This window comes from Toxorhynchites rutilus, chromosome 2 (genome assembly GCF_029784135.1).
Source record: "Toxorhynchites rutilus septentrionalis strain SRP chromosome 2, ASM2978413v1, whole genome shotgun sequence".
In the NCBI taxonomy this organism is placed as follows: Eukaryota; Metazoa; Arthropoda; class Insecta; order Diptera; family Culicidae; genus Toxorhynchites; species Toxorhynchites rutilus.
This window is the reverse complement of record NC_073745.1, coordinates 263872414-263944502: the sequence shown is the minus strand read 5'-3', so window position 1 is coordinate 263944502 and position 72089 is coordinate 263872414. Positions and strand designations below refer to the sequence as shown.

The window sequence follows — 72089 nt, the reverse complement described above, 5'->3', positions numbered from 1 at the left end:
CTAAGCCTCCAAGATGCATGCTCTGTACGACGGAGGTAGATAACGATCACGTCACCGGAGGCTCGAGATGCCCATCCTTTAAAAGAGCGCTGGCAGCAACAAGTAAATGGAGGTAACACAAATAAATCTCAACCACTGCGACACGGCACAACAATTGCTATGGCAAGCCGCATATGAAATCAAATGCGATGTGGCGATCATAGCAGAGCCGTATCAGGTACCCCCAGACAACGGAAATTGGTTAACCGATAAAGCTAAAATAGCCGCAATTACGACGTTGGGAAAATACCCCTTCCAGGAAGTTGTATCCAGTGAATATGAAGGGTTCGTGATTGTCAAAATTAACGACATCTTTGTATGCAGCTGCTATGCACCCCCGAGATGGACGATTGAGCAGTTCGACCAGATGCTCCACAATATAACGGAAGAGCTCATCGGACGGCATCCCATAGTCATCGGCGGGGACTTCAACGCCTGGGCAGTAGAGTGGGGGAGCAGATTTACCAATGCGAGGGGGTTTAGTCTGCTCGAAGGACTGTCAAAGCTGAATATAAGACTAGTTAATGAGGGCTCTATTAGCACTTTTCGCAGGGATGGGAGAGAGTCAATTATTGATGTAACCTTCTGCAGCCCGTCGTTAGCATCGAACATAAACTGGAGAGTGTGCGAGGATTATACCAACAGTGATCACCAAGCGATTCGCTACACCGTCAGTACTCAGTCGCCATTAACAAGGAGAGGGACGAGAACAAAGTGTAAGAAGTGGAAGCTGAAGGAGTTTGACAAGAACCTCTTCATCGAAGCACTCCAGGTGGATCGAACAACTTCTACTTTAAATGCAGTCGAACTGACAGAGGTTGTAACGAGAGCATGTGACGTCACCATGACCCTCGACGCCCCAAGAGACCTGCCCGGACAAGCTGAACAGTATTATTGAAGGGCTTTTCCCGCAGCATGATCCTGTGAGCTGGCCACCTACACCATACGACCATAACGAAGATTCTGTCGAGAGAGTTACTACAGAGGAGCTGATAGCGGCAGTTAAAAAATTAAAAATTAAAAAAAGGCGCCAGGCCCAGACGGAATCCCCAACGCTGTCAAAGCTGCGGTTCAAGCGTACCCGGATATATTTAGGGCAACGCTGCAGAAATGCCTCGATGATGGATACTTTCCGGATACCTGGAAAAGACAAAGACTGGTACTGCTACCAAAACCAGGGAAACCTCCAGGGGATGCATCGTCGTACCGTCCCATCTGCCTTCTGGACACACTCGGGAAGCTGCTGGAAAAGATCATTCTCAACAGATTGATGAAGTGCACAGAACGTGAAGGTGAATACGGACTCTCTAAAATGCAGTTTGGGTTCCGGAAAAAAAGATCGACAATGGATGCTATCATGTCAGTAACCGAGACAGCCGGCAAAGCATTGAAGCAAAAAAGACGCGGAAATCGTTAATGTGCCGTAATCACGATCGATGTGAAAAACGCATTCAACAGTGCCAGTTGGGAAGCTATCGCGATAGCGCTACATAGGTTACTAGTCCCGGACTACGTATGTAAAATTCTGAAAAGCTACTTCCAGAACCGAGTCTTAGTTTATGATACAGTGACAGGGCAGAAATCGTATACAATTACAGCGGGGGTTCCACAAGGCTCCATTCTGGGCCCAACACTGTGGAATGCGATGTACGATGGTGTGTTGTTGTTGAAGCTTCCCAGGGGCGTACAAATCACTGGTTTTGCTGATGATGTTTTATTGACGGGGATCGGAGAATCCCGAGAAGAAGTCGAAATGTTGGGTACAGAGGCAATCAAAACCGTTGAAGAATGGATGAACGACTCTAAACTGCAGATAGCACACCAGAAAACCGAGATGGTGTTGGTCAGCAACTGCAAAGTTGTGGAGCAAGCGAAAATCACCGTTGGGGAACACAGTATCTGTTCCAAACGGGAACTGAAGTACCTGGGTGTTATCCTTGACGATCGACTCAATTTCAAGAGCCACGTGAGATATGCATGTGAGAAAGCAGCAAAGGTCACAACAGGGATGGCTAGAATTATGCCGAACAACGCAGGGTCATGTAGTAGCAAGAGGCGCCTTCTGGCCAGCGTATCCACATCGATACTCCGTTACGGTGGTCCGGTCTGGGTGGCAGCGCTCGAAGTAAGACAAAATCGGACGCTGCTAAACAGAACGCTCAGAGTAATGGCGATGAGAGTATCGAGTGCATATCGAACGATATCTACAGAAGCGGTATGCGTGATAGCGGGAATGATTCCCATCGACATTATCCTGGTTGAAGACAGCGTACGCTACGAGGAAAAAACAACGGACGTGCAAAATAACAGAGAACTGCGAAAAAGATCACGACTAGAGTCAATACGGAAGTGGCAACAGGTATGGAACAACACACCTAACGGTCGATGGACCCACCGACTAATTCCGAATATCACGAAGTGGATTGGGCGCAAGCATGGAGAAGTAAATTTCCACTTGGCCCAATTTCTGTCTGGTCATGGATGTTTTAGGCGGTACTTGAACAGGTTCGGACACGCGAACTCACCATCCTGTCCTGAGTGTGGTCAAGTAGAAGAAACAGCGGAACACGTGGTCTGCGAATGTCCTCGATTTGTCCAGCAGAGAAGAGAGTTGATCGCTGCATGCGGACTCAATTTGAATGCCGATAACATCGTACACGAAATGTGTAAAAGCGAGAACTCGTGGAACGCAGTGAATTGTGTCATAGTCACAATAATGACGGAACTCCAACGAAAATGGAGAGCAGACCAAAGAATGAGCGTAGGAAACACAGAGCAATGAGTGCATAAGCACAGCCTCCTCCCGAAGTAATACCAAACGGTGGTTCCGGGAGAGAAACGGCATGAAGAAGGAGGTGGTTTTTGGTGAGTAGGAATCTCACACTATCCGGTCAACATGGCGACTGGGTGTCTATGCAAGATTTCCACCTTCTACAAAAAAAAAAAAAAAAAAAAAAAAAAACACACACACACATACATACACATCAAATTCTAGCGCCCGTTTTGTCTTCGTTCGTTCTAAACAAATCATAAAAACAACAGCGCGCCCCCATTTGAACCGTATACGCTTGTGTGAAGAAAAATATCTCAACAGAGAGAGCAATCCAGTTTCAAGCGCGCAAAATGGAATACGGCGCAAGCACGGCGTAAAACTCAGCTTAAAACTGGGCTTGCGCCCACGGCGCTGACAACCAAACATTTCATCTGTGTTTCGGAGCGTGCTCATTCGCCAGAGCGCATGTGTGCGCAAGGAGTGGGAGCTCAACTGGGTACAAAAATCTTGTTGCGCATCAGCACCGAGTTGCATTCTGAAGACTGACTGTATATAATCGAATCCTTTATTAAATGTAATTTAGCCAGTACTGGAAGTAAATGAGCGCGAAACCAAGCCGGTACTCAGTGAATGGCTGATTCTTATGGACTTGAAAATTACTGAATCGATCGGCGTGAAAATTTGTGGGAGGGGAGGGGCGGTTGGTGTTGGTTCCATGTAACGGAGAAACATGTTATTTGCAAGTGGCTGAAAAATCTTGAACGAGAATTGTGTCTGAAAATATTTTGATAATGTCGAGTTTTGGTAGAAGTACTAGGAAATGTATATTAAAAGAAAATTGTAAAGGATCAATTAGAAGTTCAATCAATGAACTCTGCGATTGGACCCATGATCGTTCGCTTAGTAAGAAAACCTGAATGTTTCAAGGCATTGATAACAAAAAATCCATTTTGGGCGAGACGAATTTTGCCAAGTCAGTTAGTAATACATAAGATTTGATCAACGCAACATGTGAGAGCAACAAAAAATATACGAAAAATTGTTTATAAGGAAATTTAAATCGTTATTTTAGGCGTCGTGCACAAATTACGTAATGCGAGAAGGGGAGGGGAGTCAAAGTTGTGTTACTGTGTGTTAGAGATACGAATTGCGTTACGTAAGGGTGGGGGGAGGTGATCCAAAATCCGAATTTGTGCCGTTACATAATTTGTGCATCACGTCTAATAGAGTAAAGCATTATAAACATGATTCCATATCAACACGAAGATGTCCCACTAACGAAGTTACGATAGTCACCTAGTGTGGGTGAAATGGGCACTTATACATACGAGGGCAGTCCAATAAGTACTTAGTATGGTGCTGAACCCTAAAATTTCAAAATAGTTACCCAATACAAAATGTTCACCACCTCGAAAAAACACCCTATGTCGAATTTCAGCTCAATCGGACATAAGGCGAATCACCCAAGGGTGGAGTAAAGGAAATCGCGGTTCTGGAAAAAAAATGTTGATGCCAAATTTCTTAAAATTGCATGACACATCGAAATCTAGTCTCATCTCAAAAAAAAATTGTCAAAAATCGCCATTCTGGGACTTTTTTTTCGGAGTGCGAAACGAAAAGTATGGTTTTGGGTGCCAATAAAAATAGGAACTTACTACGAAATGTTGATTTGCACGATAATATACCCTATGCAAAATATTAGCTCATTCGGACTTCGTTTACTGGTGTCGCTGACGTTAAAATCAAATTTTATCAAAGTGAGAAACACATAACGCTTCGCAAAATGAGACTTTATTTTGGTTGGGGTGGTATCTTTTCCCAGGGTCAAATCCACAAAAGTGACCACTGTAAATACGTTTTGCACTGTAAAGCGTTTTGCAAAGCTATGCGAATTGAGCGTTTTAATTGAACAAAATTAAATAGACATTGATTTTCTCCAAGAATATGTGAAGAATTGTTCTTCATCATTTGTCGATGATATCAAGCGAAATCGAGTTCCATAGTAATTCTATAGGCCTTCCCAAAATTTGTCAATGAGTGGTAGGCTCTTGCTCTTGTTTTGGTCATTTAGCCCTTAAATAATGTGTCCACACGACTTTACAGATAAATAGTTTAATGATTTCTGTATTGATAAAAATAGGTTTCTTGCAATGATTAATTATTTTTTCATTTATGCCTCTCATTGTTAGTCTTTTTTACGGTGACCTTGCCACTCAATTCCGCAGATAATCGGAGTTATACTGTATTTGAAAATTTGAAAAAGAGAGCGGAAAACTTGTGCTGATGTTGTTTTTGATAATTCAGTGAAATGTTAAATACCACGAGTGTACTAATTTCTGCTGCGACATTCTCACACAAATAAATTTTCAGCGTTGCACAGAGCAGACCCATCACAAGTGATAATGCGTCATATTTATGAACTGATTCGCAACAGATGATCTATAGATGATCAAATATATAGACAAATCTATACTATCATAAACACATGCTTACCCATTCAACTTTTCATTCAGCATTCCTATCGAATGATACAATCGTCGGAAATTTTCCCCACGGTTTGCACACGGCAGTTGCCTCTTGTCGGTAAATGAGAAGTAATTTTTCAGGAAATAAAAATAAGAACGAAAAACCACCCAATTTTGAATGACCCGTATGTAGCTTGTTTGTTATCACTATTCCATAAACTCAATAAAATTTACCAATGGAATTGACAGCTGGTAGGCGCACAACACACTGCTGAGAAACATTCATAAAAAGATGTTTTATCTACCCATGTAGAAAGTTCCAAAAATGTTAAAAAAGGATTTAAATTTGTCAAATTTTAGAATTGTTTTACTTTCTAAAACATTAAATTGTTCCTTTTTATTTCTTAAGAAAACGTATATTTTGGTAACAGCCGCAACTGGAAACAACTTATGCTGGACACAAAACAACCGTCTTAACTAACAGAGAACACCCTTTAACCGTCCACACGTTCTGAGTCGTTTATGACAAGGCGTTGTACTATAGGTGGACCGCAATGTCAAAATTGTTGTTCAGCCATTGCTCGTGAAAAAACAAATTTGTTTACAAAACAAATCGTATCTTTTGGTGACAAATGCGTTCGTTGGCAAAATAGCTGCTCGCGCTTCACTGTAGCTAGGTAATTTTGTCTATTATAACAATTTTTCATAATTGCTTCTATTTTTTTCAGATATCTACATTAAGCGGTCGAATCATAACAGTGCAGAAGGATGTTTTTAGTATATCTGTTCGCTTCTAGCCGCGCAATCAATGCATTTATTTCCAAGCAAGATGTACTTCTGTTTTGTTCCCATCGGCGGGGCTTTGATCATAATCGGAGTATAAGAAATTGTGGGATGTTGTGTCCAGGACACGACAGCATTTTTGACGTAGGACTTTGACATTATTGTACTCAATCCGCCTGTTAATCACTTTGGATAATGTTTTAAAATACAGTGAAAGCTCTCTATAACGACATCGTAAAGGACCGTCGTTATAGATAATTGTCACTATAAAGAACTGTCGCTATAGAAAATTCGGATGTCGTTATAGAGAGAGAATCGCTCAAGTTCACACGAAAAAGTTAAACTATATTATCTTGAAAGATAAACAACAAAACATTGAACAATAGATATTAAATTCGGCTCATTTGTCCCCTAATACATTTTTCTTTATATAAAAAATAGAGATGTTGTCCTTTGATAAATTTGTTTTAGTTGATGATCCAGCATAAAAAGTTTTCTGTGGCGATTTATTCCGGTTACTCTTGTGGGCTATAATCAGCAATCAATAGCGGTAACGTATGGGATTTGAATTGCTCAGCAGCCCCGACATTAACAGCACCACTTTCGCCACTTGCAGTTTTAAACGACAGCTTATTTCTCTCAACAAATTTTTGAAACCATCCGTCGCTCGTTTTGAATGATTTTCGTTCTATTATCGCTGCCAGTTTATTTACTTTTTCTCTTATGATCACGTCAGATATGGGGACGTTCTATGAAATCGCCTGCTAGCAAAAAAGGATAACACCTTTTTCTGAAGGAAAGATTGAAAATTAAAGACTGTCGCTATAGATAGCTTTGACTGTACATCAATTTTTTAAACAAACTCTTTAGTAGAATGATTTAGTAGTGTGATAGTGTTGGTAGAGTCATGATTAATTTTGTATCGCAAGGGAAAACATCGTCATATTATTCAGCATGTGAAGTCAAAACCATTGAAACTTGTGGCATAACTATTCAATCTCATTCTCTATTTAATCTGTATAAATATTCAATCTCTATTCCATGTCGTTGTTTCATTGTAAAAATCAAAGAAGGTTAGATAAAAAAAACAAACGCCTTCTCAAAATAAAATATTAATATCTTACGGAGCAAATTTCCAGAAATTGATTGGCGAACAGAAAAAAAAATTCTGAGATAAATGAGTTGCACACTAAAATATTCGAGACTACACGCAAGCTAACAACCATGCACAATACCGAACAACATACGGCGAAGTGTGCAACCCTACCCTTATAGCGAATTCGTTTTTAAAACTGAGTCAGTGCCACACTGACTCTGTAATAATAAAACGTTTTCAGTTTCACGAATGCGGTGGTTTGTTGGTGTGCGTTATATAGTCTGATTTGTTTATATTTGCGACGACAAATGTAAATTCTCTATCAGATAAGAAGGGCCAAATGCAGTGTAAAAATATAAAAGTTTGAATGACATTTTTTACTTCATATTGTTTGATTATCTAACACATGTAGTCCTGACACTCACTTAACCATTTGTCGATGCATTTCCTGTTTGTTCCACAAATAATTACTATTATAATATAAAATCATCGTTAGACACAGTTTTCGTTCAATGTTTCTGCGATATCGGGAAAAAACCCTCTTATTTCATCACATAAAATAAATATTCGATACGTTAAAGTAAATTTTCATTCATAATTTTGATTTTGAGAGCATGTTTATTCCTCCTGAATATCCATAATAATTTTCGCCTCCCAATGAAAGCACACGGAGCTTAATGCCGTCTACACGACTATACTCTTCAAAATCAGAATCCGAATTGGATTACGATTTCAATAATACAAAAGCAAGAGCAGTAGCTTTTCCATTTTCATAGTCTTCATTTCTAGATTTTCCAAAACAATACTCGGAACTTGACAGTTCAGTATAGTTGTATTGGTGAACCCGAGTGCCAACCCGTGAAGCATCTCAGTGCGAAACTAGCAGCTTTCGGGGCGAACTAGTGCGACACTGAGTGCGCAACTGAGTGAATAAAAAAACGTTTTGACAGCAGTTAGTGCGGCACTGGGGTTGAAACTGAACAAAAACGAATTCGCTATTAGAAAAATCCTCGGTCGAAAACTACTAAATACATTTGGTAATGCAAAATTAGTAGAATGTACAAATTTTTTGTACATATTGTCAACAAACCCGCATCCCTACCAGAGATTAGTATATTTTACTCGATAACATTAGTAAGCTTGGATATTGTCATATCTGAAAACTGGTGAGAAAAGCGCGTATTAACCATTTTCATTGTTCCCATAAGGCAATACGGAGGTATAATAAGGATATAATTCTGATACGTGCATTTTCGGCAAGAAAATGTAGCCGATATTGGGCTTCCGAATCATGGTTCTGCTTGACATATGTGTTTATTAGTACGGTCGAAAATGACTATAGATTGGTAGTATTTACCAAAAAATTCGTTATATTTACTAATTATTTCTCTCAGTGTAGGTTTCAACCCGGTGTCCGAAAAGTTTTGAAATAAAAACAACATAAAATTGTTGTCAACCAAATACAGAAAAAGTGCAATGCCTGTCCCGCTTCCAGAATCTGACTCCGAGGATGAGCTTCCGCCAGCCTGGGAAGAACGGGCAACCAACGAAGGATTTGTTTATTACGTTCATCATCAGAGCAAAACAACCCAATGGACTCATCCCAGAACGGGGAAAATCAAAAGGGTTTCCGGAGAACTTCCACTAGGTTGGAGCAAACAAGTGGAGGAATCTACAGGAAAAACTATTTTCATTGACAAAGCCACCGAGCGGAAATCATACATCGACCCTAGGCTGGCTTTTGCAGTGGAAGAATCTCCCCAGGTGATCGGAGAATTACGGCAACGTTTTGACAGCGGAACAAATGCATTACAAGTTTTACATGGTCGGGATCTTAGCGGAAAAATTGCATTGATTACCGGGGCAAACACCGGGATTGGATATGAAACAGCACGTTCTCTTGCTCTACATGGTTGTGAGGTCATATTCGCATGTCGAAACGAGAAAGCAGCGAAACAAGCTATTGCAAAGTTAACCGCAGAGAAAGACAATGCAGGAAAGAGATGCAATTTTATAAAACTCGATTTATCAAGTTTGCGATCCACGAGAGAATGTGCACAGCAAGTGAAGGCTCAATACGCGCATATTGATTTGCTAATCCTTAACGCCGGAGTGTTTGCTTTACCCTACAGTACGACGGAAGATGGTTTCGAAACAACATTCCAGGTTGCACATTTGTCTCACTTTTACCTTACCAACCTTCTTTCCAATCTGTTTGACCACACCACAAGAGTCGTCGTGGTCTCATCCGAATCGCATCGCTTCAGTACACTCCCGACGAGAGATTTGACGGAAGGTGAACTTTCGCCTCCACCCAATAAATTCTGGAGTATGCTGGCGTACAACAATGCAAAGCTATGCAATGTGCTTTTCGCGTTCGAACTGGCGAAGCGTTGGCAAAATCGCGGTATCTGCGTGTTTGCATTACACCCTGGTAACATGGTTTCGTCGCATCTTTCGCGCAACTGGTGGTGGTATAGATTTATTTTCGCGATAGTTCGACCGTTCACCAAATCACTCCAACAAGCGGCCAGCACTACGATTTACTGTGCCACCGCACATGAGCTGAACGGACTGACCGGGTTGTATTTCAACAATTGCTACGTTTGCAATTCAAGTGTGCTTTCGAGAAACGAACACCTGCAGCAAAGTCTTTGGGAGCTCAGCACAAAAATGATAGAGCAAGCATCGAAATGAATTTATGCATTCCTCTAATCAATCATTATTGACATCATCGGTCTAATTTTGATTAATATAAAATTGTGTGATACTGATACATTCGTGTTTGAATATAAGATATGAGTTTTGAAGATTTATTCGTAAGTCATTTTAAACAAGTTTGGTGGCCTTAGGATCTGTTATACCCAACTTGCGGCCTTCTGGTTGGCCCACCTGGTGTTGCTTTATTTTAAGCCATTTTGTACGTGTAAAAATCGCGAAAAACTAAGAAATCATTACATTTTTTAAAGTAGGATAACGTTTTTCAGTAATGGCATGTTTTATGGAATAGTTAGCATCTTTATGGAATAGTATAGCATCTTCTCAGGCAGTCAAGCTGCACTTAAATCCCTCAATACTTTCAAGTGCTATTCAAAAATTGTCTTCGAATGCATTTGCATTTTACAGCAACTAAGAGCCTGATCACGAACGTCACTTCACGGTGAAAACGAAATGACGTTCGTAATCAGGCCCTAAGTCAGATAAGTTCGGTACAACTATACTGAATTCCTGGCCAATAAGGCCTAGAGGGAACTCGCAAGATGTGGCTCAAGCTCACCCTTGACTGGTCCAGAACCATTCTGCGGAATTTCTGATTGTGTGTTGACGAGTGAGCTGAAGAAATGGAAAGACTGGGAAGTGGCGGCCAACTGGATGGCTGCAAAACTTAAACAGGCAAAAAAATTATAACGCCGAGTATTAAAATTACTCAACAACTGCTGAGCCTTAATAAGAAAGACTTAGGCACATTCACTGGTCTCATAACAGGACACTATCCGAGTAAATGCCATCTCAAAAACATAGGTTCAGTACAAGATGATATTTGTCCCTTCTGTAATGCCGAAAGCGAAACCTCGGAACATTTGCTCTGCTGCAGACTTCAACACCTTGACAAGGCTATTCTGGAGCCCGAGGAAGTTTGGTTTGTGTCGCCGAAGAGGATTATAAATTTCATCGGACAGATTATTCCTGATTTGCATCTATTTCGCTAAAGCTTTCAGCCTACTTCTTTATCAATAAGCTGTAGATAAGTTTGAACCGTAGTAGTAAAAAATTGGGCACACCACAATAGATCAAAACAGTGTACGCAGTGGTTTACACCCAACAAAGGAAAAAAAAAACATTTCGACAAACACAAAAACAGCGCAGAACAGATCATTTATGTTTGTCAGTTTTGTCAATCAATGTGCAAATGAAGCGTAATAAGTTAAATATATAGAACATTTGGACTTTAAAAACTTGTGTTTATTTCCATAGTTTGTTTAGCCAGAACAATTCCAACCGCAGATGGCCCGGTTTATTCGTCAAGAATAACTGCGACCATATTTTTCTAAATCTAAATCTAATTCATTCCCTATACATTTGTTTTGCCCATTTGTGTGTATTAGCAAAGCACGTTATTTATACACCACTATAAATCCGGTGTGCCTGGGTCACTCGCTTGAAATGAAAAGGTAGCGTTCGTTCTGCGGACGATGTGGATAGAGAAAATGTTGAAAAAATGAGGCTCCGCCCGTTTTCAATTTATTCAGTATAAACAATCAATTCGCGATTTCAGATCACAGCATTCACGATACATCACGAGCCATCCAGCTATCGATCGAACGGCAGCGAAGCTGTTCAAATCTAAGTGGTGCGGACTCAATCTACTTCATTTTCAAGCAAATTCATGCATGTTTTCAAGCGATTTCTTGCAATAAATTCTCAGACCACCAGAGATGCCAGATTTACAAATATGTTTGTAAATTTACAGACATTTCTGTAAAACATTTCTATTTTTCTATTTTTGTTTTAGACTTTTTGGATATAACAATATTTCACAGGTTTTTGAAAAATAAGAGGCTCTATCCATCACATCAAAGATATTTGACTCACCATATGACATTTTTCCACAGTTTTAATACAGAAAAGTTATTATATTTAGTTTATATCAATACACATGACGTTAGACCAGCGATACTCAACCAGCGGTCCGGCAGTCTTTCTGGTTGGCCCATCTGGTGTGTATAAAGTTTGGAACTCATACACATAAGTACTTTTGCCCTGACATCATTGCAGACGAAAGAGAGCATACGGTTATACACAATTAATGAAAAATTGCATTCTATGCAGTTAAGGAAAAATCTTGAACGAAAATTGTCTATGATAATTATTTTCTGTTCTAGATAAGATTGTTTTGCTGAAATGCAAGGAGATTTATTGAAAATAGTTAAGTTAGGGTCAGGACTATGTCTTCTAAGTATTTGAACAACATCGAATAAAAATTTTCATTCTATTTTCAACAATTTACATTCGCTTTCGGGTCTGCTTATGACGAAATATGGGTTACTGTTCGATATTGTTACAACAGACATGGTTCATGGCCGTGTGGTGATCTAAAACTTGTATAGCCTTGCATGGCGGATGGTATACACTGCATTTTCTTATAAATTTCATCAACGACAAGACCGCAAGCCTTGGTGGATGTCCAATATATCAACGAAGAAATAATGAATTTTATAAAAATTAACAACGCGTATGTATGTGTATGTATGTATATGTAGATCGTTGAAACATTTAAATACACTTACAACACATAAGTTATTAAGTGGTCCGAAAAATCAATTTTTTCCACTTTTTCCCAAAAATGACAAACGAAAATTAATAACTTTTGAATCACTGAACCGATTTAGATGATCGACATATAAAATTGAAACTAATGACCTAGCCTTTTATTAAAAAATATTTAACTTGCGAAAAGAATAATTATATTTTAGTATTTATTGATTTTAGTCGTTTTTTATTTTTTATGACTTTGGCGCTATATTTTTCAATATTTTTTTCTTGAAAGCTGAGGATTTTTTACATAACATATCTCGATATCAGAGATGCTATTTTTTCGTTTTTTAGATATGATTTTTCAAAGTTAACCGGTGGTTCAAAAAATCATTTTTCCCCCTTTGTCCAAAAATAACTTTCTGCAAAAAATCATAACATTTGATTAATTTGAATACACCGATTTAGATGATCGATATATTAAATTGAAGCCAATAAGCCAAGCCAATGATATCACACTTGCGGGAAGATTGGATTCTAGTAGCATAGGTCTAGTTTAGTCACATATGAATATGTTAAATGTTAAATTTACAAAATTATAACTTAAAAACGATAATTATAGCATCTTTGATATCGAGATATGTTAGGTAAATAATCCTCAGCTTTCCATAAAAAATATAAAAAAATATAGCGCTCCTATCTTTAACCGAGAAAACTATGAAAAACTAACTCAATCAATAATTACAAAAGCAAAAATTCAATTTTTTCGCAAAGGAATATTTTTTCAAAGAAAAATTACTCGTAAGCTTCAATTTAATATACCGATGATATGAATCGGTTCAATAGTTCAAAAGTTATGACTTTTTGTAGTGGAAAAAATGGGGAAAATTGTTTTTCGAACCATCGATTAGTTTTGAAAAATCATATTTCAAAAACGAAAAAATAGCATATCTGATATCAAGATATTTTATGAAAAAAAGCTTTCAAGAAAAAATATAAAAAAATATGGTGCCCCCTAGTCCAAAACCATGAAAACATTAAAAAACGACTACAATCAACAATTACGAAAATAGGATCCATATTATCTGCAAGTTCAATATTTCTCAATTAAAACTCATTGGCTTCAATTTGATGTGTCGATCATCTAAATCGGTTAAGTGGTTCGAAAGTTATAAATTTTTGAAAAAAGTCATTTTGGGAAAAAGTGGAAAAAATGATTGTTTGGATCACCCTAAAATGGAAATGGGCACCCTAATGAAAAATAAAAAAATACGAGTCTAATGTTTTGCGATAAAGAACAAAATTACAACCTTTGACGAAGATCTGAGAACCACTATATTGGTTTGGCGCGATGTACAAAGTATTAATGAATATGTGAAAATTCACCTTAAAAGACATTTCTATAGATCTGCAAACTTTTACAGACTTTTCCTCATTTTTAACAGACATTCACATGTTTTTACAGACTTTTTTTAAAAATCATCTGGCATCTCTTCCTTCCACTTTTTATCGAATATTTTCAAATCGCAGGAGTAAACATTTACGTGACTCTGACTTCGTTTGTTTTTATTTCGTTCGGAAAAACGTTATGTCAAAGAGAGGGGACATTAAAAATGCGTTTCTCAGTGAAAGGCTTAGATGCTCTTTCAGAGATGCAATGGTTAATTGAACAATTGACGGAAAAATGTAGTTCGTTCATTTTATAATTTTAATTATTTTTGCCCTTGACAACAATACCTCTTTTATAGTGTTGATTATCATAAGAAAAATAACACTCCTGATCGTTGGATCTCTTTTGACATTTCAATTGGATCTTTTTTGACAGCCGTTTTGATTCAGTCCGCACTACCTAGGTTCAAATGACTTTCTGAAGGCTGGAGGTTCAGTTTAATTTTTTAAATTGACCTTGTGGCTAGATTCAAATTTCAACAATTCAAATCATCATCATTATTCAATTCACACTCTCGCTCCAGCTAGCAGACTGCAGTCTTGAGAAAATGCTGATGCCACACAACGATTCTGCTCGATACAAAGGAAGAATGGAAGATAAATATCGTATACATTGGTGCCATTTTGTTCGGTGGAGACATCGCATCAATTTTCATGCCGTCTAGCGAACAGTGCTTCTGTACTTTTGCATCTGTACTGGGGTGTAGATAAAAGTTCGAAAATGAGAGCGTTACGTTTGGGGTGCAAGGTTTTTAGTGTTAATACCTCTTTGTCGGCAGTACGAAGTGATATGATAATCAATTAACTCGCAAGATAAAAGATGTATGTGTAATGTATATCACTTATTGACCCAAAAACTTGTTTCAAAAGCTCCCATACAATTCAAACACAAATTTCTGCATAACTCGGGAATTAATAGAGCAAGTGGAATTTAAATTGGAATGTCAGGATTTAAGAGTGCAAGAAATGTAATGTGAATCATCTGGAAGGAGGAAGGTCCCATAAAAATATTACACATATTTCAACCGACCATATTAACAACTAAACATGACAATTGAAAATTTTAGGAAAACTCTGAAGGAAAATAAAAAAAATAGGGAAACCGAATTTCCAAATATTCTACTGTTTTCATTTTATTATATTTTTCGTATAAAACATGTATTTCATGTGACGGAGAAACATGTTATTTGCAAGTAATTGAAACGAGAATTGTGTCTGAAAATAATTTTAGAAGTACTAGGAAATTTATCATAAAAGGATATCGTAGAGTATCAATTAGAAGATCAATCAATGAATAGTGCTCCGATTGGATCCATGAACGTTCGCTTAGTAAGAAAACGTGAATATTTGAAGTTCTGCAAAATTGATAATAAAAAATCCATTTTTGGCAGGACGAAGTTTGTTGGGTAAGCTAGTGAAAAATAAATCAAGACGCTCCACAAAATCAGGACGGATGGTATCTTTACACTAGATTATTATGGTGAGTACTTTATTGATGGCTTATGATTAACAAAACTTCATTTGAAGGCGAAGATTTAAATGTTCTTTGATTTCCAATAGCTGTGGACGCTCTGCAAGATTCATGTTTTCATTCGGGTCAATGCTATGGTCGTAGAGTTCTTCGCCATAAAGTTTGGTCCAATCTAAAAAGAGTGAGCTGTATTTAATATATTACATTCCCGACAACATTTATTTCTTACCCCTTGTAAATTTGGATGGATCAAACCCAATCCAAGCTGTATAACGATATTGTTTTGTCCGGATACTGTAACCCATTATCGTTATCTGGTACAACTTGGGCTTGTCACTGTTTGGGTGAACCGAGGGATACGTTCCTGGGCGGGGGTATTGGCTGAAGGCTTCCTCCGGATGATCGTTACATGTTGGATCGGTAATATATGACAGCAAAGATTTTCCCTCAACACATGTTTCCGCCTTAATACGATCTCTACAACTAGTCACCGGTGGTAATCCAGCTATATCCACCAAAGTAGGGAAAATATCCAACAGTTCAACCACTTTGTCGATTTTGTTGTTTGGAACCGTCTTGATGTCGGGGCTGTAGACAATCAAGGGAACTTTCAGAGCCACATCATAGTTGCTGAACTTTGACCACTCGGCATGCTCACCAAGGGACCATCCATGATCCGAAGTTAAGATTACAATTGTATTACTAAAATCAACATCCTCGAACAATTGCCCAATAAGATCATCGACGTAAGTAACTGCGGCGTAATAATGTTGACGAATTTTAAGCTTCATCTCATCGCGAATCGGACCAAATGGGTAGCTTATGTTCAAAGCAATTACATCATCACGACTTCGAACATCCAAGTAAGAATTCCATGCCACAGTTGGTAAGCCATATGGAGGATAATCCGGGTCCTGATTGCGAAATTTACTTGTTCGATGCATTTTCAAATATTTGGATGGAAATTTGAAAGGAATGTGTGGTTTATGATACCCGACAGCCAAAAGGAAGGGCTCTCGAGTTTTATTTTGGCGCTGTTGTAGAAAATCTTTCGCTGCGAGAGTGCTCTGAATATCGGGTAAGGTATTCTCCGGCTGCAGCTCGAGATCAACTGGACAGAGAAGATTCTTTTTCAGCTTGCCTGTTGGTATGTCGATACACACCGGCTCATTCATGTATTTCTCCGTGGATGGATGATACGGAACATTACTCCAACTGAGAGGATAATCGTCAGTATAATTAGAAGATACACCGGGGTGAAATATTTTTCCTATTGAATGAGTGATGTATCCATTTTGTTTGAAGTACTGTGGTATAGTTGTAAAGTTACTCGCAAATTCTCTCCAGTAGCTATAAAAATCGTATAAACGAATAGTATCCGGTCTTCGCCCAGTCAATAGGGAATTTCTGCTTGGTGCGCATATTGATTGCTGCAACATAAAATAGTGCTAAAGCAAAACTTTCGAACTAATTAAATTACTTACTTGAGCAAACACGTTAGTGAAGTAGTATCCCTTTTTAATTAGTTTATCGATGTTTGGTGTTATCGCTTTTGGATCGCCAAATGCATTTATTGCCGGACGCAAATCATCCAACATTATAAGAAGTACATTTGGTCGTTTGATAATGAGGCTTGTTGCCCGGGACAACACCGAGAACAGAACAAAATATACGAGTTTCATTGCATACTATCTGGAACGAACAGCACGCAGTAAATATCGAACAATGTTGTATTCATAACACTCGTGAGCAAAGTGGACGTGTTAACATAATTGATCGGACGCATATGCATGATTTGTTTTGCTTTTGTAGGCGTAAATTGTTCAAAGATTAGAGAACCGGTAACAATTCAAACTTCTAAATTTTCGAACATGTTATTTTTAGCGATCAAACAGGCCCACGTGAGGACAATTCATTTTCTTTTTACATGGATTCATGTGAATGATCTTCTTGAATGGTACTAACGCATAGTGCGGCGTCCCATAGACAAAAGTCAAAAAAAATCACCTTTATATTCACCCAAACCAAGTAGGTGTGTTTTATACATGTTTCAGGCATGCTGAAACGATCTCAGTAGCCTTGTTAGCCAATCCAATTTGTCAGAACAAGCATGTGCAGTCAAGAAGTTCCTTCTAAGCACGTGGCAAATTAATTTTCAGTGTTTCGTTTACGTTCGATATCTTTTAAAATGAAATCCCAAATGGCGACGGTAGCAACACGTAAGTATAATCCGTTTCCTTAACTACTATTGGGACATGCCGCAATCTCTGTGAAAATAAACGCTTCTTTGTTAAGGTTGTTAAAAGATACTAAAATTTCAAATACTCCGGCAAAAAAAGTTCCGTGGAGTTCCGCTCCAAAACACCCCTCAACTTTTCAGTCATTATACCCTTGATATTCTGCAAGTGATTCTTGTTGCTCAAGTCTGCTCTTCTGATCACAGTTCACGATTTTAGATGATATTTCTACAATTGGCGATCTAACGCAAAACGTAAACGATCGGTGAGACATCTGGATTTTGTTTTTGAACTACGAAAATGATTCTAATGTAACCTAAAACTCAAAAACAAATCACGTATATTTTACTTCCGGGTAGTTCTCACATGCAGGAATCGTGCATTTTTCTACTTGTTTTTGAAGGGTGCTCTCGAATTTCCTTCTTTAATTCAACCATTCTCAACATTTTTATAGTTTTCACTACTGAAACAGGTAAATAAATAACATGTTATATATAAAATTGCGCAGAATTGAATTTCTTACAAACTCATCACAATCAAATAATCTTTAATGATTATAACATTGTAATTTATGGAAAGAACTACAAACCTTCCATAAGCTCACATGGCAAAATTTAAAACCATCATAACTTTCACCGCAGCGCCGCCTTGGTGTAGATTTGTACGTTAGATCGCCAATCAAGAATAAGCAAATTTTCGAACAATGGCTCCCAGATGACCCCTCCCAAAGAAAAGATCGTTTGTTCACATTTTTGTTGAGGTTTTATGATACGGATGATTTCTCTAAAGAATTTAAAGAAGAGCTTTTGAATTTTTGCAAAGTTTATTGCTACAAAATTAACCAGAGATGGTCGAAATGCTGCAGATCATGTTCAAAATTCGTAAAGCAAAATTCGGACTAGTTGTCAAAACCAGTTAAGCTTCCGGCATATCAGAAAGATAAAACTAAAGACGATTTGCAGTCTGTTCCTCAAATTAGTAAAGGAATACATCAGAAATCGTTTAACGAATGTTCGAAAAAGACAAAAAGGCGACGTGTTGGAGATCTCGTTAACAACAAAGCACCTGATGAGCTTGCATTCGCTGCCAATTTATCAAACTGTTCGAGTGGAAATCAGGAGAAAACACTGACGGCAGCACAAGCACTGGCTCTATATTTTGATTTAGATCTCTCTGAAATAAAGTACAATGTACATCGATGTACTTTGAATAAAATACATCCAAATTTGCTACCAAGTCTTTATGCGTTGAAACAAGAAAAAGCAAAAATAACTCCTAAATTGATTTCTGCGACCGAGACGTCTGCTGAAGTAGATTTACAAGATCTTATGAATTGCACCTCCGCTAGCATCGTCAAAGAAATTTCGCTAATGACTTCAACTTCAGTCAATCTCGTCTGTAAATGGGGTTTTGACGGCAGTTCAGGGCATAGTGCATACAAGAAAAAGTTTACGGAAGCAGGAAGTTCAGACGAAAGTTTGTTAGTCGTTGCGCTGGTTCCCTTAAAACTGGTCGACTTCGCAAATAACGCTATCATCTGGATGAATCCCCGGCCAAGTTAAACATCGTACTGTAGACCGCTTAAATTTGTGTTCACGAAGGAAGACTCACAATCTATTCTTGGCATTCAGTCAGAAATGGAGAAGAAAATTAAAGCGTTACAGATTATCATCATCAATAACGATAGCGTTCGGATCGTTGTAAGTTTTGAATTCCATCTTACTATGATAGATGGAAAGGTAGCAAATGTGCTTTCTGGAAATAAAGCTTCTGCAAAATGCTTAATTTGTGGATCTTTTCCGAAAGAGGTGAATACATCGAAGGCTGTTGGGACAGTACCGAATACCAAAACTTACAAGCTAGGCCTGTCACCACTGCATTGCAAGATAAAATGTTTTGAATGCGTAATTTACATCGGTTACAGGTTAGCATTATAGAATGTTTAATAGTGTATAAATAATAACTATCATTCATTTCAACAGATTGCCATTAAAAACCTGGCAAGTGAAAAGTGCTGAACATTAGCAAGAGTCAGTCTTCAGAAAACCTATGCTGTGTTGCGCTCGAATTCAATTTTCTAAGACTAGATTCGAGCTCGGTTTAAAATTGGGAATATAAGCCGGTGTATGGATACGTTGCAGTGAAGATGCTCGAACTCAAAAGCGAACCGTGTTGACAACAGATCATTTGAACTTTGTTTCGGTGTGTGTTGATTCGTCCGGGCGCAGGTGTGCGCATGGAGAGAGAGTTCAACTGGGTGCAAAAAAGTGTTGCACATCAGAACTGCGTTCAATTCCGAAGACTGGCAAGAGTATGAAAGCAGAAAGCGAGAAATTCAAGAGGCGTTCAAGTCAAGGATGGGTCTAATTGTCGACAAGCCGAAACCGGGGTATGGTTCAAACCAAGGCGTTGTACTATAGGTGGACAGCAATGTCAAAATTGCTGTTCGGCCATTGCTCGTGAAAAAACAAATTTGTTTACAAAACAAGTCGTATCTTTTGGTAACAAATGCATTCGTTGACAGAATAGCTGCTCGCGCTTTATTGTCGCTTTATTGACACTGCACGAAAATTTTCCTCGGATCCACAAACCAGCTCGGAAATAACAGGGGTAAGTGTGGTGCTGATATCGAATTTCGCTACAATTCTCCGTATAATATCGTCGGGGCGAAAAATTGAAATGTCCAAATACCAGAAACTATTGTCGGATACAAGAGATCTCTACATAAGCCTGTACGGATGGTATTTTATGCCTGTATCTGTCCATAAGTTATTGGTACACAGTTCAGATATTATGGAAGCATTTGATCTGCCTATTGGCCAGTTTTTTTTTCCAAAATATATATTTTATTAAGGCACATGTGGCGTTAGCCTGACGGGGCCGGGAGTCCAATATTTTGACAATTTTTGTCTTACAACTATGTTAGTAATATGTAACCGATTACTCGCGGTTGGCTCGAGGTTAGTATTACAAGTGTTCTCATAATTGGTATGTTGCAGTCTTCGATGCTCTGTACGTGTGCCCGACACGGGATACTTCCTATTGGGATGCAGCTGACCATTAATCAGCAACGCCCCCCTAGTCTGTACCCCATATCTAGCGTGGTGCGTCTTTCTCGACTCGAGGAATCCAGGATAGAATGGTCACTAGCCGGCGCAATCATCAGCTCGTGTAGAGTTGTCATGAGCGGTACAACCTTTGGCTCTTGTTGAATGATCAGTGGACTGCACAACCTTCGGCCCGTGCATCTGTAAAGAGTGTGTGTATGTATTGCCGCGACTAAGTAAAAGTTTATCGATCGGATAGGAGGGATATGAAACGGGGGCACAACGAAGGAAACATCATTAAACGTTGACATCGGCGTTTCTGAGGAACAGGTATAGATGAAGCAAAAGATCAGGATCCCGGCTACCTAAGATATCCCGGACGGGGATATCCGATTGTCTGCCTTGTGCTCTCAGTGCTCTAGAGAGCTGAGAGCGAGCAGCATGGAACCGGATACACGACCAGACAACATGCTCGATGTCGTGGTAGCCATCGCCACAATCACAAAGATTGTTTGCTGCGAGCCCAATGCGATAGAGATGCGCGTTTAGGTTGTAGTGATTGGACATAAGCCGAGATATCACGCGAATGAAATCACGACCTACATTCAATCCCTTGAACCATGCACTCGTCGAGACCTTAGGGATAATCGTGTGTAACCAACGACCGAACTCATCACCACTCCACATGCGCTGCCAACTTACGAGCGTATACTGACGAGGAATGTGGAAAAATTCTCAAAAAGTGTGCCTTCTAAAGCGCCCACCTTAGCTAGCGAGTCCGCTTTCTCATTCCCCGGAATCGAGCAATGAGAGGGAACCCATGCTAAGGTAATCTTGAATAATTTTTCGACCAGAACACTTAATAGTTGTCTTATTCTTATTAGGAAATAAGATGAGCGTTTATCAACTTTCATTGAGCGGATTGCCTCTATTGAGCTGAGACTGTCTGAAAAAATAAAATAGTGGTCGATGGGCAATGTTTCAATGATCCCTTAATTGGCCAGTTATCGGAAGAGGCTATAGAAGCTACTAACAGGCTGATCAGGGAGAACAGGTTAAAGCATACGAGAAAAGCATCAAGAATTTACAGCAATAAGGACTTGATGAGCTATATACTGCTTTCTTCTGACCCTTCGATAGCAGGGAAGAGAAAAACTATAGCGAATAATCATCACACGGATGTCAATGATATTTCTTCTTTTTTTGCTGATACAGTTGAATTTGATTCTGTTTGTCTTTGTAATGAAACTGAATAATTTACAAAATAATCGAAATATGTAATAAAAGAAATAAGACATAAGCTTTCTCATCACATTAATTAAAAGAGGTGTACTTATTCGTAAACTAACAAATATTACAAAATAGAGAAAAAAATTACCTCTAAGGAAAATTCCAAAATGATAAATAAATAATAAATAGTGTAGAGTTTCTCCTGCTATACAATACATGGAATGTAAAAATTAAATGCAACTTTAGAATAGAAAACATTTGAAAATTGAAAAATTACAGTGGCGTTTGCGTAACTTTGCCATCGGATGAAAAATAAAAGATTATATTATTTGTGTATTATCCAAACAGGAGAAATATTCCGGAAAGCATTTTATTTCTTCATAACATTATTAATTTGGCGTTTAGGATACTTTTGTGATTATGTACAAAACGTTAGTTTTTTATGCAAACAAAATCGTATAAAGCATTAATCTTTTATGCAAAGAGTAAGAATATATAAATCAAACATTGTATTTAATTGTTAAAAATGAAGCATTAGCAACTTAGACGAAAAAATGTTAAAAAAAAGAAAAATCACCACGGTGGCTTTTAGGTCACTGTGTCGTCGGATGAGATATATAAGATTGTGTGTTATTAGCCTTTTATCTAAACAGGAGAAGCATTCCAGAGAACAACTTAATTTTATATCACTATTAATTTGGCGCTTAAGACACTTTTGCGATTACGTATAATACATAAGTCTTTAATGCAAATATTAGATTTCATCATAACTAACATTTTTTCCATTATACCTATCCGAAAAAAATGGCTATAAGAGCCCCCGCGGACTGCAGACTGATTTGTCGGCCGATAGTTTGGTCGGCTTCTTAATCAGTACGGAGAGGTATGCATGTGGGCACATTACGCCGATTCAGTTGGATCGGTTTTTGCACCGGAAGGCCGACCCGACCAAACTGTTGGTTGACAGAAAGTCTGTAGTATGCGGGGGCTCTAAGGGTTGTTTTGATTTTTGTCCCGCATCTCCATATATTCAACGCACTGTGCGGCGGTCTGTCATTGCGAAATCCGCGCGGGAGAACCGTCCAGTGTGTTCTTACTGGCTGATTTAGACGATGCCAGTCAGCGCTCTAGTTGAAGTATCCAGTGAATAAAGAACAGACACTCTGTTCAAGTTAGAGGCCAATTACTTGTTCGATACTGGTACAAGTAATTTGAACAGAGTGTCTGTTCTCTGTTCACTGGATACTTCAACTAGAGCGCTGACTGGCATCGTCTAAATCAAGGCGCTTGTATAAATGTATAACAGGTGAAGCAACATCATCACTTCAACAAGAAGGGTATTACGGTTTGTGGAGCGGGGGTTGTTTGTTTTGTTATTGCTAGGATACGCCATTTTTGCATTTTCACATGCGAGAGTAGTGGATGAACTGGATGAGAATGAAATTCTACAAAAACACCTCTTCTTTTTCACATAAATTTGCGAAAGCCGAACATCGTAGGCATCGTTCGAATAAGCGTCGTGGCAGTTTGTAGAGAGCCGCCGGCAGCTGTTTGTAAACAATACCGACAGCAATTCCAATATGGCTGAAAGTGCATTTCATATGATTGTTTCACCTGGTATATATAGAGGCGCCTTGGTCTAAATCAAGACGGGTCTATGGTACTAGGTGAGGCCGTTTCGTCACTAAGTTGGTTAGGGGAGCGGTATATAAAAAAGTACGGAAGAAAGCAGAAGGGGATTTTTTTCCTTGAAGCGTGAAAGAGACAGACTGATCACGAGCGAGCTTGTGCACAAGCGTATTGTGTTTTGTTTACAAACAAAACACAGTAGACTTCAAAGATGGCTGAAGAGTGGTTTTAGCAAGTTGGCCCACCTTAGGATATACTTCTACGCGCGTTGGTCTAAATCAGCCTTAAGGTTGTAGTTGAAGTATCCAGTGAACAGAGAACAGACACTCTGTTCAAGTTACTTGTACCTGTATCGAACAAGTAATTGGCCTCGAACTTGAACAGAGTGTCTGTTCTCTATTCACTGGATACTTCAACTGGAGCGCTGACTGGCATCGTCTAAATCAGCCTTAAGCGTAAAGGTTGATTTAGACGTCAGTCAGCGCTCTAGTTGAAGTATCCAGTGAATAGAGAACAGACACTCTATTCAAGTTATAGGCCAATTACTTGTTCGATACTGGTACAAGGAGCTTGAACAGAGTGTCTGTTCTCTGTTCACAGGATACTTCAACTAGAGCGCTGACTGGCCAGTCAGCGCTCTAGTTGAAGTATCCAGTGAATAGAGAACAGACACTCTGTTCAAGTTCGAGGCCAATTACTTGTTCGATACAGGTACAAGTAACTTGAACAGAGTGTCTGTTCTCTGTTCACTGGATACTTCAACTACAACCTTAAGGCTGATTTAGACCAACGCGCGTAGAAGTATATCCTAAGGTGGGCCAACTTGCTAAAACCACTCTTCAGCCATCTTTGAAGTCTACTGTGTTTTGTTTGTAAACAAAACACAATACGCTTGTGCACAAGCTCGCTCGTGATCAGTCTGTCTCTTTCACGCTTCAAGGAAAAAAATCCCCTTCTGCTTTCTTCCGTACTTTTTTATATACCGCTCCCCTAACCAACTTAGTGACGAAACGGCCTCACCTAGTACCATAGACCCGTCTTGATTTAGACCAAGGCGCCTCTATATATACCAGGTGAAACAATCATATGAAATGCACTTTCAGCCATATTGGAATTGCTGTCGGTATTGTTTACAAACAGCTGCCGGCGGCTCTCTACAAACTGCCACGACGCTTATTCGAACGATGCCTACGATGTTCGGCTTTCGCAAATTTATGTGAAAAAGAAGAGGTGTTTTTGTAGAATTTCATTCTCATCCAGTTCATCCACTACTCTCGCATGTGAAAATGCAAAAATGGCGTATCCTAGCAATAACAAAACAAACAACCCCCGCTCCACAAACCGTAATACCCTTCTTGTTGAAGTGATGATGTTGCTTCACCTGTTATACATTTATACAAGCGCCTTGATTTAGACGATGCCAGTCAGCGCTCTAGTTGAAGTATCCAGTGAACAGAGAACAGACACTCTGTTCAAATTACTTGTACCAGTATCGAACAAGTAATTGGCCTCTAACTTGAACAGAGTGTCTGTTCTCTATTCACTGGATACTTCAACTAGAGCGCTGACTGGCATCGTCTAAATCAGCCAGTAAGAACACACTGGACGGTTCTCCCGCGCGGATTTCGCAATGACAGACCGCCGCACAGTGCGTTGAATATATGGAGATGCGGGACAAAAATCAAAACAACCCTTAGAGCCCCCGCATACTACAGACTTTCTGTCAACCAACAGTTTGGTCGGGTCGGCCTTCCGGTGCAAAAACCGATCCAACTGAATCGGCGTAATGTGCCCACATGCATACCTCTCCGTACTGATTAAGAAGCCGACCAAACTATCGGCCGACAAATCAGTCTGCAGTCCGCGGGGGCTCTTATAGCCATTTTTTCGGATAGGTATAATGGAAAAAATGTTAGTTATGATGAAATCTAATATTTGCATTAAAGACTTATGTATTATACGTAATCGCAAAAGTGTCTTAAGCGCCAAATTAATAGTGATATAAAATTAAGTTGTTCTCTGGAATGCTTCTCCTGTTTAGATAAAAGGCTAATAACACACAATCTTATATATCTCATCCGACGACACAGTGACCTAAAAGCCACCGTGGTGATTTTTCTTTTTTTTAACATTTTTTCGTCTAAGTTGCTAATGCTTCATTTTTAACAATTAAATACAATGTTTGATTTATATATTCTTACTCTTTGCATAAAAGATTAATGCTTTATACGATTTTGTTTGCATAAAAAACTAACGTTTTGTACATAATCACAAAAGTATCCTAAACGCCAAATTAATAATGTTATGAAGAAATAAAATGCTTTCCGGAATATTTCTCCTGTTTGGATAATACACAAATAATATAATCTTTTATTTTTCATCCGATGGCAAAGTTACGCAAACGCCACTGTAATTTTTCAATTTTCAAATGTTTTCTATTCTAAAGTTGCATTTAATTTTTACATTCCATGTATTGTATAGCAGGAGAAACTCTACACTATTTATTATTTATTTATCATTTTGGAATTTTCCTTAGAGGTAATTTTTTTCTCTATTTTGTAATATTTGTTAGTTTACGAATAAGTACACCTCTTTTAATTAATGTGATGAGAAAGCTTATGTCTTATTTCTTTTATTACATATTTCGATTATTTTGTAAATTATTCAGTTTCATTACAAAGACAAACAGAATCAAATTCAACTGTATCAGCAAAAAAAGAAGAAATATCATTGACATCCGTGTGATGATTATTCGCTATAGTTTTTCTCTTCCCTGCTATCGAAGGGTCAGAAGAAAGCAGTATATAGTTCATCAAGTCCTTATTGCTGTAAATTCTTGATGCTTTTCTCGTATGCTTTAACCTGTTCTCCCTGATCAGCCTGTTAGTAGCTTCTATAGCCTCTTCCGATAACTGGCCAATTAAGGGATCATTGAAACATTGCCCATCGACCACTGTTTTATTTTTTCAGACAGTCTCAGCTCAATAGAGGCAATCCGCTCAATGAAAGTTGATAAACGCTCATCTTATTTCCTAACAAGAATAAGACAACTATTGAGTGTTTTGGTAATTTTGACATTGCTGTCCACCTATAGTACAACGCCTTGGCTTGAACCATACCCCGGTTTCGGCTTGTCGACAATTAGACCCATCCTTGACTTGAACGCCTCTTGAATTTCTCGCTTTCTGCTTTCATACTCAGGCCAGTCTTCGGAATTGAACGCAGTTCTGATGTGCAACACTTTTTTGCACCCAGTTGAACTCTCTCTCCATGCGCACACCTGCGCCCGGACGAATCAACACACACCGAAACAAAGTTCAAATGATCTGTTGTCAACACGGTTCGCTTTTGAGTTCGAGCATCTTCACTGCACCGTATCCATACACCGGCTTATATTCCCAATTTTAAACCGAGCTCGAATCTAGTCTTAGAAAATTGAATTCGAGCGCAACACAGCATAGGTTTTCTGAAGACTGACTCTTGCTAATGTTCAGCACTTTTCACTTGCCAGGTTTTTAATGGCAATCTGTTGAAATGAATGATAGTTATTATTTATACACTATTAAACATTCTATAATGCTAACCTGTAACCGATGTAAATTACGCATTCAAAACATTTTATCTTGCAATGCAGTGGTGACAGGCCTAGCTTGTAAGTTTTGGTATTCGGTACTGTCCCAACAGCCTTCGATGTATTCACCTCTTTCGGAAAAGATCCACAAATTAAGCATTTTGCAGAAACTTTATTTCCAGAAAGCACATTTGCTACCTTTCCATCTATCATAGTAAGATGGAATTCAAAACTTACAACGATCCGAACGCTATCGTTATTGATGATGAAAATCTGTAACGCTTTAATTTTCTTCTCCATTTCTGACTGAATGCCAAGAATAGATTGTGAGTCTTCCTTCGTGAACACAAATTTAAGCGGTCTACAGTACGATGTTTAACTTGGCCGGGGATTCATCCAGATGATAGCGTTATTTGCGAAGTCGACCAGTTTTAAGGGAACCAGCGCAACGACTAACAAACTTTCGTCTGAACTTCCTGCTTCCGTAAACTTTTTCTTGTATGCACTATGCCCTGAACTGCCGTCAAAACCCCATTTACAGACGAGATTGACTGAAGTTGAAGTCATTAGCGAAATTTCTTTGACGATGCTAGCGGAGGTGCAATTCATAAGATCTTGTAAATCTACTTCAGCAGACGTCTCGGTCGCAGAAATCAATTTAGGAGTTATTTTTGCTTTTTCTTGTTTCAACGCATAAAGACTTGGTAGCAAATTTGGATGTATTTTATTCAAAGTACATCGATGTACATTGTACTTTATTTCAGAGAGATCTAAATCAAAATATAGAGCCAGTGCTTGTGCTGCCGTCAGTGTTTTCTCCTGTTTTCCACTCGAACAGTTTGATAAATTGGCAGCGAATGCAAGCTCATCAGGTGCTTTGTTGTTAACGAGATCTCCAACACGTCGCCTTTTTGTCTTTTTCGAACATTCGTTAAACGATTTCTGATGTCTTCCTTTACTAATTTGAGGAACAGACTGCAAATCGTCTTTAGTTTTATCTTTCTGATATACCGGAAGCTTAACTGGTTTTGACAACCAGTCAGAATTTTGCTTTACGAATTTTGAACATGATCTGCAGCATTTCGACCATCTCTGGTTAATTTTGTAGCAATAAACTTTGCAAAAATTCAAAAGCTCTTCTTTAAATTCTTTAGAGAAATCATCCGTATCATAAAACCTCAACAAAAATGTGAACAAACGATCTTTTCTTTGGGAGGGGTCATCTGGGAGCCATTGTTCGAAAATTTGCTTATTCTTGATTGGCGATCTAACGTACAAATCTACACCAAGGCGGCGCTGCGGTGAAAGTTATGATGGTTTTAAATTTTGCCATGTGAGCTTATGGAAGGTTTGTAGTTCTTTCCATAAATTACAATGTTATAATCATTAAAGATTATTTGATTGTGATGAGTTTGTAAGAAATTCAATTCTGCGCAATTTTATATATAACATATTATTTATTTATCTGTTTCAGTAGTGAAAACTATAAAAATGTTGAGAATGGTTGAATTAAAGAAGGAAATTCGAGAGCACCCTTCAAAAACAAGTAGAAAAATGCACGATTCCTGCATGTGAGAACTACCCGGAAGTAAAATATACGTGATTTGTTTTTGAGTTTTAGGTTACATTACAATCATTTTCGTAGTTCAAAAACAAAATCCAGATGTCTCACCGATCGTTTACGTTTTGCGTTAGATCGCCAATTGTAGAAATATCATCTAAAATCGTAAACTGTGATCAGAAGAGCAGACTTGAGCAACAAGAATCACTTGCAGAATATCAAGGGTATAATGACTGAAAAGTTGAGGGGTGTTTTGGAGCGGAACTCCACGGAACTTTTTTTGCCGGAGTATTTGAAATTTTAGTATCTTTTAACAACCTTAACAAAGAAGCGTTTATTTTCACAGAGATTGCGGCATGTCCCAATAATAGTTAAGGAAACGGATTATACTTACGTGTTGCTACCGTCGCCATTTGGGATTTCATTTTAAAAGATATCGAACGTAAACGAAACACTGAAAATTAATTTGCCACGTGCTTAGAAGAAACTTCTTGACTGCACATGCTTGTTCTGACAAATTGGATTGGCTAACAAGGCTACTGAGATCGTTTCAGCATGCCTGAAACATGTATAAAACACACCTACTTGGTTTGGGTGAATATAAAGGTGATTTTTTTTTGACTTTTGTCTATGGGACGCCGCACTATGCGTTAGTACCATTCAAGAAGATCATTCACATGAATCCATGAAAAAAGCAAATGAATTGTCCTCACGTGGGCCTGTTTGATCGCTAAAAATAACATGTTCGAAAATTTAGAAGTTTGAACTGTTACCGGTTCTCTAATCTTTGAACAATTTACGCCTACAAAAGCAAAACAAATCATGCATATGCGTCCGATCAATTATGTTAACACGTCCACTTTGCTCACGAGTGTTATGAATACAACATTGTTCGATATTTACTGCGTGCTGTTCGTTCCAGATAGTATGCAATGAAACTCGTATATTTTGTTCTGTTCTCGGTGTTGTCCCGGGCAACAAGCCTCATTATCAAACGACCAAATGTACTTCTTATAATGTTGGATGATTTGCGTCCGGTAATAAATGCATTTGGCGATCCAAAAGCGATAACACCAAACATCGATAAACTAATTAAAAAGGGATACTACTTCACTAACGTGTTTGCTCAAGTAAGTAATTTAATTAGTTCGAAAGTTTTGCTTTAGCACTATTTTATGTTGCAGCAATCAATATGCGCACCAAGCAGAAATTCCCTATTGACTGGGCGAAGACCGGATACTATTCGTTTATACGATTTTTATAGCTACTGGAGAGAATTTGCGGGTAACTTTACAACTATACCACAGTACTTCAAACAAAATGGATACATTGATGACTGGCCAGTCAGCGCTCTAGTTGAAGTATCCAGTGAATAGAGAACAGACAGAACAGTGAACAAGTTACTTGTACCTGTATCGAACAAGTAATTGGCCTCGAACTTGAACAGAGTGTCTGTTCTCCATTCACTGGATACTTCAACTAGAGCGCTGACTGGCCAGTCAGCGCTCTAGTTGAAGTATCCTGTGAACAGAGAACAGACACTCTGTTCAAGCTCCTTGTACCAGTATCGAACAAGTAATTGGCCTATAACTTGAATAGAGTGTCTGTTCTCTATTCACTGGATACTTCAACTAGAGCGCTGACTGACGTCTAAATCAACCTTTACGCTTAAGGCTGATTTAGACGATGCCAGTCAGCGCTCCAGTTGAAGTATCCAGTGAATAGAGAACAGACACTCTGTTCAAGTTCGAGGCCAATTACTTGTTCGATACAGGTACAAGCAGGGTTGCCAACTATTTTTTTGAAAAATCAGGGAGAATGAAAAAAAAAATCAGGGAAAATCAGGATAGCTCATATTGGGTTGTCCGGAAAGTTCGTACCCATTTTTGAGAAAACAAAAGTATTATTTTTTGAATTTTATATGCACAGTGTTGTTTTGCAAACAATTCAGGAAGTGCTGAAATCTTTCAGGTAGCCTAACAATTCTAAACATTATTTAATTATGGAAGCTAATTTGTTCAGTTGGGAGCAGTATTTGTGGGAATGTATCGACTGGTTGCTTGGTAGAAACTCACAATACAGAATTCCTCTTCAATACCACCTGAACCAGATCATAATTGTTTTTCAGGTGAAGACCGGGTCAGTCTGATTATTTAAAATGACCTGTTTTCATCACCCGCCACGATTTGCTTAAAAAAAATCGATGCATAGATGAAACGCACAAGTCGTAACGATTTACGTAACCATGTTTCAACTGATGCACATGAACGGAGATTTTAAACATATGTAGTGTACCTGCTAATTCATTTGTCGTGTCTCACGGATCATTCTTACAACTTCTTGCTTTACAAACAATTTAATATATTTTCTTCAAGAAATAAAACACTTTTTAATAATAATTACAGTTTAATAAAAAAGATGCTTACACATTCTTACTTCTAAAATTCTTGTAAATTGGATGTTATTTGCTGCGAACATGTAATGAAACCTGTATCGTTTTTATTTAACTGTACATAATTTTTGGTCGCTAATATTCCTTTCATCGTTTTCGTTCCAATTCTGTTTCTAATCTTCGTTTTATTGAGATTGAATTGCAAGAACCTTCGGGCATATGATTCTTATAGATTATATTTCTTTCACGTTAACTTCAAAATTCAAAAAATGTCGACATTGTACCTTCGAAAATGCGAAAAGTATAATCGAAAGAAAAAGTAAAAATTATATAAGCGCGGATCGTAGAGCTTTTTTATGTAGACTATTATGACAGTTTTCATATACAACCAGCAAAACTCCCAGTATATTTATATGGATTTTTTTTTCTGACCAAAAAATAAAAAGTAAAAAATGCAAAAAGCAAAAAGAAAAAAATCAGGGAAAATCAGGATCATTTTATAAAAATCAGGGAAAATTGAGTGTTTGTCAGGATATCAGGGAGCGTGCCAAAAAGTCTGGGAAATCCTGAAAAATCAGGAAGGTTGGCATCTCTGGGTACAAGTAACTTGTTCACTGTTCTGTCTGTTCTCTATTCACTGGATACTTCAACTAGAGCGCTGACTGGCCAGTCAGCGCTCTAGTTGAAGTATCCTGTGAACAGAGAACAGACACTCTGTTCAAGTTCCTTGTACCAGTATCGAACAAGTAATTGGCCTATAACTTCAATAGAGTGTCTGTTCTCTATTCACTGGATACTTCAACTAGAGCGCTGACTGACGTCTAAATCAGCCTTTACGCTTAAGGCTGATTTAGACGATGCCAGTCAGCGCTCCAGTTGAAGTATCCAGTGAATAGAGAACAGACACTCTGTTCAAGTTAGAGGCCAATTACTTGTTCGATACTGGTACAAGTAACTTGGACAGAGTGTCTGTTCTCTGTTCACTGGATACCTCAACTAGAGCGCTGACTGGCATCGTCTTAATCAGCCTTTAGCTATCACCTGAAAGAGATCTGCCATCCAATCCCCATTTGAAGTTGTCGCGCAACACTATGCTGCAACTGTAAATGATTTATTGTGTTGTGCTACCAAGCTACCAAGCCAAGCGCAAGTGCTGTCAACATACCAAACAAAATAATAACAAACGATGTCTTTTATAAAGCGCAGCGTGAAAAATAAATTCGCTCGAAAGCGAAAGCAATCCTCAGAATCAGGTATATATCATAATGATAAAACTTTTTATCAACATTACAAATCTTTTTATCGCCAGATGAAGCCGAGTCGGAGTCCGCCGTTGTTGTCAATCAGGAGAGAAAACAGAAAACAAATCCTAACATCCAAGGCACATCAGGCTTGAAATCCCGCCGCAAAACAGATAATCAATCCGCGAGTGACTCGGCAAGCGATGATAATGACGATATCAAAGTCGTTTACAAATCAAACCGCTCAGTTGCACCAACTGGTCCACAGGACCAGGGTGCAACCGCTGAACTGGAAATCGAGACCGAGAAGCAAAACGATGCACAAGCTATCTACGAGAAAAGTATCGAAATAAACAAAGAACTCGAGGGGAAGGCGGATGACAAGGTGTACCGTGGTTTGAACAATTACACCCAATTCTACAAGAAAAAGGATAGCGCTTTGGGGAATGCTGCCTCCGGTATGGTACGCAAAGGCCCTATCCGGGCACCTTCTAACATCAGATCCACGGTGCGATGGGACTATCAACCGGATATATGTAAAGATTACAAAGAAACCGGCTATTGCGGGTTTGGCGACAGTTGCAAGTTTTTGCACGATCGAAGTGATTACAAGCATGGTTGGCAGCTTGAGCAGGAAGCATCCACAACCGGTGGAACTTATGCCGACGATTCCGACGGTGACGACACAAAGTATGAGATTCATTCGGACGAGGAGGAGCTCCCCTTCAAGTGCTACATATGCAGGGAAAGCTTCGTAGATCCGATCGTGACGAAGTGAGATAGAATCATTCGAAGTTGTGCTGTGTAACACTAACCGCACTTCTCGTTTTAGGTGTAAACATTATTTCTGCGAGAAATGCGCATTGGCCAATTACAAGAAATCAACGCGATGTGCTGTGTGTGGTGTACAAACCAATGGCATGTTTAATCCGGCGAAAGAGCTGATCGCAAGACTGAAAACTAGAGAAATCAATGACGATGCTGGATCTGATAGTGACTAGCTTATTTGATTATGTTACAGTTAGTTACTTCATTTAGTAGGACTTTTCACAACTCAACAAAGTTAACTTGCTAATCCTGCATGTAAAAATATTTCATACAAGAGAACATGTTGTGAACGAGAGTGAGTTTGTAAATAAAACTTATTTGACCGACAGAGGCGTATTGCTTTTTAAATCGAATGAACGTATTGAAGCTACAGTCCTTTGAACATCCAGTAAAAAAAATCGCGTAAAAAAGAATCCAGAGTACAATATCCAATAGACGACATGTCTATCGCTTCCAATCAGTTTACATAAATGTTGCGCTCGCTCTTCCTTTCTCACAACACCCACTTCTCGTTTGAGAAGTTGTTGAGTGAACATCGTTTGGCGGCGAGCGTCGAGCGGAAATTGTCTTTCTTAAGATTCATTGTACCCCTAACACATTGCCGAAAGACGTGTTCTTACGTTGATCGCATTTGATTGAAAAAAAAAATACGAAAAATGTATTTGATCGCAGTAATATATTATGAATGGAAAACTAAATAAACTCTTTTGCTTCAAGTAATTCAAAGTTCTAAGAACTGGATTCAATTTGCTGAAAACAAGCTGTGCTCTGTGCTCAGAACCGCTCTGCTGCTTTCTGTGGCATCGGTGTCTTCGGTTTCTTTGCAACGGTTTTAGATGATTTAGTTGGTTTTTTCTTTGCTACTGTTGTACCAATAGCATTAGCAGTAGCTTTCTTCTTGTTCACCTACTTCGCCGCAGTAACTTTGAGTTTATCTGCAGCGGTAGCTGTTTTCTTATCTCCGGCAGCAGCGAAGACATCGTTTCGATTTCTTCTTGGTGGCTGTCTTCTTCCTCGAAACTCGATGCTCGCCCGCTTGATGGCCACCAAACGGAAAGAGTTGCGCGTGTGTGTGGGGCGGCTGTCTTCAAAGCCCAACCTTTACCTCATCAAGCGAAAGCATTTATCGATGCTGGTGCTTTCTTGGACGCCTTCTTAGTGGTACAATTCTTCTCCCCGACATTAGGGGGAATCTTTAACGAACCCGACGCACCAATTCCATTTGTTTGCACAAACAGGGTTGGTGACATCGTTCATTCACGCTTTTTTGATGAACGAAGTTAGTTTCGCCGCAGCTGCGATAACATGCTCTAACCGCTGTGCAATTATAACTGAGTGGATTTCGAGCGGGTACCAGCTTATATACTGATTAGCGTGAATTCAATAGCCTGTTTTCAAAGCAATTTTTAAGCTATTGAAACAAGTTTTTGGATCAGTAATTGTAAGATATGTATGACCAGCAGTTCAGCAACACTGACACCGACAAGCTACCAGCCTTACAGCACAGAAGAAAGGTGAAAAAAGTATAAGATCGTAACGAGGAAACATTCATGTATTACCGTTATACAATAAATGTACAATTAAACTATAATTGAGTTGTTATTGCCTTCGTTTAGTCACAAATACTACAATAATTAACAAGCATAAAACGCGTAGACATTTTATTCTTCGGATTAACTGTTTATTGTACCACTTCGTTCACTTGGTTAGGAGGTATTAACGCTTTACATCTTGTTGTTCCGGCGTAATGCTCTCGTTTTCGAAACTTTGAACTTAAACCCCAGTATAGAAGAGAAAAAACGTAGTCCTACGTCAAAACAATGCTCAACGTCTCTAGGCTTCAAATCATAAATTTGTTGCGTTTTGAATAATTCCTGAACCACCACTACTAGCGAACCAAAGTGTTCGATCCCAATAAACGAAAAGGGTCTTTGATCCGAGAGATCGCCCATGGAATGTGAACGTGGTATTGCTTTTTGGTTTTTTACACTTTTGACAACTCACTCTAACCCGCTGAAACAGAGTCTGACCTTGGGAATTCGTTCACGACGGTGGCGTGATTTTGATGATGGTATCGACTGTGATGGTACCGTACTATCAGTCATTTGCATTTTTCTCTCTTTTCCGTTTAGTGGAAACATGCGATTGGCATTGTCAGTTGAAACGAGTTCTGTCCCAACGCATTGGAACCACTTGTTGACGCTTCATCACGCTGATTGTTGTGGAGAAGTTCCGCTTTATTCCTAACATCCGATGAAAAGGGGTGCATGAGCGAGTGGGGTTGCATGAGAGAACGTGGTGAAACCATTGCTGGTGTAACGGGAAAACTAGCCACTGTTTCATGTGGTGTACTTAAGGGCAACATAACAACATAACTCACGTGCAGTACTACCCAATTAATTTTGCACTGGGTAAATACAGTTGGTACTGGGGGGACGGGTACTGTCGTTTTCTGGCAGACCGGGCAAAGACTGTTGATTCTATGCATTCTTTCTAATTCTATTCCATAAACTTATATTGGATATGTATAGTGTAGCCTTCTATCTGGTGTTTCATGTACCATCGTGTCTGAGTTAAGCTATCGTATTGACTCAAGACACTAAAAACGGAAACTCCTCACAAAATAAGTATAAAAAGAAGTATCTTACCTTCTGATTTTGTGTTTGTAACTGCTGATGATTGACTGCTGTTACTGCTAAGTTTTACCGTCATCCTGTAGAACGAACATTTTAGCCATAGTTTACTCCAGTGAGCCAACAGTATAATACGCTGATCTTCAGTAAACACGATATCTAAGGGAGAACGATGTAGTATTCGGCTATCGAACTTCCAGGTTTGGATAAAAAAATTACCTTTGGTTCGGCGAACACGTACACACAAAACGATCCAATCTGCCAGTGTATAACACAACACATGACCGGCCCAATAAAATGTACAAATTTGACACCTGAAAACATTTGCAACAACATGGATTATAACAGTCAACAACTATTCACGGACGAAAAATTCGCTACCTATATGCGGGAAAGTAGGCCGATGTTCAAGTAATGGTGTCCGTAAGATGCACGGTCCTTAATTGTTTCGCCGTCTATAGTTGGAAAATTGAGGAATTCATAGCTCATATCTTATTTGAAGGATACTTTTCTGCGTTAATGATATTCTCTTAAAAAACGACATCACTGTCAAATATTTTTATTACATAAATATACAACTTTATTATTTCTGTATCCTATATTGACTTGGCTGATTTCAATAGATCAAGGGTACAAACAATCACATTATCGACCATTTAGAAAAATCTTATTTTTTTACATATTGTACGTCGATAAAAATTCGTAGCCAAATCGGAGGGGGGGGTTTTTTCAACACATTAACAACAGAAATATATAAGCTAATCGTGTATAAAAATTTTCTAGTGTTATTTTTCTACAGCCTGTTTTGTTCAATAGGTAATAATATGCAGCTTATATAAACTGGCTAAATCTCGTTGAAAATTCGCCGCTAGAGTATGCTATGAATACAATAACGAAATATATATTTAATATGCTGCTTGTGATCGTTGGATGTAAGTGAGCTATGATCGTATGTCACTCGAAACAAAACGAAACGGCTCTGATCACTTACCGGTTTCCGATGAGCCACAAAATATGTTATCGCTAAAACCATTTTCTATGATAACACATAGGGATGATGTAATATCATTCGAATAGCTACGTGTACAGAGGGCCACTCAAACACATTTTTTGCGTCCTTCAAAGTACTAATCTCTGTTACTATGGGTGATAAATTCGTAGTCAAATCTCCAAGGACTACCCTGCACATACACATACACATACACATTCATAGCTCTCTTACACCACAGAGATCTATTTGGTTGTAAACATAAAATATCAACATCTGTAATGGAACAAGATATGTATTGCCTGTATAGTTAAACGATAGATCGTCACACTTTTCATTCGAATTATTGTAGGGGTAGCGCTAAGGCTGAAGGAAGAATGGATAATAAACATAATCCAACTGTGTGGAACCAAAAGTTACTCCTGTTTAAGTAGTATAGGGTCAGAGAATAAACGGAAGTTAACTTCTCTAATTGAAGAGGACAGTATTTGGATCTTCATTGTCCATCTGTTTAACGTGCCGCAACACATCCTTTTTGGTGATGACGCCCAGTAAGCGACTAAAACGATTAATCAAACGTGAACATAAAAAAAATTAAAACTTATGTGTCGCTAATTTTACCCATTGTGTGTCACAAGTGTTTGCCGTAGACCAAGCTTCCTAAACATGTCAACGACTGTTTCCATCGGCGTTTGATCCGTCACTGTGATGGGGGCCATGTCGAGAATTTTTTTCAGTTTCAAAGGCGATGGACCCAGACTTTGCACCGGCTCGGCCGACGTGAATATTGCCAGCGATTGTCCTGTTATGCCGTCGATCGAGCGCCGTGCGTTCGCTGGGTATTGAACATCAACTCAGTAAATATTAAACTTGAGAATAACAACCAAACAATCTACCTATAGCGAGATTGAGATTCCTCCTTAACACAAACCCGACAAGGTATTGATTCTCTTTCGACACAACCACCGGATAGCCGTTGTGTTCAGTCTCTTTCAACAGGGTCTCGATATCATCCACTGTCATCGAGTCCTGGGTAATCACGGATAAAGTATCATTGCGTCTGGAACAAGGGATAAGATTTGACATTAATTCAAACTAAGTGCGTATAAAAATTAACCTACTTCGGTTGCATTACATCGGCAGCCAATGTCGTGTGTTGGAATTCGTCTTTACTGTCCAAGAACGGATAGCCATTGAGTGCTATGTGAGCGTCATAAATGCCCTAGAATAGAGAAATACAGCTGAGAGGGGATCTTTCCACACTCGTATCATAGTTACCTGTCTTCCCAACGCATCACCCACCCATTTCGACGCCATAGCGGCCGCCATGAGAGGTACTATATACCGCACGCCTCCAGTCAACTCGAACATGATTACAACTAGTGACACTGTGAAGATAAACAATTAGCCCAAATTTTGTGGCTTGTGGCTGAACCGACTCTCTACGATTTTTTGAGACTTTCTATAAATGGTGGCAACTACCAAAAGTCACAATTTTCATTATCATATGACCAAATTGAATTACGACTGATTTTTTTTTGTAAGAGCGTATTCATTGTATTTTTTTCCTCCAAAAATCGTAACACGAAATCAAGAGGACTGATTAAACTATTTTGTACGGCAAAGTTGTTGAACTATATAGGAAAAATAATATTTTACATACCGTAAATCCACCTAACTCTGCGCGTCTCTTAACTCTACACACTTTCGTGTTTTTTAGACTAAATGGATAGATTGTTAGATTGTCCTTTCGTCTTTGTTGTCACCCGAAAAAAATTGGTTGCACAGAAAAAAATGTTAAAAACAAATCTGACATCACTGAAAATGTCATATTTATGTTCCTGTTACCATTAACGTTAAGACACAACGAATTCTTTCTTTTCCCCAATTTAACGAAAACAATATTGCAGATCCGGAATTCATCCAAAATCAGTATGTTCTATGTGTTTTGTATCTGAATGTGACTTATTTGAAGTGTTTAAAATGGCTGAACTCTCAAAAAAAGATAATTTAAAACGCGCAGAATGAGGCTGCAGCTTGTTCTGGCCATGGAGATGGCAAGAAAAGGTATTTCAGCGAAATATCAAGGAATTCCGGAAAGTACTCTTCATGCATAACTCAAATTGATTGGTTTCCGGCATAACTCAAATTGAGACTAGGCCCAGTTCTGTAAGCTTTACAAATCTGTTTTATAAACGGCAACAGATAAAACGTGGAGTTGATGTTGACGATTTCGGAGCGTTCTATGGATTTAACGAATCTAATATAAATTGTAGGTAGTTTATACCAATAGGAAGTACGGAAGTAGCTTTTCCAGATCGACGTAATCGTATTGACTCAGCATTCAGCAATGCTCCGTGTCAGGAGAAAACAAACTCACTGAAACACGATGCACATTCGACACACGACAAGTCTTTCAAGATTCAAGATTCTCGTTCAAGACTTTTCAAGCACTTGCAGATAACATGTATCTCCGTTACATGGAATAAATGTTTGATACAAAAGATATGATAGAATGAAGACAGCCCTAAATCGGACAATTCCTTCCTCGAGTTTTGCTCTTATCAACACATTCGGCGATCCATTTTCATTTATGTAGATAGAAGATGATATAGAAGTGCGTTTCATCACATTAAAATCCATTTCAATTTTGTTAAAAACCAAGATCAATTTCGTTAGCGCAAACATCAAATGGTCGAACAACGCTTGTCAATATGTAATTGTAGAACATATGCGAATTGAAACATTTATTGCACCATAAAACCTTCACATGCAAATTTGGTTTGGTTTGCTTGTTTAATTCCCGAGTAATGCAGAAATGTGTGCTTGATTTGTATGACAGCCCCCCCTTGGAGAGGGGGAGAGGTCTCGAACTATCATAAGAACCTTCTCCGACCCCAAAAACCCGTACATACCAATTTTCATGTCGATGTGTTTAGTAGTTTCAGAGTCCATAAGAATCAGACGAACGAATTTGGATACGATTTTTCCCATACCTGCTTCTGCATACGCCCATTTGGCTGGAGACAAGCTCCAAAAATCTCTGGCACCGATCTACAACAAAGCACTACGGACTGTCTCCGGTCTCCTGCCATCAACACCAGCTGCATCTGTCTGCGCTGAAATTGGAGAACCTCCCTTCGATCTAATCACAGACTCGGCGATCGTAGTCAAGACTGCCAGTTTCTTGTCGAAAACCAGCGGTAGAGGGGAGACCCACCTGACCGCCCTTAGCAAGACGATCCTGCAGCGGGTGGCGCATTCCAACCTCCCCCCGGTGGCAAAACAAGCCTGGTTTGGTGCGAACGACTGGAGGTTCCCAACTGTTCTCGTCGAAAACGGTATTAGGGACAACTTTCGAGCCGGGGCGAGCTCGATCGGTCTGCTAGAATATTTCAAGGCCACCATAGCAGAAAAATACCGTCTCCACGAGATCAGATACTCGGACGGCTCAAAAGGACCATCGGGAGTTGGATTTGGGGTAAGCGATAATAATAATAATCTGATTTCCAGCAAGAAATTCGCGGACATCTGCCAGTTCTTCTCGGCCAAAGTGGCCGGCATCTTCGAGGCAACTACAACTCCATCTTCCAAGCCGTTGTTGGTCGTCTTCGATTCGGCAAGCGCCATTGATACCATCGGTGCGACCAGGTCCGAACATCCATGGGTACAGGCTATCAGGAAGTACATATTGCCCGACACTGTGCTCATGTGGGTCCCCGGACACAACTGCATCGTAGGGAATGAAGCGGCCGACCGGTTTGCCGGAATCGGTCACACCAGACCGTTCTTCACTCGGGATGTGCCGCTTGACGATGTGAAGTTGTGGATCACCAACTCTTTCCGCACCTTTTGGACCGAATGGTGGTTCGCAGAGAGGGAGCAGTTCCTCTGAAAAGTCAAGGGCACGATTGCCAGGTTTGACGATGTTAAAGGAATGAGAGAACAACGAATCCTGTCCAGACTGAGGACCGGTCACTGCTCGGTCTCACACGGATTCAATAGAGGACCTTTTCATCTGCTCTGCGACCTCTGCCAAATCCATCCAAACTCCGTCGAGCACTTCTTGTGTGGTTGCCCGAAATTTGATGATCTGCGAAACCTTCATGGAATCAACGGGAGTGTAAGAGACAACTTGAGGGACGATCCAGCAAGAGTAGCAGCGCTTGTCTGCTACCTAAAAGATACCGAACTATTTTTTAAGATCTAGCGTCTGAACAATGGATCAGACAAGAAGATCCTTGTTCCTCCCCCTCCACGATGAAGGGGAATAAGAACACTTCGGCATCTTCAACGGCACGGCTTCCTCTCCACTGGCCTGGAGCCATGGGTCGAGGACATCATTGCCATCTGGTCCAAGAAGCAAACAGCAAGTTCCTCGTTAGGTTATGTTTCGCAAAAGGATTTATATATGTTTAATGTTTACGTCCGATATTTATGTGATAATTTTATGTGCAATCTGTTCCCAACGAAACCTAGCGGCAATGCCGTCGATAAAGAGGCGAACCAGCCCAGGAGGCTGAAACCCCCCAAATAAAGAAAAAAAAATCTGCATACGCCCTTATGAAAATCAGTCATATTTAAAATTGATCATATGATAATAAAAATTGATAGTTTCAAAAAAATCGGAGAGGGTCGCATTAAAAAATGACGGTTTTCGGCTGATTTGACATGGAATTCCTCTATATTATCTCAAATCCAAACCTGTCATTCTCGTCACACCACCCAACACAGCAGCAGCGCCGACCATAGCGTACAATCCTGGTGTGATACAATCATCACCTGTTGAGCACTCTCCAGAGAAAATCCAAATCTTTGGATAATGATATGCTAATTGCTCCATTCCTGTAGATAAGTATTCCAGTACATACTACTCTGTGTGTTTTACGTTAATAACCTTACCAATTCCAACGATACGACCCATGATAGCACCCAGCGCCAATGACGGAATGAAAAGTCCACATGGAACCTTCATGCCGAAGGTGAATATCGTCATTACCAGCTTCATCGCTAGCGCCAACGTTAGCAGCCAAATTGCTTTATACACTCCCGGGCCGGCGGCAGCAATTTCAATAGCCGACTTGACGTCAGTGAAGTTACGATTGTAATCGCTGAAACGTAACAACTTTCATATATTTTTTTTTCTCACCAAATTTGCTAACATTGTTCTCATACCACAAATAATCGCTGTTGGAAATTCCACACTGACTGAAAAGTAAATAGATCAACTCGCTCGTATTCATGCGAGTGTAATGATTGGGGTATGCAATAACGGCGGTGATGAACGTGACTACCAGAACCTCGGTTACTGGGTATTGTCCTAGTTTGCTATGCTTGCGGAAGCGACACCACCAGAGATTCGCTTTGATGAATAATGTTGCTATCACGCCCTGAAATGATGGTAGTATTTAAAAAACATTCCTACTTTTTACTCCCATTTCCACACACTCCAATAATTCCCAGACCAATGAAAGGCACCAACTCGAAAAAGATCCATGGTTTGTTGTACTCAACGTAAAACAGCACTGAGTGCTCGTTTCCAAATGGATTGATGGAACGCAAAATAAAGGCTGCGATCAGTGCACAAAAGAAAGATCTCCATAATGTTTTCAGCGGGAAATAATAAGAAACCTCCTCCAAACTGAACAAAACACCTCCGATTGGTGCGCCGAAAGCTACCGATACTCCTGCCGCGGCCGCTGCCGACAGTATCTCACGTTTCTTAGCTTCATTGCGACCGTACTTTGGGAACAAATACGACAGTATATTTCCTATACAACTTGCTATGTGTACCATTGGGCCTTCCTTTCCCAGACTGAGCCCTGTCGACACGGCCAATATCAGACCAACCGACTTGATAATCAATGTCCATTTGCCCAAATAGCTGCGTATAATGAATCCGGACAGTATAGTTTTAATTTCCGGTATACCAGACCCACAGGCGTACGGTGCGAACATCCGCACCAAGGATGCTGCCAGCAGCGCAAATAGCAATGCCCAGGCGATGTATAAAAAGTATGATATGATGTAGGCACCGACGCCCTCGCGTGAGGAGGTGATGATTTCCGCCCACGTATGCCACTGCGAACAGTTACCACTGACAAAACTTGTCTCATTAGATGACCAGCAGCACTGTTCCCGGTTCAACCAGAACGCCTGTGGGCAAATTCCGAACTTCAAATCTGTCATCCAACTGGCACCGATATCTATCACGCCGGCCACACATCCTGTAAACAGCCCGACCAACAATACACAAACCCATCCGGATGAGGCATCATGAGCACCCTAAACAATAGATAGGTGATAGTAGATGGAATCAAAACAATATTCAACAAACTAACTGACCTTCACTAGATCCCAGAAAGAGTCCTGTCGCTTTTTAACAATGTACCTGTGTCGCATACGATCGCGGGCGATATCTCGCTGCCAATCAATTGTGTGGAAATCCTCGTACTGACCAATGCCAGGAATATCATCGCTGGTGTCTGTCATTCCGGGAAACGAAATTCCTATAAAAGAGGATTAGAAAATGTTTTATATTTGGTTGAGATATTACAACTAAAATGTTGAGGTTGGTTAGTAATTTTTTGTGATGATAATTAAGGGCGGATCAATATGTTCTTATTAATGATGTACATGAATTTACAAATGCAGGGAAAATTACCTTCTACGATACCCGAAAACGATACCGCAACAGAATCTGTGTTGGTAATAAAATATATATTACTAAAGGCTAACGATGTGTCCTCTTTCAGTAAATAAACAAATTATAACAAATGATCCAAAAGATCCAGGAATCATTGCCGTGTGGATCTGATTACCAATCGCAACTCCGGGAACGAATAATCTCCAATCATCAAGACCAACGTTTATAAGTCGACCATCGAGTTACAATTTGTACAATTTGAATACATATATACCAATGTGAAAACTATCGTAGCTATCCACTGTGCATATCATTCTATCCAAGGGAAACATAAGACTCACACACGTTAACCTCACTAATTACGATTCGGCAGTCTTCCATCTGAGCATCTAGTCGGTGACTGAGAGTCATGAACGTCAAATATCAAATCGCATTTCTTTTTAAATTTTTGTTCTGAAATCCGAAGTTGAGACTTCATGAATAAATACTTCGCGTCGGTTTTCATACCGTTAGGCGGGGACGGTTTGTGTATTAATGGATCACATGTATGCGTTTTTGACCCACAAGTAATTTGGCCACCACTTCCTTTAAAAGAGTTAATACAAAAAGATCGATATATTTTCAAGTTACCAACTAATAAAAAGTGGAAGCGGATAATTTTTTGTGTGCACCAGTGGCCGAGTGGTTAGCGTCTCACATTATCATGCCGGGTGTTCGGGTTCGATTCCCGTTCTGGCCGGAGGATTTTTCGTCAAAGAAATTTCCTTCGACTTGCACTGTGGTCACGCGTATTCAAGATATTGCCCCTCGGAATACATTCAAGGCGTGTTATTTGGCCTAAGAAATCTCAACTAAGTATTAATAAATGACACTAGTTAATGCATACGTTGAGACGGCAAAAGTTTCACAGGGAACGTTAACGCCATTCAAGAAGAAGAAGGATAATTTTTGTGTAAATGAAATTTAGCTCCTGGAAATTTATGAGTGTTTTCGGACATATTAATAACTTTTTTCGATCGATAATTCATTTTTTGTGAATTCTAGGAAGGTTTCCGGATTAAAAATTGCGTCATGAAGTATGTTCCGAGCTGGGTGTGAAGAAGGTATTTTACTGCGGCGAGAGCTGTGTTCTTCAGTTGAAAACTAAATATGCTCTGCTATGGTATATTATTTTTTATTGGGAATTATGTTTTGGGTAGCTTTTGGGATGTCATTTTGCTAGGAGATACTGAAAAACTAATTGGATATTATAAAAGAAAAATAAGAATCGGGTGTATGTATCAAACTACGAGGTGCGTTCCAAAAATAAGTTTCAGTGCCTCAGAAATCGCGGAAAAATAAAGTTAGGACAAAAAACAAGGTGATTTTCGTAATCTACGTTTTATTTTCTATTTTTCTATATAATCGCCGTAACGTTCGAGGTATTTTTCATAGCGTGGCACGAGTTTTTTCTATTCCGAGCGCGAAGTGCGTAGCGTTCAACTTTTTGAAGTGCGATGTAACTGCGTCACGAATTTCTCAGTGTTATCGAATCATTGACCGCCGAACGCCTGCTTCATCACCGGGAATTAGTGATAATCGCTAGGGGCGAGGTCTGGGGAGTAAGGAGGATGCTCGAACACAGTACATTTGATTTTTTTTCCTTGAGTCTTGGGGCCACGCATTATCGTGGATGAGGAACACCCCTTTCGTCAATAAACCTGGCCTTTTGTTCTATTATTAGTCGCGTCGCGTTGTTCTTTGTTCTTGTTTTTGTTCGGTCCAAAACTTCAGAATAGTTTTCCATTTCCCAACACTAAAATTCATAATTTTTGATCTACTGGACCGATTCAGATGATCGACATATAAAATTAAAGCCAATGGATTTTGATTTCGTAATTGGGTGGATTTTGATTTCGTAATTATTTATTGTTTTAGTTCTTTATAGTTTACATGGTTTCGGGACCAAGGATGCTATATATTTTTTATACTTTTTCTTGAAAGCTGAAGTTTTTTTACATAACATATCCAAAAATGAGAGATGTGTTATTTTTCCTTTTTAAGTTATGATTTTTCAAAGTTAACATGATTTCAGTCTTCGTTCAATATTTCTATGCGACTAGACTAGATGTATGCGACTAGAATTCAATTAATTGGCAAATGTGTAATTTTTTTTAAAAGAGGCTAGCTTTAATTTGGCTTTAATTTGATATATTTCATCTGAATCGGCCCAGTAGTTCAAAAGTAATAATTTTTTGAAAAAAGTCATTTTGGAAAAAAAAATTAAAAATGATTTTTTGGACCATCGGTTAAATTTGAAAAATCATAACTCAAAAACGAAAAAAAAACGCCTCCCTTGTTTCAAGGCTTGTTATGTGAAAAATCCTCAGCTTTCCATTAAAAATATAAAAAATATTTTTTCTGATTATTTTCTTTCCTTAAATTTGGCTTCAAACCATACATAAAACCACAAATTTTAACCACACCCCTATTTTTAATCGCAATTCGAAAATGTTTGTATAATAAATATTCACGTGGAACGAAATGAATATTGATTTTGTTCATTTTTTCTACTTCATTACCAAACTTTTTCTATTTACATTGTACTTTTAAGAGATCAAACATGTCAGTTACGTCAATGAATCAAGAAACATGAACAAACTTTCGATCAAACGATTTACTTGTGTTTGTCTAGTGAATTGACTAGAAAATGAATTGACTAGGGTTGACTAGCGAGGATGACTGATGAACTAGTCCAGTCAGTGGTTATTATAACTGACGCGACTAATAAATACAAATCTGCCTTTTCATTAAACTGACTTCAATCCACATCCCCCTAGAAACGAAATTGGTACCCGCGCACACAATCTTATTTTTACATCCATATAGAGAGGAACGAACACTTGATTTCTGATGCAAAAAAGTAGTTGCCCCATTAATGGACGGTTTATTGTCTACTCATCGTGAATTCAAACCAACGAACTTAGTCAGTTATCGGGTATGCTATAACGGTCCTCGCGTTAGTATTAGTATATTTACGAGCAAAATAGCTATTTTATACGTGTGAATAATTTTTGTTTTGTCTAGCTCACCTGTAGCGTATGTCAAACCACGTTGAACTCAAACATCGATGCATGCTTACGTGATACATGATAAAGATAGAGGAACGAATTCGTTTTGGGGGAAGTGAAGGCAATGAAGACAATTTGACTGGGAAGAACGAAATGATATGGTCGAATCAGTAGAGGGAGAGAGTGACTAAACACCCGACTGACTGTTAAGTCGTTTTGGCGGAGAACTGCGTAAAGAAACCAAAAGTCATTTCCGACTGAATACGGATGTAGTCAATCAGATAGTCAGCTGACTATCCTCAGTTGACTATGACTATGCAGAGCCCTGTTTGCTGGGTACTTTAGCCAGTTATGTACAATTTAGTGAAATTTGGATAAAATTTCAATTCAACTTTAGTAAGAGATTTACTTAATGCGAGTTTTAGCAAAACTTCAGTATAATAAATCTGATCTGTTTCTAATGAAAATTTATTATTGCGTTTGAGCCTGGCAAATAAACGAAGTACATCAAAAAACTTTAACATTTGTTTCAGTTTCAATAAAAAAAATCCTCAACACTTCATTAAAATTTCACCTTAGTCCAAAAATTTTCGCCCGTAAAAAAGAAACGCATCCAATCAGGGAGTCAAATAAGTCTCTATGGACTTGAGGCAATTATGTCCACAATTCCACTACTCGCCAAGGTCTTGATATTTTTTTGAATGGAAAGTGCTGCGGTGGAATACAAACAATGAGGAAGTTCGAAAGCGCAGAAATAATGAATAACACTCGCTGCTTGGAAAGAATTCCTTTACACATCTGGCGTAAGCCAGGCTGATTATCCACCCATCATTAATTTTTTTTGTTAAAATTGCTAAACTACTGGCATAATGGACATTTTTGTTTCGTTGTTTTTGACGTAGGACTACGTCTTTCATTTCTATACCGGGGTGTAAAATCAAAGTTTCGAAAACGAAAGCGTTACGCCGGAGACCGATATTGTGAGCGTTAATAGCTCCTAAACAACAGAACAAAATGGTATGATAAACACTTAATTCGAAAGATAAAATGTCTACGCGTTGTATACTTGTTACTTTTTCATACAAAAACTTGTTTCAATAGCCTTAAAATTGCTTTCAAAACAGGTTATTGAAATCACCAATCGGTATATAAACGATCGCAGCTCGGAAATCCACTCAGTGCAGGGACGAATGACCTTTGGGTTAAAGTCCCTTCAAAAACAAGAACGAACGAACGAAATCCACTCAGTTATAATTGAAGAGCGATTGGAGCATGTTGTAGCTGTTGTGGTGAAGCTAACTTCGTTCATCATAAAAGCGCTAATGAACGGTGTCACCAAGCGCCTGGTTGTGCTGTCTTAGGCCAGAAGGGAGTCCATCAGAAGATTCCGGAAAGATGCTGAATAATAATCTACCAGTTCCCCTTGGAATTGCAAAATACATTCATGCGAAAGAGTTTATTTTAATGTTTTCCATCCATATAACACTGCAACCAAATACATTTGGTTTTGTGATTTTTCAATCAAGTGCAATGAACAGGTGGTTATCGAGTTAGCATTAACCACTGGTGGGCTTCGAGTATCGAGGAGAATCTGGAAAGATGTTATCGTTATCGCCAAGTGCAATTAGCAGGAAAGCTTCTGAAGATTATTCTTCCCATCAGTAGGATATTTTCGTATCCAATATTGGATGCGCGCGCAACGAAAAATGTTTTGCATCACGAAAATCATATAATTTTCAATCGATTATTGCTCAATCGCTGAAAGTTTCAAACTCAGAGAGTGTCTTCCAAATTGCCATCGTTAATCACACCTTCTCTCGATTCAATCACGGACAAAAAGCATACTTAAGCGATACTCTGGTGATGAAACGCATTCATTTTTCGTGAGGACTTCGACAACACAAGATCGTTACTGAACGAGCTGAACGAACTGGACGAGCTGAACGGCGAGGGATCGAGGGATTCATTACCTGGCCTGAAACGCATTCAGTTTGTTTGGAACTGTGAGGGAGCGCAGAAAAGCCGATTCATCAGAAGGAGAAGAGAAGGCGACCAAGAGAGTATCAGTATTGAAAAACATCGGAGACATCGGAGCAGCCGCCACACATACATACACGCGCGGAACTGTTTTCGTTTGGTTACCAATCAGCGTCGATGAGATTCCGGAAAGATGTTTCGTTGCTGAAAAATAAACTGCCAGTTCCCTTGGAATTGAAATTACATTACATTCAAACGAAAGAGTTCATTATGTTTTCTATCCATATAATACTTCGATAAAATACATTTGGTCTTGTGATTTTTCAATCAAGTGCGATCAAAGTTAGACCATATCTTTGGGCAATTTATTAGAGGTGCAATGAATCTTAAGAAGAAATTTCTGCTCTACGCGCACTGGCAAACGATGTTTACTCAACAATTTCGCAAACGAGAAATGGATGTTGTGAGAAAGGACGAGCGAATGCAAGAATTATGTATACTGATTTGATGCAACAGATATTTTGTCTATTGGAAATGGAATACAAATCATATCACAATACAAGCAATGTTTTGTGTATTATACAACTTTTGTGTGATTGCTTCTTTTGCTGAATATTGTGCCTTCAACGTAACCCTCTCGTTTTTGAAGTCCCTCAAATATTCTTCTATTCATTCATTCAGAATTGATTCAGATGCAGCTAAAAACAAACGATCACTAAATCAACGATAGTCCTACGTCACCCTTGCGGTTATACCACAGATATAACTCACTTTCTGTTTTTTTTAAAGTTTGAAAATCTGAAACTTTTGAATATGTAGTATAGAAGCTTCGACACACGTTCAATTCGGAGAGTTCAACGTCTAACACATTTATTTGCCTGGCTGAAAGACGATTATCGCTGAAGCAGTTTCTAGACGGATGTGTGTCATTGTATTTCTCAGACAAGTTACAATTTGGAGAAAAAGAATAACTTGACGTAATTAAGTCGTGCAGATGACTATGGTGAATGTATTTCTTACTGAATAAAGGACGATGTTTATTTTATTCTTCGTAAAGATATACGGTACAATTGACCTCTTCCTTAGCAATTCGACAATAACGAGTACTGTCAGAAATAATAATATATCGTTTCTCTTTCGCTAGTCTTCCCAGAATTAAAGAAAAATTACCTTCTACAATATTCTTCTTCTGTAGGATCATTTGTACCACTGCGATCATTAGTTTGATCTATTGTAGTGCTTCTACAATATAAGTATAGGCGATGAGATTCGGCTATGTGATAACAAATCATAATAAATCAAAAGCATTCGACACCATCACCATCACCACCGCCAATAATGTTGAATAATAATAACAACAACAGCAATCGTTATCACACGCCGAAACCTACCTTCATGATCCGTGTGAAAATCTCGCCCAAATCTGGCGTGCGAGGGTGATGTCCGTATACCGTTATCACCAGTGGCGTGTAAACCTCCTGTCGCACTACTGCCTGTGGTGTTTGCACTATTCCCACCGACGCCGTCCTCACGTTGGGCACCGTTCGACGCCGAATGGTACTGATAATTTGGGTTGCTTACATTATTTGGCGTAATGTCAATCATTTCGTCGTCCGATGTTACCGTCAGGGATGTTGTGTTTAGAAAATTCTTCTCATTAGTTGGCGATTTAGTCTGTGGGAAGGAATGGAAAACAGCCAAACAGATAAATATCCATAATTCGCAACACTTTTACAGGGGGGAATTATTAATAGAAAGGCGTGTCCGGTAATCATAGTGAAACAAATAAGAAAACAGGGTTTTGGCACCAGATTATGAAGTTTGTTAGAGCGTAGCTAATGAGAAGCAAAGCAAATTGATCGTCGTCAATAAAATAACTTACTAGTGTTAAAATCACTAATCACTTCTCATTAGAATTTCAGCACCCGAAAAATCATTATCAAGGGTACTGGTTTAGTATGGGAATAAACACTCGACACTGTAATCTACTAAATAAGCGACGATTGCAGAGAAATATTTCCACTTTCCACTTATGTTGTTCACTGCAATATTAGCGATACAATAAGTTCCGCATTATCCGTGCAGACAAATTCTACCCGCGGGAATATGCTATATGCTACTCCATCATCTAGCTGTTTGCTGAAGACAGATTGTAGTGATAAAAATCAATAGGGTTATCAAATGCGCATGTTCTGCGATGCGATTCAAACTAGGCCAAAACAAGAGTCGATATGTGTCAAAGCGATGCTGGAAATGTTATTTTTGTAGTTACTAAGATCATTTGAACCGGTGGAACTGTTTGATAATAAATATATGAACATCAGTAAACAGAGGAGAAACGATTAATGTGTTTGTTTGAAGCTTGTTAACATATCCTTTCGCCATGTTCTAGGAAATAAAATAAATGAATGAAACTGTCTATTTCATGAACGTTCAATACTGAACGACTGAATTGCTTAAATTGTGTTATGAAACCAATAAGAAATAATAACCAAACCAGACATATTTAAGCTAAACAAGTTAATGAGAACAAAATAATGTCGATTCTTTGAATAACCGATACTGAAACGAATACCAAACAGATGACAAAGCTTATTCATGCATCAACCCATTGTTGCACGCGCATAGAGTAATTCGTACCAGAGCATGAACAGGTAGGAGAAATCACAATGAGCATCTCGTTTTCGCGACGATATCATTCATTGATTGGAAGGGTGCAGACTGAAACGCAGACATTTCAGCACATGTGTGTGTGGGGGGGAGGCAAACACTGCTTACCTTCCGTCCAAATGCCTGATATGAGGGATGATCGGCGCTCAGTGGATGGGTACCGACGACCGTTGATGATGTGGAATGATTTGTTCCCTTCAAAGGAAATTTTTCCATACCGTTGCAGACTAAAGTGCACTACGCAGCTAAGGGTGCGTTGATCCGGACTGGTAAACTGGTTTATCAACTAGCGAGCTTGGCAAATGATTTATTGATACCATGCATTGTATGCACAATCCAGATTGATTGCTACCAAACCGCGGGTGGGTGTAATACGATGTTTGCACTTGAGATTTGCCAACCACAACGTACCGCTAGTGTGATGAATTTATTATCCACGATGAATTGACACGTAACACAATGTTATTCATAACAAATCATTTAAACTTTAGTTACTCATATCGTAAATAGGATTTCAAGTTCAAAGCTCTACAGCTTTCGTACTTTCGCCGATCAACAATGGTGAGTGCAAGGTGATGGTACCAGGCATTCAATTACCACAAATACAATGCAAAACGACACTTTTCGAGTTTCGAACGGTTGTTGGAAGTCACGATGGAATCGACATGCATTTAATGTAGAATAATACCATTGCAAAGAGATAAGCACCCTGATTTTAACAAATATTCAAGATACTTTCACAGTGTTTTGTTCTTATATTTCGATATTAGATGAAGTGCAAAACAGACTGTATCTAACTGTCAAGATACTGTGACGTGACAATTGGTGGTTTATTTAGAGGTCACACAACTTATCCCGTTTGAGTGTATTGATGCAAGCCAATGAGTATATATGAGGTAGGTAGTAGGTAGGATTTGAATTACTCCTAAGATAAGATCAGACAATAGGGGGTCTTTTACGGACCAAATTTCTGTCAGATACGGACCAAATTTCTGTCAGTCGTTCTGATTTCTGATTGGTCGATATCGATAAATTTTGTAAACAAAGTCGATTTTTCCAGTGTTGCCAATAAAAATAAATTACGTTGGGTTTGTATTGAATTTAGAAAAAAAATGAATTTAATTGATATTAGGATACTTAGTTTAGAGGAAATGTGAAGGAATTGTATACACGTTTTACCTAATTATTTTGTTTGTATTATTAATATATTTTGATTGAATTGAAAAATTTATATGTATATATATATATATATATATATATATATATATATATATATATATATATATATATATATATATATATATATATATATATATATATATATATATATATATATATATATATATATATATATATATATATATATATATATATATATATATATATATATATATATATATGTATATATATATATACATCCATTTCATGTCAAACCGATATAGTGCTCCTCAGATTTCCATGAAAAGTGGTAGTTTCTTTCTTTATTGCAAAATATTAGACCCGTATTTTTTATTTTTTCGTTAGGGTGACCTTTTCTTATTTTAGGGTGGTCCGAAAAATCATTTTTTTCAACTTTTTCCTAAAAGTGCCTTTTTTAAAAATTCATAACTTTTGAATCACTGAACCGATTTAGATGATCGATATATCAAATTGAAGCCAATTAATCTTTTTTGGAAAAATATTAGGTTTGCCAAGAAATCGAATTTTGTTTTCGTAACTATTGATTGTAGTTGTTTTTTTTTTTTTTTTTTTCCAATTCGTTTATTTGTAAGGCTCAATCGCATAAGCTTTGCGGAGCCGCTAACTCAAGTTTTGTTTATACAAAAATTTCATCTTAAATCTATGTTTAGTAGGTTTCGACCGATTACTCGCGGTTTACTCGAGGTTAGAGGGGCAACAATTTTTGTGGGACGGGTCAGGTTAGGGATATGGATATGAGGTATCATTGTCTCAACCGAGGGTTGCCGCACGCACTGTAGCATTGTGCATAATGACCAGGGATAGCATCTGGTGTTCGACTAGCTGTCGAGGGTGGGCGACGGTGAGATGAGGGGACAATACAAACAAACTAATAACGAAAAAGAAAAAAAACACAAAAGCATTAAATTCTTATACTAGACCGTTTCACAAACATATAGATCAACTGCATATAGCAGATGTCGCGAGTTCCCAACACGTCTCTAACAGGAACATAGGGTTGTCTTCCTTGGACCTCAAGGGCATTCAAAAGGTACTCTCTGGCTGCGTAATTATCCGTACATTGCCAAACTGCGTGATCGATGTCATCGTAACCGTTTCCACACCGACAGACATTGTTTTGAACAAGATTTATTCTGTGGAGGTGCACATCTAGCGAGTAGTGGTTGGACATAAGTCTACTCATTACACGAATGAAGTCACGACTTACGTCCAAACCTTTGAACCACGCTCTCGAAGAAACCTTTGGAATAATTGAATATAACCACCGCCCAAGACTTCCAGTGTCCCAATCGGTTTGCCAACTCAAGAGGGAACTCTGACGCAGTAATTGGAAAAATTCATTGTATGAAATCTGTCTATCAAACAATTCGCCTTCCTGGGCACCCACCTTTGCTAGAGTGTCCGCCTTCTCATTGCCAGGAATTGAGCAATGAGAGGGGACCCATACAAAGGTTATCTTATAAGATCTTTCGATCAGTGCACTCATCTGCAGCCTCACTTTTGTGAGGAAATAAGATGGGTGCCTACTAGTTCTCATCGACTGGAGAGCCTCAAGCGAACTGAGACTATCCGAGAAAATGAAGTAATGGTCTGCAGGCTTGTTGGAGATCATCCCCAATGCGAAGTCGATTGCTGCCAGCTCAGCAACATAAACGGAACAAGGTTCCTGCAGTTTACGGAAGGCGCTTGAATTTTCATTGAAAACACCGAAGCCAGTGGATCCATTGAGGCGAGACCCATCAGTGAAGTATCTTTTCATGCAATTGACTTTTGAGTACTTTCGGTTAAAAATACGGGGAATGTAAGTTGATCGAAGCTGATCTGAGATTCCAAGTATTGCTTGTTTCATCGACAGATCGTATTCAATTGAGGAACTGCTGATGGTGAAGTGAGCACGGTCTGGAGTAAACGATGGAAGACAAATATCTGACGAAATATAGTGGTGGTAAATTCTCATAAACCGAGATTGTATATTTAGATGAAGAATTTTTTCAAAGTTTTCAATCAAAAGTGTGTTCGTGACTCCGCATTTCACCAGTATTCTGAGAGAAAGTTCCCAGAATCGGTTCTGTAGAGGAGTTACTCCTGCCAGAACCTCGAGACTCATGTTATGCGTTGAGTGCATACAGCCAAGAGCTATACGCAGACAATGATATTGAATTCGTTCCAGTTTTAGAAGGTGACTTTTAGCTGCTGAGAGAAAGCAAAAAGAGCCATACTCCAGAATGGATAGAATAGTTGTTTTATAAAGTGTTATGAGATCTCCCGGATTAGCTCCCCACCACGTGCCGCAAATCGAGCGGAGGAAGTTGACCCTCTTTTGACATTTTTGCTTCAAATACGTAATGTGGGTATTCCAAGTGCATTTTGAATCAAACCAGACACCAAGGTACTTGAAAGTCAATGATTGGGTAATGCTTCTGCCCAAAAGCTTAAGTTGCAATTGGGCTGGGAACCGCTTTCGAGTAAACACTACCAGTTCGGTTTTCTGCGGCGAGAATTCGATCCCTAAGTTCCTTGCCCAAGAAGACAAGTTATCTAAGGAATTTTGCAATGGTCTTTGCAAATTTTCGGCATGGAGACCTCTGACGGAAACCACACCATCATCTGCAAGCTGTCTAAGCGTGCATTGTTCTGCCAAACAACTGTCAATATCTTTCACATAAAAATTATAAAGAAGGGGGCTCAGACATGAGCCTTGGGGTAGACCCATATAACTATTTCTGGAAGTTGTCAGTTGTCCAAGGGTGAAGTTCATTCGCTTTTCTGACAACAAATTGTACAAAAAGTTATTCAAAATTCCAGGAAGTCCACATCTGTCCAGATTGTCTGACAGAATTTCTATGGTAACCGAATCAAAAGCTCCCTTAATATCCAAGAATACTGAAGCCAATTGCTCCTTGTGCGCAAAGGCCAGTTGAATATCTGTAGAAAGCAACGCTAGACAATCGTTTGTTCCTTTGCTCTTGCGAAACCCAAATTGTGTACTTGATAGCAAATTATTTGTCTCGATCCATTGATCGAGTCTTCGAAGGATCATTTTCTCCAACAATTTTCTAATGCACGAGAGCATAGCAATCGGACGGTATGAGTTATGGTCAGACGCTGGTTTGCCAGGCTTTTGAATTGCTATTACTTTGACCTGTCTCCATTCGGGTGGCACAATGTTGTTTTCTAGTAGGGTATTGAATAAGTCTAGCAAGCGTCTTTTCGCGATATCGGGAAGATTTTTTAGAAGAACGAATTTAATCATATCGCTTCCGGGTGAAGAGTTGTTCGATGAAAGAAGAGCCATAGAAAATTCCAGCATTGAGAATGGTCCGTCCAGAGGTCCACTGCTCGGAGACGTTTCTCGAAGAGTATGTTGGGCTGGAACTGAGTCTGGACAGACCTTTTTCGCGAAATCGAATATCCATCGGTTGGAGTATTCTTCACTCTCGTTGGTAGATGAGCGGTTACGCATGTTGCGAGCTACCCTCCACAAGGTACGTATTGAGGTTTCACGAGAAAGACCTTCGATGAAATTGCGCCAGTAACCGCGTTTTTTTGCTTTAATTAATTGTTTCAGCTGTATTTCAAGCTTTGAATATTCCTCGAAGTGTGTGGATGTTCCATGTCTACGAAAAGCTTTGAAAGCATCAGATTTTTTCAAATACAATTTTGTGCATTCATCGTCCCAGCCAGGAGTGGCTGGTTTTCTTTTAAACGGAGCACTTGGAACTTTTCTTTTTTGTGCTTCCAGTGAGCTTTTATACATCAAATCGACAAAGAATCGATATTCTTCCAATGGTGGAAGTATATCTATTGATTCGACACCGATTGTTACCGCCGTTGCAAATTTTTGCCAGTCGATGTTCCTTGTTAGATCAAATGGAACTCGAGATGGTTCAGTGGATTGCGGGCTACACTTGATTGATATACTGATTGGCAAGTGATCGCTACCATGGGGATCATTGATGACCTTCCACTGGCAATCCAATGATAACGAGCTTGAGCAAAAAGAAAGGTCGAGACGACTTTCTCGAGCCGGAGGTTTTGGAATTCGTGTCGCTTCACCAGTGTTCAAGATAGTCAAGTTGAAATCGTCACATAAATCGTAAAAAATAGCCGCTCTGGCGTCATCATAAGGATCACCCCACCCAGTACCATGAGAGTTCATATCACCCAGAATTAGAACTGGGGATGAGAGAATCGAGACTAGATTCCAAAGATGACTACGGCTAATGTTAGTATTTGGAGGAACGTATACTGAAGCTATGCAAAGTTCTTTACTCTTTGCAGTTATTTGACACGCGACAATTTCGACGTCTGATAGAGCTGGGAGAGGAATTTTATAGAAAGAGTAGCACTTTTTGATCCCCAAAAGTACTCCTCCATAAGAATCATTTCTATCCAGGCGAATAATGTTAAAATCGTGGAAGTTGAGTTCAGTGTCAGAAGAAAGCCATGTTTCAGAGAGGGCAAATATATCACAATCATAATTTTGAAGTAAAAATTTGAACGAATCTAGTTTTGGCACTAGACTACGGCAGTTCCATTGTAGCACATTGATCATATCTTCTACTACGCTAGGGGAATTATCCATCGAATGATATGATTGATGCAAGGAGGGGCCATGAAGCAGTCAATTGCTTAAGATAAGACTTTAAAGATGGAAGCAAGGCAGAAATAAAGCTTCTGAGGGGGTCTTGAATTTTTAACGTGTTTAGTATGAAGTCCACAATGTCCGAAAAACCTATCAATCCTCGATTAGACGCGAATTTTCTACGAGAAGTTCGAGGAGCAGCGTTTTTATTTCTCTCTTCTCTGGGTAATGACGTAAAATCCTTGCTGCAACCAGGAACTGGCTGAGAAGGAGCCTTCGGATTCGTTTTTTTATTACTATTACCCTTGGAATTAGACAATCTTCCGAGGGTCACTTTAGGTTTCTTACGGTGCACCGTTGGTGAAGAGAGCTTTCTTTTTGATGATTCATCCTTTATTGAAGATTCTGGTGCAGCCGTAATATGACCCTCATCAGAATCAGAGTCCGATTCTTGAGATGACAAAACCGAAAATTGGTTTTCATCTTGAGCGGCTGATGCGGTCTTTAGCATTTCAGCATAAGTCCGCTTGGAGCGTCCAGCGATAGAACGCTTCACTTTATCGGAGTGCTGTTTGTACCTCGGGCACTCCTGTAGAGGGTGAGGATTCTCGCCACAGTGGATACATTTTTCCACTGTTTGTGTGCAAGAATCCTCACTATGTTTCTCGCCACATTTACCGCAACGAAATTTGTTGCCGCAGTGGCTAAACGAGTGTCCCAACTTTTTACAGTTGGTACAATTATAAACCCGTGGTACAAACAGGCGCACTGGGAAAAAAATATTTTCTACTTTCACATAGTTTGGGAGAACAGAACCTGCGAAAGTAATCCGAAAAGAGTGCGAGGGCTTATAAACTTTTTTGTTTTCTTCCAAAGATGCTGAATGCAGGTTTCTAACATCCAGGATCTTTACAAGATCACCTATCATCGAGTTTTTGAAAGAACCCGAAGCTTTTTTCAATTCATCGACACTCAGACTCGCGTCGGTTACTACGCCTTCTATCTCCACCTCTCGAGAAGGGATGTAGATGTGATATTCCCTGTTAAAAGCTTCGTGGTCAACAATCTTGTTGGCCACATCAAAAGTCAGTGCTTCTACACGCAGTTTATCCGGTCTCTCTTTATGTATCGAGACGCCCGAAAATTGACGCAGCAAATCTCTTGAAATATCAAGAGTTCTCAACGATTTTCCCTTGGGCCGAAAGAAAACAACCCATGGTCCCTTTGAGGTCGATTGATAATAGCGCGTCCGCGCAACAATGGCATCGGTAGATGTCATAACGGTTGCGCAAACGGTGCGCAACCGTCTATGAAAAAAAAACACACACACACACGCACGCGCGCTCAAAAACTCAACTTAAAACTAACTTAGACTAATAATTAACTTAAATTTAAGAAAAATATATAAATATATATATATCTCAAAAAAAAAAAAATTCTTCCAAAAAAAAACAAAATACTAATTTGCGGTGTCCGAACAACCTTGAACACCCCTATTCGAAGCTATACAACACCGCACGCTACGAGGTAAACACAATAGCGTGACGGCAAAAGTTGTTGTTGATTATACTTCTCTATGATGAAATCGATGCCGCTGGAACCAATTCACAGATCGCCGGTCCGGCGTTGCCGGAGAGGTGCTGCTTCCTCGCTGTTCCGGGTATTAACGGCACTTATCTTGCCACGAACGGTCAAAGAAAAAAAAAACCAAAGGCACTTTGGCGGAGGGGAAAAAAAAACTTCACCAGCTTCGATTTGTAGCAGAGACGCGAACAATAAGCGTCCGGCTCTTTCAACTATCGATTGAGGAATGTAGTTGTTTTTTGTTATTTTTATGTTTTTTGTTTTTATGTTTTTATATTTTATGTTTTTTCTTGAAAGCTGAGGATTTATTACATAACATATCTCGATATCAGATAGGCTTTTTTGTGTTTTTGAGTGACTTTTCAAAGTTAACCGGTCGTCCGTAAAATCATTTTTCCACTCTTATCCAAAAATAATTTTTTGCAAAAATTTATTACATTTGAACTACTGAACTGATTGAGATGATCGACATATTAAATTGAAGCCAATAAGCCAATCTTTTTTGAAAAAATATCACACTTACCGGAAAGATAGGATTCTAGTCGCATAGGTCTAGTCTAGTCACATAAGAATATTGAACGAAGACTTAAAACATGTTAAATTTACAAAATAATGACTCTAAAACGAAAAAAACACATCTCTAGAACCCTCTTTCCAAGTTCAATACTTTTTTCAATATTTTTTCTATTAAAAATCTACCTCATTGGCTTCAATTAGATTTATTGATCATCTGAATCGGTTCAGAGGTTCAAAAGTTATGATTTTTTGAAAAAGTCATTTTTGGGAAAAAGTGGAAAAAATGAGTTTTCGGACAACACTAAAATGGAAATGGACATAAGTTTAGTTTAATAATAATCTATTTGGTTTCTGATACTAATATATTTTATTTCTACCATGCCATGCTCCTGTTATCAAATTTTCGTTTCCTTGTTTTTTTGTTTTCTCCGCTTTTTAAACGAAAAGATATAAATTTTTTTATAATGTCATTCCTTGTTTTTTCACAATGGAATAAAGTGGATGGCAAAACATACATTTCTCCTGCCATTTTCTTCGGCAAATCAGCTTCGTTAGGTTCCAAATGCGATTTCATATTTCGGAATAGAATTTCCATTGCTAAGAAGAAATTAAAAGTCTCATCATTCACTATGCAGATGGGAGAGTTAGAAGCTGTAGCTCGCAAATATGAAAAAAGAGACGGTTGATACAATCTAGGTTGTGTTTTGCTGACTACCAATCTCTTGTTACACTGCTGACATGTTCTTTCCCGCTGAATAATTTTTTTGATGATGAAACCAGCTATATAGAACAACGAATTTTGTTCTGTTCTGTCGAGAAAAGTTTTCGCTTCATCGACGGTGTACTCATAGTCGAATTCAATATTCATATCATCCACATTATCACTAGAATTAGATGAAGCTGAAATTCGATATGATGTCGATGCTGCTTCATTGTCCATCAATTTCTGGGCTGAACATTCTTCACGCCGCTTTGATAGCAAATCTATCAATCCAATAAGATGTTGTTGTGTATCGGCTGTATACGAAGCATTCGGTACTACGGTCATGTATTGCGAAAGAGTCACAATTTTCAAGTTATTGCTGAATTGCAATGGAGTTGGGCGTCGTTGCTTTGCACGAATCAATGAGAAAAGACTCTCCAGACAATCTTGGACGAACCGCGATGTAAATATTTGTGGGTGTCCTTCATGCAAAAGCCGATCTGTCAACCTCACAATTGCATTCGTGCAAACGATTACACTTGTTTGCCATGGTTTCCAATGTCCGTGTCCTACTTGGAGATCATACATTAACCGCACCATGGTCTTCAGATGAGCGATATCCTCGTCATATTTCATAGGATCATTCAAACAAAATACTTTTTCTTCTGCCCTATTATTGATAAGCTCGAACCATCGAGCAAAGTCTTCTATGAAGCATGCGGTAGTAAGAAGCTCCGGTAATTCTCGTATTTCCGCTTAAACTTCAATGCTGCAGCCACCGTCCTGTTGCAATATTTTGTTGCGTTGCATACTTTCATTTTATCTATTGAAGATGTTCTGTTGTCAAAGCACACATCCGAGGCCGTTAGTCTGTGACAAAGCCGCAACGTGTTGTTTATTTCGGAGTTCACGATTGTGGTTAAATGGTCTCGATGAACAATATTGGATGTTAGCTTTTTTTCACGAACATACCAATCCGGAACTTTCAGGTAGACATTGTTCAACCAGCCATGTACTGTATTTTTAAATACGTGTACGGGATCGGGTATGATCTCTAGCATTCTGTTCTCAGCGTTTGGATGAGGTATCGCAGCATTTAATGTCTCATTTTTGCGACGAATATCGATCCCCAAATCCTTCCACATGCGCTGGTTTTCGGACCCGGAATCTGTTGTTATAAAATGGACACGCAAACTGATTCCCTCTGCTCTTGAAACTGCAGACAATACAGCATTCTTCAAAAACTCTTTTTGTATAGAGTTGCCGGTGTACTCGAAAGCAACCACCTGTTTCCAGCGCGCTGCGATTCCAACTAGCATGAATACCAAAGCTTTACAGGCTAAAGTTTGGGACATAGGAAGCGTTGTTGTTCCAACAAACTGCTTCGTATTTTGGCAAAACTCATTTGCCTCGTCTATGCTCATTTCGTCTAGAACCAATCCGCAGTCCTTTTCTTCAACCGACATTGTGGAGACTTTATGTTGTAGCAGCTCGAATATATCTTCAAGAATACCTACAAAATATCATTTCATATATTAACATATATTAACATATAACATATTAACGATGAGACATATGATTATAATTACATACCAGGACTGAAACGAACTCCTTCAATTTGGCGTAGTAGAGTCCTCGTGGATGGGAACGGGAAGCCTTTTTGAATAAGCTTGTCGTATCCACCTTGACATGCAAACCGAATTTGTAAATTTTCCGTAATCGTTTCATTGGACCAACGTTTCACTTTTTTAACCTCTCCTGTTAATAGCTTAATTTGATCTTCTCTGAAAAGCTTCTTCACGGGTTGTTTTCCACGAATTCTCGAGGTCAGATATCCGCATTGTTTCTTCCATTGTTTTACAATTCTATTAACGGTTACATCAATATAAAATATTAGAAAATAACATATTTTTTGACACACTACCTTTTCAGCTTGGAAATTTGATGTTTCAAACGAAATATTTCTTCCTGTAGTTGTTTATCTCCTTCATATACGTCAACCAAATCATAATTGTTCTCAATACTTTGTATCTCTTCCCATTCCTCATTCGCGGATGCAGCTAAGGTCGGAATTTTCGTAACTCCATTTTCATTGTATTTCCCATCAACAAAATGAGCCTGTATATATACTAGTATTAGGATATGTTTTAGAATTAGTTTTTAATACTTACGCTACATATTCTTGTGCTTGATTTGATTTCAAAGAATGGAACTTCTAATTCACTGTTCACGCAAAATCGAATCCATTCTTTCCGAATATTTTTGTCTTGAGGGAACCGATAAAATTTATACTCAGGATGAGTATCCGTCCTTCGCTCACAATTTAAGGCTTTACACTTCATTTTTATTTTTGAATTACGTTTTGTATGAATAAAATGGCTTCCTAACGTTGTTTTGGTTGTATTCCTGCTCATATAATAAGATAGAATGTTTTGGTTCAGACAATGAGAATCTGCATAACGCTGTAACGGTTGTCAGATTAGATTTATTTGCTAAAAAAAAAACCCAAATTTGTTTTGGAAACGATTATATTATAGATATGGGTATTTAAAAGACTTATTTTATCCTTTTAAAGCATATTTTTGAGATTGTCTATTTGAAAATATGCAATAATCATTGAATTTTTTTTATTTTTTTATTAAATCGTTTATTTTTACAGGCTCAGTTACATAAGTTTAAAGGAGCCAAACTCCTATTTGTATAGTTACAAGTATATATAAACATTTTTTATTAATTCTAATGTTAATGAAGTAGAGAACCGATTACTCGCGGCTTGCTCGAGTTTAGAAGGGTGACATTTTGTTTCAGGAAAAGGATGGGATATAAGGATATGTTGACAATGTTCACACTCACATTCGCACTCACATTCATCATACTCAATTCTTAAGCCTATCTTATATCTAACATGTATTTACATTTCACCTTATTCTATTGTTAGTAAGAAGGGATTTGATTTCTCGCGAAGGGAAAGGAAAAGGAGAATATAAGGATATAAGGACAATCACACACGAAGATTGATAGCTTTTAGGAAGACATATATTTGGGACATGTAATCAAGGTCTAAACCAGCTAACACATCTCTCACCGGCACATTGGGCTGCCTTCCTCTAGCCCGAAGAGAGTTTTCTAAATTCGATCTGGCAACAAGATACTCCTCGCACGACCAAACAACGTGTTCGATGTCGTGGTAACCTTGGCCACAAGCACAGATATTGCCATCGGCAAGATTAAAACGAAAGAGTAGCGCGTCTAACGAACAGTGATTGGACATGAGTCGAGAGAAGGTGCGAATAAAGTCCCGACTTAAGTCCAGACTTTTGAACCATGGTTTGAGGCTAACCTTAGGGATAATCGAGTGAAACCACCGGCCCAATTCATCTTCGTTCCATTTACGTTGCCAGTTAGCGATGGTATTTTTACGGACTAAAGAATAAAATTCATTGAAAGCGATTTGACGCTGATAAATATCGCCTTCAATTGCACCTACCTTTGCCAATGAGTCAGCCCTCTCGTTACCCGGAATTGAGCAATGTGAAGGGACCCAGACAAAGGTAATGACATAACAGCGTCTGGATAAAGCACTCAAAATTTCTCGTATTCTCTCAAGGAAGTACGGCGAGTGCTTTTCCGGCCTCACTGAACGGATAGCTTCGACAGAGCTAAGACTATCCGTTACAATGTAATAGTGTTCAACAGGTCGTGAGGCGACGCTGTCCAGCGCCCAATGTATTGCTGCCAATTCAGCAATATACACAGAGCAAGGATTCTGAAGACTGTGGGAGGTGCTAAAAATTTCGTTGAACACTCCAAATCCTGTGGACTCATTCATAGAGGAACCATCAGTAAAGTACATATTATCACAATTGACACGCCCATACTTTGCATTGAAGATCGTAGGAATGATCCCCGATCGATGATAATCTGGAATTCCATGGATTTTCTCCTTCATGAACAGATCAAAATGTACAGAGGAATTGATGTAGTCAGGAAAACAAACACGGTTGGGAGTATACGAAGAAGGATCAACCTGCATGGAGATGAATTCATGATATGAGCTCATGAATCCTGAATGAAAATTTAGCTCGATAAGCTGCTCAAAATTTCCGATCACCAATGGGTTCATAACCTTACACCGGATGAGGAACCGAAGAGATAATAAATTGAAGCGATCTTTTAGTGGGAGTACGCCTGCCAAAACCTCGAGACTCATGGTATGCGTTGAGGGCATACATCCCAACGCAATACGGAGACAAAGATACTGAATTCGCTCGAGTTTAATTAAGTGTGTTTTGGCAGCTGATTGAAAACAGAAACTGCCATACTCCATCACTGAGAGAATAGTTGTTCGATACAACATTATAAGATCTTCGGGATGGGCTCCCCACCAGGTGCCGGTAATTGTACGGAGAAAGTTTATTCTTTGTTGGCATTTTTTACTCAGATACCTAATATGGGCCCCCCAAGTACATTTGGAGTCGAACCAGACCCCAAGATACTTGAATGACATAGCATGAGTGATCGGTTTACCCAAAAGTTGAAGCTTTGGTTTTGCAGGTCTATGCTTCCTAGAAAAAACCACCATCTCTGTTTTCTCCGTGGAGAATTCGATCCCTAGCCCAATGGCCCAGGTTGAAAAAATGTTCAAAGTATCTTGTAAGGGTCCTTGCAGGTCGGATTCGTTTGATCCTACGACAGACACCACTCCGTCATCTGCAAGTTGTCTTAGGCTGCAATTTTGTGTAAGACAATTGTCGATGTCGCTTACATAGAAGTTGTACAAAAGGGGGCTTAAACATGAGCCCTGGGGGAGGCCCATGTAGGAGACCCGATTTACTGTCGAATCCCCGTGAGAAAAATTCAACTGTTTCTCACAAAGCAAGTTATATAACATATTATTCAACAGAGGCGGCAGACCCCGAGAGTGTAATTTGTCTGACAAAACCTCTATTGAAACAGAATCAAAGGCCCCCTTTATGTCCAAGAATACTGAAGCCATTTGTTTTTTTTCGGCGTAAGCCATTTGAATTTCTGAAGAAAGCAACGCAAGACAATCATTCGTCCCCTTGCCCCTGCGGAACCCATATTGTGTATCTGAGAGTAAGCCATTCGTTTCAACCCAATGATCAAGGCGAAACAAGATCATTTTCTCCAACAATTTCCGTATACAAGACAGCATTGCTATTGGGCGGTACGAATTGAAGTCGGACGCGGGTTTTCCGGGTTTTTGAATAGCTATAACTCGTACTTGTCTCCAATCATCTGGAACAATATTATTCTCCAGAAACCGATTGAATAAATTCAACAAGCGATGTTTCGCTACATCAGGGAGGTTTTTCAGCAAGTTGAACTTAATTCTATCCGATCCCGGAGCAGAATTGTTACATGAAAGCAGAGCAAGAGAGAATTCTACCATCGAAAACTCGGAATCAAGATCGCACCTACCTTGTGGTATATCTCGAACAATTTTTTGCACAGGAGCGGAATCAGGACAAACCTTCCGTGCAAAATTAAAAATCCATCGATGTGAATATTCTTCCCTTTCATTCGTTGAAGAGCGATTTCTCATGTTTCGAGCCACTTTCCATAATTTTTTCATTGACGTTTCTCGTGACAAACCTCCCACGAAATTTCGCCAATAAGCACGTTTTTTCCCTTTGATCAAGTTTTTGAATTGATTTTCAAGGTCCAAATACGTTTGAAAATTCTCAATGGTTCCACGTTTCCGAAAAGCTTTAAATGCGTTCGATTTATCCTGATAAAGCTTGTAACATTGGCTATCCCACCATGGATTGGGAGGCCTTTGACGAAAAGTGGAGCCTGGGATGGGTTTCGTTTGAGCGCGAACCGCGCTGTCATAGATCAAACGAGAAATGAAGTTATACTCCTCCAATGGAGGCAAACCATCTCTGGAATTGATGGCTAGAGCAATTGCGTCCGAATATTTTTTCCAGTCAATGTGTCTTGTGAGGTCATATGCCATGTTTATAGATTCAGAAGAATTCGAACCAATGGTGATGGAAATTTTGATTGGCAAGTGGTCACTGCCGTTGGGGTCCTGGATTACATTCCACTTGCAATCTAACGATAGTGAATTCGAGCAAAGCGAGAGGTCAAGAGCACTTGGGTTAGCAGGAGGTTTAGGTACACGTGTTGTTTCCCCAGTGTTCAAAACGGTCATATTGAAGCTGTTACAAAGGTCATATATCAACAATGAACGATTGTCGTCGTACTGTTCCCCCCAGGCAGTTCCGTGAGAGTTGAAGTCTCCCAAGATCAATCGTGGCTCAGGAAGGAGTGAGCACATGTCAACAAGTTGATTGCGGCTAACCGCAGCTCTCGGAGGCCAATACAAGCTGACAATACAGAGGTCTTTGCCTCTGATGTTTGCATGACAAGCAACAGCTTCGATCCCTCCAATAGGTGGAAGGTCAATTCGAAAAAATGAGTGGCACTTATTGATACCCAATAGAACCCCTCCGTATCTGTCATCACGGTCCAAGCGTATGATATTAAAATTGTGGAAAGAGAGATCATCTCGCGAAGAAAGCCAAGTTTCGGACAGAGCAAAAACATCACAATTGAACTTATGAATTAAAAATTTGAATGTATCCAATTTAGGGATAAGACTACGACAATTCCACTGTAAAACAGTGATATCTCCGACCTCTCTATTTAAATTAGACATCAAGAGAGATAATCATTGCAAGGAGGGGCCATGTTTGCATCAATTGTTGCAAAATTGTCTTTAATACTGGAAGCATTGAAATGACAATGGTTCTGATGGAGTCGGAAACATTAAAACACTTGAAGATTTGGTCCAAAAGGTCAGACAACTTTATAAATCCCGATTGGGAAGTTGAACTGGACGGAAAAACAGGGACAGTTGGGGTTTTTGATGTCCCCTCGAGTGCTGGGCCATTCGAAGGTGAATTATTCCCACGGAAACCAGGAGGAACCTGATTTTGCTTGTCCGCTGCACTCGATTTTTTAGGCATGCTAACAGGGGGTATCACCGGAGGGGCTTGTCCTTGAACTTTGGGAGTGGTCACATTTTTGCGCCGGGGATTCCCTTGGAAAATGAACGGTGTGCCCCCGTTAGCTGTGTCCGCTTCTATTTCGTCAACGGGCAACGTGGCGAAGACATTTTGTGTGTTGATTGGTTGTTGTTGTTGGGCCAGTGGAGAAGCGCCCTTTAAAATATCCGCAAAAGTGCGTTTCGAGCGTTCCTTCAAAGAGCGCTTCTGTTTCTCCCAGCGACTCTTGTAAGTTTCACAAACTGAGAGCTCGTGTGGGGAACCCCCGCAATATGGACATTTATGCTCAGTCGCACTGCAGGATTTCCCCTCATGTTGCTCTCCGCAAGTGGCACAGCGCTCCTTGTTGGCACAATAATCTGAAGTGTGACCAACTGACTTGCATTTTTGGCAAGTCATGGGCTTTGGCACGAAGAGTCGCACAGGCAATCTCAATTTGCCCACCATGACGTAGTCAGGTAGAGCGGAACCAGCAAAAGTTACTCGAAACGAATCTGACGGCGTGAATTTAGTTTTTCCCTCTTCTTGGGATACTTTTCCTAGTTGGCGGCTGTCCAAAATTTTAACACCCACCAACGGGAGTCTTTTAAATTTACCAACTCCTTCTTTTATCATTTCGCACGTCAGACCAGTTTCAGTTACCACCCCCGAGATTTCTACGTCATGGGAGGGCACGTAGACGCGATACTCTAGGGAGAATCTCTCGTCGATCACAATTGCATTCGCGTGTTTCCGATCACTCACGACAACACGCAGTTTGTTCGGTCTAACCTTAGAGATTTCGACCACGGAGGAATATAATCTTGCCAGATCTTTCGAAACCTGAATGACATTAATTGCCTTTCCTTTTGGTTTAGGCCGGAAAAAAACAACCCATGGACCAGCTCCAAGTGCATCGTCTGGATAGACCTTGACACGAGGAGAGGAAACAACTGAGGGGGAGGACGAGGTCGATTGTTGAACGGGAGCGGTATCAGTAGGGCTGGGAGGCAAGTTCGGTAGTAGAGCGGAAGCGGGAGCGGGAGATTGAGGGGGCGAAGAGGAAAAGTTTGCCAATTTTCTTGAGGGGGGCTTGTTAAGGTAGATTACCTCTTTCTCTGAAGAGACATCTTCTGAGGGGGGAACGCGTTTAAGCGACTTCCCAGCCCCCGTTGTAGCTAGTGAGGAGGAAACAGTAGTTTCAATCTCCATGTCAACTTGACCTTCTGCCATTACGGCAGATATAAAATAATATAATTCTTATTTTTTTTGTATTTCTAAACCTAATATATATTATACCTAAATCGCACACCAATGCGAATGAAATGAAGCGGTGTCTCAATCGAACCGCGTGGCAATCGCTCGGCACAGATGCAACGGTATATCGCACCACAACACGATGATGGAATCGATGACGATGCTAAAGCACACACAGCGATGATGCGGCACACGCACCGCGTCCGCCGTGGAGGACTTCTTCCTCACGCTGGTAGTGATTGCTGCTCTCCTCACTCGCGCAATAAAGAGAACCCCGTTAGGGCGAAATAACTTCACCAGCCACGAACTGATAACGGTATAATCTCCACTTTATAATAGACGCGAACAAATTTGCGACCGATGTCTTCGGACTGCGCGAGCTGAATGATAATCATTGAATTCGCACCAACCAAATGTTACGATTCATTAAAATAGAAATTTGAAAAATCCGATATTTTATAATATTTGGCAGCTCTGGCATCTTCATGTCATGGCTTCGTTTTTGGACGACGAAGAAGAGTAAGAAGCCAGTTGTCTGGTCTTGTCTTAGAATTACTCGAACGATTAACCGAGGTCTCTACAAGCAATGCAGCAGATAGTTTGAATTAAGAGAGCGAAGCGTAATACTTATGACAGACATACAGCTGTTCTACCGTTGTACTTCGAAAATTGTATGTCTGTCACCATGTACAGCGCTAGAACCATGCAAGCAACTCGGTACAATCGTTGTACCTATACCGACCTATTTTACCGCTGTACATGGCTACAGCTGTATTGTGCGCAGTGCCATAGACGGTCAGTGGTGGGTAGCATGAACAAACCGAATCAAAACACTTGGTAAACGTTCTTTTAATTGACTTTCTCTTGAGTTATTAACTCAGATTTTAAACTTGTTTGTTATGTTTGATAGTTTAGTCGCTAAATGAAAACCATTTTCATTGAAATATGTGGTGGATATCGGAAAAGTTTCTGATTGTCAGTTTGACATACGGTACAATGTACAACCAAAGTATGTCTGTCATGGTACGATGGTACCTGTACAACGCTGTACACGTACAACGCTAGTACAGCTGTATGTCTGTCCATGATATAAGCAACAGCAGCATATTGAAGCGGAATTTGAAGGAAACGACAAGACATTTAAGTGGACCAACTCTATATAATTCATGTATTATTTTGTAAAGTAATGTATGAATGTACATAGTTATAGTTTAAGTTGTCGTATCCGTCCATTTCTTCTCCGAGCACCTCCTCGATGCACGTCAGTGCGCCTTGAAAGTAGCCAAGAGAATCCCGAATAGAGACGTCGGTTAATCATTCGATTAATTCAAATAATCGAATATCTGAAATTATAATCGATTAATTTTGTATCGAATAATTTGAAATCAAAATATGGATACATCGAATAATTGTCACTGTAATCGCGATTAATGAAAGAAGGCATCTTTCTCATGGTTAATGCATTTTTAGGCTAAGAATTAGGCTATATAATTTTTTTATCCAACATTTTTTATTCAACCATCTAACGTCGACAACCCGATAGACCACGCGACCAGAATGACAACGTGATACGTGATTATTTCAAGAAATAAAATTATTCGAATGCATCGAATATAGAAAAATGCCCCAACGGTTAATCGATAATCGAATAAATGAAAAATTTAGACATCACTAATCCCGAAGGTTTCGTTCGGACTTGTGCTACTCACGCGGGCGCTACACGATTCGTCCAACGTTTCATTCGAATGTTGGACTCAAATATTTGACTCGATTAATCGACAAATGTTGTGACGAATGTGCTACACGGTTAAGTGAAGGTTTGATTCAATGCAATCGGTCCAAACAGTCGGCGAGTATTTGGATCGAATGTATATTGTTTTTATTTACCAGCAAAAACGATGCTACGAACACCCTCGAATGCTGGACGCTCGATGATTCGACGCATCGTGTAGTCGACTAACGAGCTACGAACCTCCAATGTCGAGTGTCGAATATTCGCGTTGGAAGGTAATCCGTTCGTTGTGGATTATGCGGGCGCTACACGATTCGTCCAACGTTTCATTCGAATGTTGGACTCAAATATTTGACTCGATGAATCGACAAATGTTGTGACGAATGAGCGTCCAGCATTCGAGGGTGTTCGTACACTGAGAGAAATAATTAGTAAATATAACGAATTTTTTGGTAAATACTACCAATCTATAGTCATTTTCGACCGTAATAATGAACACATATGTCAAGCAGAACCATGATTCGGAAGCCCAATATCGGCTACATTTTCTCGTCGAAAATGCACGTATCAGAATTATATCCTTATTATACCTCCGTATTGCCTTATGGGAACAATGAAAATGGCTAATAGCGTTTTTCTCACCAGTTTTCAGATATGACAATATCCAAGCTTACTAATGTTATTCTTATCAGTAGTGAAATAAAACGCGTGGTTTACATGTGAAGGATAACATACGAATGGTATTTATTTGACATAACAACAAGTTAGATACTGTAAAGCGAATGTATAGAGAATGGGTAGTACTCAATTGTTAGCTACACCTACACTGTTAACATGCCACCTCAATTGATGACACCTAACTTCTCTCTAAGCTTGCAGAACCGAGGAGATAACAAACCTTTAGTCAATATATCAGCCACCTGCTCTTCAGTTTGAAGATATTTCAAAACTATCTGTCCTTTATCTACCAATTCTCTGACAAAGAAATTCTGAATCTCGATATGCTTCATGCGTTTATGCTTACGGGGATCTGTCGTAATTGCAATGCACGGTTGATTATCCTCGTAAATAGTAATCGGTTTCACAACATTCTGTCCAATAGACTGTAATAGGTTCGTAGCCCAAACCACCTCGCAACTTACTTGACAGAGTGCCATAAGTTCGGCCTCCGTGCTTGATAAAGCAACTGAACCTTGCTTCTTTGTCGCCCATATCACGGTTGATCCATGCAGCTGAACAACGAATCCCGACACCGACCTCCGATCGTTCCGATCGTTGCCCCAATCTGCGTCAGCAAACGCCTACAGTTTTCTTGCCAAACTACTACGCTGGTACAACAGCTTGTAGTCAACGGTTCCTCTCAAATAGCGCAGAACACGTTTTAGGTGCATCCAGTGCTCGTTTGTAGGACAACACTGAAATCCAGCAAAATAGCTAACTGCAGCTGACAAGTTCGGTCTCGACGTTACCATTAAATACATCAGACATCCGATTAACTCCCTGTACGGCTTGTCTGTGTACTCGTAACGATCTTTTCCTTTTTCCAACTTTAAACGCGGTTTCATCGGGATGGCAGAGGGCTTGCAATCACTCATCCCAAAACATTCGAGAACACTTTTAATATACGCCTGTTGATCAATCGTCATGACTCCCGCTTCACGATCATAACGATTATTGAGTCCCAGAAAACATCTCACTTCCTGCAAGTCCTTCATCTCGAACTCTGCGGACAGTTTTCTTTTCAGCATTCCGATCGCTTTCTCTGAGTTGCACAGGATCAAAATGTCGTCCACATAAATGACAACATACATCATCACACTATTCTTTCGCCGATAATACAGACAAAAATCTTGCTCACTTCTAGTGAACCCAATGCTGCTGATAAAATCATGAAAACGCTGATTCCAGCTTCTAGACGCTTGCTTAAGAACATAGATAGCCTTATTCAATTTACACACAAGGCCATTCCCCCTCTCAAAGCCAGCTGGTTCACGCATATAAATGTCCTCATTTAATACACCATTCAGGAACGCACAAGTGACATCCATTTGATGCACATGCCAAGCTTCTTGATTCGCTAACGCCAATAGGATTCGCAGCGTAGACATCTTTGCTACTGGTGAGTAGGTCTCCGAAAAATCAAATCCCGGTCGCTGTGTAAAACCACGGGCAACCAGCCTGGCTTTGTACCTTTCCACATCACCGTTACTGTTTCTTTTTACTTTGAACACCCATTTATTATCGATTAACTTTCTTCCTGTGGGTGGTTCCACTAAGCGCCACGTATCATTTTTCTCTAACGACGCTAATTCGTTTTCGATCGCACTTTTCCATTGAGGCCAATCATCTCTCTTCTTGAGAGCTTCGATGTCCGATGGTATGTTTTCCAAATAATCTTCAGCACACAAAGCAAACGCTGTCGCACTCATGTCATATTCGTTATGCCATTGAGGCTGCACTTTCGATCGAC

General features: G+C 39.3%; 5 protein-coding genes across 8 annotated transcripts in view; 2 read left to right on the top strand and 3 right to left on the bottom strand.

Annotated features, from left to right (window-relative positions):
• The window catches only part of LOC129771519 (probable inactive tRNA-specific adenosine deaminase-like protein 3), a 19959-nt gene extending 14364 nt beyond the window's left edge, over positions 1–5595 (bottom strand). Inside the window, exon 1 of the mRNA XM_055775259.1 lies at positions 5306–5595. The gene's annotated coding sequence lies outside the window, so the exon portion shown is untranslated. The remainder of the gene's footprint in view (positions 1–5305) is intronic.
• Positions 5596–8555: 2960 nt separating this feature from the next.
• LOC129771518 (WW domain-containing oxidoreductase) lies at positions 8556–9932 on the top strand. Its single transcript, XM_055775258.1, has one exon. The coding sequence runs from the start codon at positions 8633–8635 to the stop codon at positions 9851–9853; it is 1221 nt and encodes a 406-aa protein (XP_055631233.1). The 5' UTR covers positions 8556–8632; the 3' UTR covers positions 9854–9932.
• A 5327-nt stretch (positions 9933–15259) lies between these two features.
• LOC129771516 (iduronate 2-sulfatase) lies at positions 15260–17218 on the bottom strand. The gene is made up of 3 exons (XM_055775254.1): positions 16814–17218; positions 15559–16759; positions 15260–15501 (listed from the first exon to the last, which is right to left on the bottom strand). Exons 1-3 carry the CDS (start codon positions 17009–17011, stop codon positions 15365–15367), a joined length of 1536 nt encoding a protein of 511 aa, XP_055631229.1. The 5' UTR covers positions 17012–17218; the 3' UTR covers positions 15260–15364.
• Positions 17219–31995: 14777 nt separating this feature from the next.
• Positions 31996–33391, top strand: LOC129771520 (E3 ubiquitin-protein ligase RNF113A). The gene is made up of 3 exons (XM_055775260.1): positions 31996–32249; positions 32306–33011; positions 33070–33391. The coding sequence occupies exons 1-3, from the start codon at positions 32183–32185 to the stop codon at positions 33236–33238; spliced, it is 942 nt and encodes a 313-aa protein (XP_055631235.1). The 5' UTR covers positions 31996–32182; the 3' UTR covers positions 33239–33391.
• Positions 33392–36252: 2861 nt separating this feature from the next.
• LOC129771514 (H(+)/Cl(-) exchange transporter 5) lies at positions 36253–51825 on the bottom strand. 4 transcript variants are annotated; one of them, XM_055775248.1, is made up of 13 exons: positions 51138–51825; positions 49751–50033; positions 43351–43386; positions 43032–43195; positions 42135–42971; positions 41862–42076; positions 41589–41797; positions 41391–41531; positions 37965–38074; positions 37808–37908; positions 37583–37746; positions 37308–37521; positions 36253–37245 (listed from the first exon to the last, which is right to left on the bottom strand). In XM_055775248.1, exons 1-13 carry the CDS (start codon positions 51243–51245, stop codon positions 37155–37157), a joined length of 2673 nt encoding a protein of 890 aa, XP_055631223.1. In that variant the 5' UTR covers positions 51246–51825; the 3' UTR covers positions 36253–37154. The 4 variants fall into 4 exon arrangements, with proteins under 4 accessions (XP_055631223.1, XP_055631226.1, XP_055631225.1 ...); XM_055775251.1 differs by having other exon boundaries at positions 51738–51760; XM_055775250.1 differs by lacking the exon at positions 51138–51825 and adding an exon at positions 50242–50520.
• Positions 51826–72089: the final 20264 nt, after the last annotated feature.

Excerpts from the sequence above, each read along its gene's own strand:
- LOC129771518 (XM_055775258.1), top strand. The coding sequence starts at position 8,633 with ATGCCTGTCCCGCTTCCAGAATCTGACTCCGAGGATGAGCTTCCGCCA.
- LOC129771516 (XM_055775254.1), bottom strand. The coding sequence starts at position 17,011 with ATGAAACTCGTATATTTTGTTCTGTTCTCGGTGTTGTCCCGGGCAACA. Across the intron at positions 16,760-16,813 it reads TCACTAACGTGTTTGCTCAA|CAATCAATATGCGCACCAAG; the intron begins GTAAGTAATTTA and ends TTTATGTTGCAG. Across the intron at positions 15,502-15,558 it reads TCCATCCAAATTTACAAGGG|ATTGGACCAAACTTTATGGC; the intron begins GTAAGAAATAAA and ends CACTCTTTTTAG.
- LOC129771520 (XM_055775260.1), top strand. The coding sequence starts at position 32,183 with ATGTCTTTTATAAAGCGCAGCGTGAAAAATAAATTCGCTCGAAAGCGA. Across the intron at positions 32,250-32,305 it reads AAAGCAATCCTCAGAATCAG|ATGAAGCCGAGTCGGAGTCC; the intron begins GTATATATCATA and ends TTTTATCGCCAG. Across the intron at positions 33,012-33,069 it reads GTAGATCCGATCGTGACGAA|GTGTAAACATTATTTCTGCG; the intron begins GTGAGATAGAAT and ends TTCTCGTTTTAG.
- LOC129771514 (XM_055775248.1), bottom strand. The coding sequence starts at position 51,245 with ATGGAAAAATTTCCTTTGAAGGGAACAAATCATTCCACATCATCAACG. Across the intron at positions 42,077-42,134 it reads TTGGTCTGGGAATTATTGGA|GGCGTGATAGCAACATTATT; the intron begins GTGTGTGGAAAT and ends CCATCATTTCAG. Across the intron at positions 41,798-41,861 it reads TCCAACAGCGATTATTTGTG|CGATTACAATCGTAACTTCA; the intron begins GTATGAGAACAA and ends GTTACGTTTCAG.